We start from the raw sequence: 52,287 nt of genomic DNA on the forward strand, positions 1-52,287 counted from the left end.
TCCTTTTGTAGAATTGGAAAAGCGGGATATTACATTCTATCAAACAGACCTATGTGCCAACTGAATGCGGGATTCATGAGCCGCGGGCATGGCAGGAGAGCGTTGTGGACAGGGCTCATGAGTTAAAGCGCCCCGACGACGTTCTCCCCCTGGCGCTCACTCTCGTTCATTGCCGCTGACGTTACTGGCGCTTTATTATTCTCATTTACTCTTACGTAAAGAGAACTAACGAGCACACCCCATATTTCTCACTTGCACATAGGTCTGTTTGGTAGAAATACATTCATACGACCTCAACCTCTGTTCCCATGCACGAAATTTCTTTCTTCGTGTGCTTTTTCCCCCACAAAATGACACAACTTTTTTCGTTTTTTTTTTTGCAAGTGGCTTTTGAATTCCCGACGGAGAAGAATTGAATAAAAGTCGAGGAAGGAATGAATCGGTGGATTTGGTATGAATAGAATTGAGGGAGATGCACCGGGTGAATGGGCGGACCCACCGCGAAGTGACCGGTGGTAATGGGAGCCGCGCGCGGTCCTTGATCGGAGTTGATGGGCCGGCATCGGCAGACAAATAAGACATTATGAAGTTATAAAAACTATGGTGGATGGGCGTCGCGGTGTCAAGTCCGATCGCGCGAGATCACCCGGCAGTTCCGTTGCGGCTCACATTTGCGCCGTGACCCGTCACCCGACAGGACGCGCTACAAGTGTTGTTACAAGTGTTCCGTTGTCTTACACGCCGACCGCGACTACTCCTACCAGTGTTACGCGCAGTTGATGGTGTCCCACAGATGGATATGATACAGGTTTGTGCCGCTTATCCCAGCTTTGCTTCGGGTGTTAGGTGGAGCTTTCGTCGGTGTCGAACGTCACGTTGGAGGACATCGTCTTTTTTTTAAGGGGATTTTTCTTCGCGAGAACTTTTACCGGTCCGAGTAAATCCCGACATGCTGAACAAATTGTGGACAGGGCTGATTTATAGGAAATTTTGCTTGACGTGTCCAAAAGTTGGAAAACGTCTTTTTTTTGGAAATTTTTCTTTACGGGAAAATTTAGCGGTCAATGTAAACCCCGACATGCTAACATTTTTTTTATTTTTTTTTTTTTTTAGGAAATCTTTCATGGCGTGTTCATAAGTCGCAAAACGTTATCTTTTTTTGGAAATTCTTCTTTAAGAAAATTTTTACTGGTTGATGTTAACCCCAAAATGTTAAAAAAAATTGTGAATTGAGATTTATCCGAAAGGAAGGTTTCTTCCTTAAGATTTGAGAGGGTGCTTATCGATCTCCGTAGAATTTAGCGCGCCCCAAAAATCGAAAATATTTTCTCCCCTTCTTTTTTTACAGTTCATTTGCAGAGGACATGTACCACTCGATGTAAAACCCAATATGTTAAAAAAAATTGTAGAATAGGTTTTTTTTTTAAAGGAAATTCTTCTTTGAGAGAAAGTTTAACGGTCAATGAAAAATCCAGCACTACCTAAAAATTGAAAGTGATTATATGACCTGTATTGTCCTCTGCAAATAAACTGTAATATTTTTTAACCGTGGAATAAACTGTAATATTTTTTTGCAGTTTATTTGCACGGGACATCCGGTCGATGTAAAATTCAACACGCCAAATACTCGTAAAATGATTTTTAATACTTTTTATTTTGGAAAAAAAGCTGCACTTACGGTCAATCCTTGAACAACTTTTTTCCCTGTAGATAATGGTTCATATATTGATTGCAAACGTTTTAAGAACGCCTCCAACGCGGCATTGTAAGAGAGAAAAGTTTTCGAATTTGATTAAAATTCATCAGTTTAACCGTGGAACTAAGTCCTCGATTGGAATTACGATGGTTTGCCGCTGTAAAAATATGAAATACAAAAGAAAAAAATCTACCTCCATTGCGGGTTATCCAAACTTCGATGTAGGTCCCTACCTACCTAGGAGTTTCACAAAATCACAGATCCTTTTTTCTGTCCTTGCATTTTTTGCAGAGAATAATCACCGTAATCTCTCGTAAAGATCCATATTCATGATCATATTCAACTGGTGCACTTCACTTAAAATTCTCAAAAATTGTCCCCTCTATAAAACTCCGTTAAAAGCGTTCTTAAACTTTCTTTGATCATAAAGTAATCCATATGGGGCCCCCCAAGAATACGAACTGCTTAAGGCACGACTATGAATACGACTCTTAGGGGACTCCATGCAAAATGTCCAAGAAAATTTGAAAAAAAAGTTCCTTTATAAGAAGACGTCTACCGCGTGTGGTAATTTCACCGCAAAGATTACGAAAATTGGACTCGTTTCTTAAAACAATAATTATTAGCACAAAAATGCATGGCCAACCTGGCTGTATTCCTTGAAAATTAGAAAAGGTAAAAAAAGAGAGAGGAAAAAAAAAGATTTTTAGACTATATTCAACAACTTCAACGCCTCTGAGTAAGTCTCATCCGTTCGTTGAAGTTATTTTTACGGTGAAACTCCCAAACCGCGTATCTCGTTCGCGATGTTCAAGAATTTTCACTCCTGTTATAATTTTTAAAGGAGATCAGATCAAAATTCTCCATTGCGGTTTTCACAGAATTTTCTACACACAAAGAAAAAAAAAGTCTAGAAGTTTTTAAAAAGTGGCATCGGGTGCAATTTTCCATTTAAAAATTAAGAATGATAGGAAGTCTGCAACGTCGCAAACCGAGATCGGTAGTTCGGAAGTTTCACCGTTGATTTCCTCCTTCACAGTAGTCACGTGATTAAAAACCATAAACATTTCGGTTGAAGTAAATTCGTCAGAGATTCAAACAATACAAAATCATGACCGGTTTACGTATCTGTTTGAAGCTCAGACAGACTTAGACTGATTTTTCGTTCATTCCAAGGGAACTTGAGTCGTAAAATTAAGTGCCACAGAGTTCTCGCTCGTGATTGAAGTGTGCTTCAATTTCTTGCCTCTCGGGTATGAACGCGGTCCTATCGCTTTCATGATCTTTCCGTATAATTGTTATGAATGAACATCGTTATGTTGCATTAATATATTCCTAAAACTGACATTGAAATAAGCCCCTTTCCCCCTCTTCTAGAGCTTAAGTGCAGAGTTGCAAGCGTCGACACGCATTATCTCGTCAGAGACGATTCTCTCAAGTTGACAACGGTGTTTTTTAACTGAAACTGATCAAAATGTTGTTTTATAGTTGAGTGAGACTTTTTCCCTTCACTTGTGAAATGAGTTATACAAATCTACAGAAAATTCAAAATTGACTTTCGTTAGTTTCCCTTTAAAAATAGAAAAACACCATCAATAAAGACCTCTGACTTCACAATCTGAAGTACGCTTTTTTTACTTCAGCCGTCAATTTTTATTGGATTTAATCGGAGAAAAATCACACCGAAAAAAAATTGAAGTTAATTTAACATTCTGGATGTAAAAAAAGTGTGCGAGAACTTACAAAATGCTAAAATACCTGCCACAGCAGTTACTTCAGCAATGCCAAGATGTAAAATTAAGTGCTGTGGCGGGTAATTCAGCATTTATAAGTTCTCGCACACTTTTTTTACATTCAGAATGTTAATTTAACTTCCCTTTTTTTTTCGGTGCAGTGATGCCAATTTTTGAGAATCCCCATTGCATTCCTCTCTGATATTCTTTCGTAATTTTCGAACTAACTGTTCCCTACATTTGCCACCCAGAAGTTCAGGATGGAGCCCACTTCAATGCTGTTTATCATAATTAAAAATTTAAATCGTCCGAAATAAGTTATCCAATTTCTCAAATTTTCATTTCTGAGTGGTCAGGTTTGGAGCTTTTTCAAGCTAAATTTCATGATTTTTTGGCTACTGGAATAAGGGTCACGAGTGCACCATGCAGATGGAGATTTCGTCGCTTCTTTGACCTTAGAATGTATCTGTATTTCTATGCAAGCTCCGGTACAAATAAAGCCTTCTGGATAACAAGGCTCATTACGAATCAAAGTTTGCCTTTACAGAAATAGCATGTGGATATGGCCACATTTTGACCAGGAAGGGAATCCTATCGAATTGTATCAATTGTCAGAATGAGTGCACATTTTAAAATCGTGTGTAAATTTCGTACAGGGTATTAATATCATTACAATTGCACATTAGCTAGTAATATACGCAATGAAAATCAATAAGGGTCAATCGATTGCTATGTTCATTTTTAATGAGTCAAAACTTATTTGTTGTCGTCTGCAGAGGTGGGAACTTCAGTCTGACTCAAAATCGAATCCCTGATTCGGAAGCATAAAAGAGTCTCCTATAAGCGCATTTTGAGACCAAAGACTTACCAAATTCATTTCAGCAGGAAAGTTCCTTCTTTTCGATCGAGAAGCTCTTCTGAGCATTATTTGCGTGCATCCAGAGAATGTCATTCATAAATGTTTTAAATGGTTTCAGGACAGTTTGTCAACGATTTTTTGTCCGCGCACTTTTTTTGTCCAATAGTACACGCCCGAATACAAAATAAACAACAGTGACTTGGTCCAAGCGTTATATTTTAGCCCGTATGTAAAATTATATTGACAATATGGAAATGAGAAATTGAGAGAGAAGGAGGTGTTGTTATAATTGCTCATTTTCTAATTGAAATGTTATCACTTTCTCCTTTTGAATCATCTTTTTAAATTGTCATTGGTGAATATTTGGTTTTATTTCTATCCTTAAAATATTCGATGTACAATATACCTACCTTAATGTAACAAGGTGGAGAAATGGTGCTGGGTCCACACCATTCCGTGGGGAAATCAAAGCCAAGAACCTATACCTACCTGATATATATATTTGTACTTTTTTTTATTTTTTTCTTTACGAAATTATTACTTCATTTTGAAAACATTTATATTTTTAAAACGTGACAAATATTTGTAAAACCTTTTCCAAGCGACATTAATCTCAATGAGCCGCAGTTGTGCCGACAGAAACTGCAAAAATGAATAAAAGAGGGAAAAAAACCAAGAGGCACGCAACTTTAGTTTTAACCCATTTATACATCGATCTTTAAGAGTCAAATACGTCAAATTTTGAGCGTTTGGTTGCACGTACACTTCACTGCAGCACAATAAAAGCACAAAATGTAAAAGAAAAAATTAAAGTGCTTTGGAAATCATTAAATTTGACACGGAACCACCAATATTTAAAAAACACACATATTATTATTCTCCTTTGATAAATTGATACATATTTTTTCCCATCAATTTAAATGAGAATAATCAATGCAGAGTGTGCAAACATTTCAAAATCATGAGTTAAAAACGCTGACTATGCGAGTATAAATATTAAAACCTAACAGAGCGGAGCGGCGCGGCGTGCTGCCAGCGCGAGAGGCTCATTGGCGCCTACAAACCTAAGTGGATACGTCACGCATGGCACAATGCTTGAAGTATCCACTTAGGTTTGTAGGCGCCAATGCGCGTTTTTCGCTGGTCGCCCGCCCGCCGTGCGGCGGCGCCTGAAGCAACTATTTCACAACAGAGGTGTTGCACAGTATTTTACAAAATTGAACGTATTAAGAATGACAGGCATCCTTTAAAAGTACAGATCTTTCCTCGCAAAAAAATCAAGATACTTATCGTACACAGGAAAAATCTAAGAGCCTTTAGCTGAGACAAATATAAAGATTTATCCGGTTCAGGTATAACAAGGTGAGAATTTCTTGAAAGATAATTAAGTCCTGTTACACCAAAGAGGTGTAGAGAGTTTTAGTGAATTTTGTCTCATGGATCTGACGCTCCCCCATTTTTACCAAAACTCTCAACTATATATTATTCTCCGTTGGACCAAACAGACAAAACAAAAAAACAAGCAAACCCTTATTCTTCCAAGACATTATACCTTTTCATCCAAAAACGTCGTGAGCAATTGTCGTTTGTATTTACATGTGGGCCAATTAACTTTGGGTCTCAACTGGCAGGTGGACCGAAACTCCCGTGCCGAAAAAACGCGCGGACGTAAATTACTGGAAAAACAGGTGCGCGGACAAAAAATCGTTGATGAAATGTCCTATAACCTTTTAAAGTTGCTATATGCTCGTTACTGTAGTGATGATATTGGTTTTGGGTCTACCTTTTCATTTCTGTAAGCAATGAAGTTTTTATGACCATATCAAGTGCAAAAACTTCTGCACGGTTTCCAATTTTAAGTCATTATTTACGTCAGTTTATTTGTGCATAATAATTATTCATGTGTCAAATTATGATACAAGCATATTTGCTCAGGTGCCGTGTCAAATACGTAAATTAATTCCTCGGGTTACACATACGTGCGTCTGCAAAATATTTTTTGCAGATATATGGGTGCATTTTTTTAATTTCGTCGATTTTTGTGTCGTATCATTTGGCAGGAAAATGATTCTTAATTTGAATTAGTTTGTTCATATATTATCGTTCCAGAAATGACCCTTTATACATGAGTCGGTCAATGGAAAGTTCCACGAACAAACTGTCATTCCCTCCGTAGGTGTTTCCTTCGTGTAGTAAACATACTTATAAAAAGGTCATTTCTATTGATTTATAGGAATTTTTGAATTTTGTAGAAATTCATTAACGGAAACACAGTGAAGCGGTTTCATTTACCAGCTGTATTCAATCAGAAGTGTTTAATCTGCTTTGAAGACAGCCGCTTTAATTTCAAGGCGTGAATACAACTATTCGTACTTAAGGGATATCAATGTTGCATAACCAAAAATCTGAAGGCACTAGGCCCTCGCGCTTGCCCTCATTCATATTGATTCGCTGTCCGCGCAAGTGTATTCTCCAGTGGCGAATCTTGAAAGTTGGCGACGTTGTTTTTCCTCCATTCAAGTGGATGTAAACCGATCGATTCTGGATGAGGCAGCTCACCTAAAATCAATTATTTTAATGGATATAAATTAATTGAGAACAAAAAGTTTTGCCAACTTGCAAAATCGCCACAGGATAAAACATATTATCTGCTGTCGCTCTGCCAAAAGTGCAAGGATAGTTTTAATAATATTCTCAGAATTGAGTTTTCTCTCATCAAAATATGATCATTTAAACGGTATTTTCACCGCAATACATCTTGTTCTATAGAGGTGTAAGATAACCGAGAGAATAGCAACCGGACATTAGAGGCTGCGTAATCATTTCTTCCAAGATCGAAGAAGTAACTGTAATTTCATAATTTATGATTTCCAGCTCCAACAACTAGATCTCTAGAACGCGGCCAGACAAAGTTCCAGAAATTTTTCTTTTTAGCTGAAAAATAGAGGACGCTTTGTGCCCTCAACAGACCGCTTCTCGTGTCATATTTCAAGATTTTAAAAAATGTAGGCTTACCGAGAGGGCAATAATTGCGAATAGCCGCAAAAATCATGGTATCAAAGGAGTATCATACTATCTCAGGTATCGAAGCGCAGTTTTCAACTATCAGCAGGGCTCGTTGTGTTTAATCACCCAAAATCCAGCCTACATACGATTGTTTAAAAGAAATATCCTTACATTGAATGTAGATCTCCTCTCTCCTAAAATAGCGGATCCGTTTATGCGGAGAGGACGGACATGTCGGTGATTTTCAAGGTTAGGTCATGGAGTTTTTAGGGCCAAAAGAAGCCGCAGTCAACCTATAGCCTTAAATTATCCAGAACTAGCAGGAAACCCGTGCTACGCACAGGAAAACCCCCACCATCAGCAATCACTGTGATTAGTGATCAGTTACTAATTGTGTTTCTGAATTATTTTTTACTATTTCAAAATTGGCGAGACGCACTGGTTTGATAAAAATGCAGAGCTTAGTAGTATGCTGATTAAAGCTGCTATTTTGGTCTGTTCTGCAGTAAGCTCATATGATCATTATAATAATCAACAATACCCAATCAAAAGTTGGTTATTTTCATAAAGATGTGTTACTTTTGTCAGTCCAATGTTTAATTGAAGTTACAGCTGGTGAGTTTCAGCCGCGAAAATTACGGGATTTAACCAACGGTTTCGTTTAATTCTCAGCAATGGCGGGTTTGTCATCGACATCGCGGAGAAAACGTGATTTTTCCAGGGATTTTGAAAAACAAATTAGAAATTACACGATAATCACCACGATATCACGGCAAATACGTCGTGTTCCTGGCGAATTTCTAAGAGTATTATAATTGCGCGTTATTCAAATCAATATCGTGGCATACACGCGAATTTCTTACTCAACTAAGACTACGTAAATGTGCGCATAAAACTCATAAACATCTGTTACTTGGGATGGGCGAAAACGTATGATTTTCCTTCAATTTTTTATGATACCACATACCCACTCCGGAGTTCAAATAGTTGCTCGCTTCATTTCTGCTTGTTAAAAGTGACGAATTGCAAGAATCCAATCTCGATTTTACGAGAACTATGGGATGTAACCATCGGTTTCCTTGTATAAGATTTAATGCTTTGAAATTAAGAAAAAAAAAAAAGGAAAAAACATTAGCGATGATCCAAAATTTTGCAAGTATGACTCATGTGTTTCGGTAAACTATGATAGAAACAGAAAGCAGGTGGAGAATGTCGAAACGATGTTCTAGTTTTGCTCTGCTGTCAGCACCGCGTCTGCAGGCGCTGTTCGACCGAGCCGTCATCACAGTACAGAACGCCTTCAATATAGCGAGCAGCAATGTGGACATCCCCCGTGGTGAAATAGTTGTATCAAGAGCGCCTTCCACGATCGGAGTCAAGTATTGATGAAATGCGCGCAAAAACCCCGCTTCTCTTCCGACTGCAACGTTGCACACCGTCTTTATGTTCCATTTGGGTTTATTTATTTTATTTTTGAAGCCAAACAACAGCTTCTCTCAAAATTTTTCGAGAATTCGCCTAAATCATTTCAAAACAGAACTAATGCACAGACAGATTTTCCAGATTTTCACATCCCTGAGAGAGTAGCCCGGCAACGGATGCACGAGTCAGAGCTCGCAAAAATCATGGCGCGGCGTTTCCAACAGCGCGACGCCGAACTCGTTCCATCCTCCTCGCACTCGTTGGACGCCGAACTCCTTCCATTTCTTCGCACCCGTTGCGCGTACCAGAAGAACGTACGTAAAATTTATCAGCTGTCTTCCAGCGCGAGACGCGGAAATCGCTCTATCTCGCTCGCACTCTCTCTCGCACCCGTTGTCCTTACGGAAAAATCGACCCACGCGAACCGCGATATCCCGCGAACCGGCGGGCGGATCGCGAAATCCTCCCTTATCCGGCGCCTCGGGGTAGAGAGGGATCCCAGTGCGGAATCTCAGGGTCACACGGCCTCCCGTTCACGAGATCCGCTGATACGTGAGTGAGTGAGTGAGTCAGTCAGTCAGTGAGGCTCGATAAACGTTCTTGGCCATCTTGATTTTTTATTGGAACCTGATGATTGACAGCGGCTTTTTTCCAATTTTTCTCGTGTTAGGAGGTCAGCTGCCTTTTTCGGCTCTGAGAACACTAAATTTCGACTTGTCCGAGCATCTACGTACTCTAGCTTAAAGCCAAAATAAATCACACGATGAATTTGCCAGCTGAACAGGAGAGTCAACATCCGTCGCTCAACAGCTAAAATTTTTTATAACGATACAACAAATTTTAGCCTAAATGCATAAAATTAAACAATTGTATTAAAATAATCTAACAAACCAACCAATCTATATAATTTTGGTTTTTACTGTGTTACTTTTAATTGCTGTGGTTTGTTAATTTTATATGTTTCGTAAAGTGTACCTTGATGGCGTTTGACGAAATGCATAGGTATACTAAATTAATTTAATTAAATGTTGTAATTTTATGCATCTACGTAGCAAAGTCATATTTAATGGATGCTACAATCCAGAAATTGAAGAAATTATTAGAATGTCTTCAATCTTAGTTATCTTTATCCAGATTTGTATGATATCTATTCGAGTAGTTGAGGTAAACTGATAACTGCGGAGCTCGGCTCTCCGATCTTGATCGGTGCCTTGAATTTTGCTCGAATCGGACAGATGACTGTCATATTTAGTATGTGATTCCGAGCCAGTATAGAAATTTTGTCTTCAATTGATGAGGTCATATTGGAATGATTGTTGCAGATTTGCAGTGGAGTGCTCCTCCTGATCCTGAGCATAGCGGGAAGCGTGCCTGTGCCCGGCGGCGACTACTCGCACGCGCAGTACTACGGCTACTCGGACGAGGACGGCGACGGCTACGAAGATGACGGCCACTACGACGGCGGGCACAACGGCTACACCGGGCACAACGGCTACACTGGGCACAACGGCGGCTACTACCAGCCCTACCAGCCCTACGTCTACCACGGACACCCGGGCATCGGATACTCCGCCCAGGTCTTCGGATACAACGGATACGCACACCCCACTTACTACGCACCCTACCATGATCATGAACATTATGTGAGTTATCCTGAGTAGTTGATTAGTTTTAAAATTAAAATCGATACATAAAAATAGCCGAAATAATTTAACGAGAGAAAACAAAAGAAAATGGGAAACCAAGGCTAAAAATAAACAGAGTGTCTGCGACGTTTCGGGATGATCGCACCCCCATCCTCGACCAGGAAACAGAAATTGAAAAATGCAGAAATAAATGCAAACCATTCCGAAGTGAGGTTTTATTTGCCTATAAGACCATAAAATTTGCTTAAATTCCGAAGGTAGATGTATTTACTCAGTTTTGAATCCAATATTGCGTACTACATTTTGAAACGTCTTTTTAACTTACCTCTAAGATGACAAGGTTGGTAACAGGCGGAGCATAGGTGATGAACGTCAAAGGTTGGGGACGACCTGCTCTCACTCACTTCCACCTTCCCTCACTTAACTTAGTTTTTCGTTTTGTCTACAACTTACAATTAGTCAATTGCTTTGTCTATCACTTTTCTGTCGCTTTGTCAAAAATTTTGTCTATACTCTTATCTATAGCTTCATCTATAAAATTGTCAATAGCTTTGTCCACAACTTTGCCAATCCCTCTGTCTATCACATTATCTATAGCTTTTTCTATTACATTGTCAATTGGACGCATTTCTGCCAAACGGAACCATGTGCATTCAGAAATGAGCCCTGAGACCCATAAGAGTATATGCATAACAGGGCTCACGTCATAATGCACAAAGTTCCGTTTGGCAGAAATATGTCCAATTGATCCGTCTATCGCTATAATTTTGTATATAGCTTTATTTATCGGTCTGTCTCGCGGCCATTTGATTGGACCTTAAGAGCACCATGTAACCTAGTGGCCATACTCTCCCTGTAAAGGTACTCTGGTACCAACAACTGTTCTTTAGTATTTATGTTGGATACCTGGGTTGAAATCTAATTGATGACGTTTGTTTCAGCACTACCCAAAGTACAAGTACGAATACGGGGTTCACGACCCTCACACGGGTGACGTGAAGCAGCAATACGAGGAACGTGACGGGGACGTCGTCCGCGGATCGTACAGCCTCGTCGAGGCCGACGGGACGATCCGGGTGGTGGAGTACACGGCCGACGACAAGCACGGCTTCCGGGCCGTCGTCAAGAAGATCGGCCACGCCGTCCACCCACCCCCGCACCCCCACCACCACGAGTACAGCCACGCCCCCGCCGCCTATTCCGGCTACTACCCCGCCGCCCCCGCCGCCCCCGTCGCCCCTGTAGCCCCCGTCGCCCCCGTGTATCAGTACCAGACGCCCGTCTATCATAGCGCCCTCCCGCAGCCTATACCGCCTCAGGTTAGCTTCTTTCTTCTTCCATTCAAAGTTCACACGAAAAAAAGTCTCTTGGACCTAGAGTCCAGACTCTGAAAAAATTTCACTAGACAAAATACTCTTAATTCAAACGGGTTTTTGCTTGAATTGGACGTATTTCTATCAAACGGAACTAAGCGCCATCGGGTGAGGAAGGGAGAGGGGGGTTTGCTTTTCCATGCCGCTTGGTTCCGTTTGACAGAACGCAGTATCCGGCATTCTCAAATCCTCAAAAGGAACTCGGATTGGCGCTTAGTTCCGTTTGACAGAAATACGTCCAATTGAGAGCCAAACCTCTTAATTTAAGCGGATTTCCTTTTGATTTAAGCAAACATCCAATTGGACGTGTTTCTGTCAAACGGAACTATGTGCGTTGAGACATGAGCCCTGAGACCCATAAGAATATATGCGTAACAGGGCTCACGTCATAATGCACATAGTTCCGTTTGGCAGAATTACGTCCGATTGAATCAAGAGTATTTTTTTCGTGTCAAATATTTTAAGAGTCAGGACTCTGGGTCTAAGAGACGTTTCCCCCGTGTTTAGTATCTTTATGATGAGAGTACGTACATATCGGTAATTTTAGAGGATAGGTGATAGAGCTCTTGGGGCCGAAAAGGGCAGCCAACATATGAACTCAAATTATCTGGAATGATGTTTTATTGCAATTTTTTATTATTTTTTTTTATCAGTATCTTCATTTATACATATACAGATTACAAAAGATAGAGGGGTGGCTACTGAGAGCCACAGGAGCTCCATGCTTTGACATGTCCGCTCTTGCTTATTTCAGAGACAACTTATGTGCTTTAAGTTTCCCGATGGAGAAAGGTACTTTTGTGAGTGAGCTAGAAATTATAATGCGTAATCGCAACATTTCGTCCAATTTGTTCTCAAATCACGGCATTTTCTAACAATTTGTTTTCCTATTCCGTTTTCCCAGGCGTACTCACCAACGGCGGCAGCGACCCCCGGCTACCCGGAGGCCTTCCACAACGCGTACGTAGTCCCCCTACAAGGAGACGCCCCTTACCAGGGCTACGGACCTCACGCTCAACACTTCGGCAACGACGCGTACACGGACGGACTTTACAAGAAACGATCGCCAGCCAAGAACAAGGAGAATCAGAAGGAGACACAGGACTCTCAACAGTCGGTGAAGAAAGAAACCAAGGCTGAATCCGAGAAGGAAAGCGAGGAAGCCAAGAAGAAGAGGGAAGAGGAAGAGAAGAAAGAGAGGGAGGCTAGGAGTCGGAAAACCCTCCTGGAAAAGCAGAAAGAACTGAAGCAGAAGTTGACCAGGCAGTGATGTGGCACGTGGGAACAAAATTTAAAGACAGGACTGAAGGATTGAACAGGGTCAGGAACAGTGGCGTGGTGTGCGTTGCTATAGATCCATCTATCCGCTATTTAAACCTATGGAATAGGATCGATAAATAGGGTGTTCGCAACGAGCACCTCAATAATCGATTCTTTACCATAGCTATGAATGGGGAGATATCGATAATCGAACATTCACGCCTCGCCATTGGTCAGGAACAATGCACCGCGCCGATGAATCAGAATGGTAGAGCGCCTGACAATACTTGGACCGCGTTTAACAGAAAGGAGCCAAGTCACATCAGCTAATTGCCAACTTTAACTTGGGAATTTAATTTGTTACAAGAGGACGTTTGTGCGGTTACCTTTAAAAAATCTCTATGAATTTGCTTAGTGCCAACCAAAAAATTCACTGAAATTGCACGAAATCGCCAACCGTTTTCATGTGAAATACTAAATTGTCCAATTAAATTTGGCAATAGCTGATGTGGCTTGGTTCCGTTCTGCTCAATGCGATCCATTTGATAACGCACGTATTAACAGACGCACAGCAATAAACATTCTGTAGATCTATCAGACGACTGTTTAAACTACAGAATCAGTCTAGTTATTGGATTTCCTGGAGAGCATATCGATGGCCACAGTGCGAATGCACGTACCTCCGTTTGCGACATTACAGACTTCCTGTCATGTTTTTTTTTATTTTTATTTTATTTTTTTTTTTGATTTTTGATTTTTTGTTTTTTTTTTGAACAACTATTCAACGTCATTTCCTGAAAAGTGTCCTGATTTGTCTCCTCCGTCAGCAAAATATTCAGTGATAATTTCTAGCTATAAATGTGGCTCGTTTTTCCGCGGAAAAATAAATTAGGAGCGGAAATTTTGAAACACCGTAATGGAGATACGTGGTTTTGTACTTTGGTCAAACGAAATTTAACACAACAGTCTGGTGCCCGCGCGCTACCATTCTTTTTTCTGCGTGCGCGTGCGCAGTGAATGTTTTCCTTTGAATATTCCCGGTATGTTCGACGTGTTTTTTATGGAGTTAGATGAGGAAACGTGTCCAACGGATTTTAAAATCCTTGCCCTGTTTAGTGCTCCATTTCACACGTCTTAATAAGTAAAAGCTGATAATTTCAGCATCGATGAGGCATAATTTTGGCCCTTCGTTTGATTGAATAAAGACACGGTCCTGACACATCGATGGCACCATTAAATTCCAACTTTCGTCTAATGATTTTCATTATGACCATCTTTATGGGAAATAATGGCACAACTTCGTATCCATCTGAAATCAATTCATAAGCTCAAGGATGATGTTCATTCAAATATTGGGTCGTATTTGGACTGAATTTTGCAACAAGGAACCACTATTTATGACTCTATTAAGAAACAACATACAATGTGTGCCATTGGTTTTCCAATGCAGATATTTGTTTATATAAACAAGCCAGAGATAGTGGTTTCTCATCGCAAAAAGTAGTCTAATTGAGGAGCACCTTCCCTTTATGAGATATCACATCTATATCCTCAATCTAAAGGTTTCTCGCAAAATCCACAAATGGAAATAATTGGTTTGTTTTACACAAATCCTTAAAGACACGCCGCACATTGATGAAAGATAAAGTAGGGACGGTTCTACAATTTGCCTAACGAAAGGCGAGGACGGGACATAAAGCCAAGTTCAAAGAATATTCATAATTACCTCATATACATTCACTTGAATCCAGCCATCAAAAAGACGGAAAACGTCATGCAGCTACCAAGTAGTTGCATTGTAGGTTTATTAGAAAGTCTCTGAGAGATTTATTGTGACAATATCATCATGTCAGGCTACGTGGTTAGATAGAGATGGGTATTTCTTTCAGCTATAAAACGCCGATGGTGAATGTAGAAAATAATATAAATTTGACCTCTATGTTCCAAAATTTATGATCTAACTTTCCTGCCAGAAAACAATACAATTTATTTAAAAAATGAAAAAAAAATCCAAAAGGTTCATATCTCGAATCTTTTAGAACCCAGACTCTTAAGCTTGCGTAAAAAAATTTGCATCTATTAGATAGTACCTCATTTTCCCCTGCAAAATCAAAATCATTCATTCCTAAGTTTGAATACCTATTTTTGTCGTAAATCGTAATTATACTTCATATTATTTTTTCGGCTCCAAAATCCATCTCTATTTCGTGGCCTGATATTGTGATATATTCTTTAGGCAAGAAACACCTGCAGCCAGATAGCGCACACTTTGTAAATATTACTTTTAGTTGCTAACTTTATATAATAAATTATTTTAAAACCCTTTTTGCATTATTAAAACTCGCCAAACCCAACAATAAAACATGTACGTAGCGTTTTTTCTCTCACAATACAGGTTTTAATTAAAACATAACCAATCGAAGACACCCGCAGTTTGAGTCGGGAAATGCACTTTTTTGAGAAGCGTTCTGGATACAATACCTACTGCTGCCCATAAAGCATGAGTATGAAGACTTCTTACCCAAGTTTAACATTCGGAGAAATTACAACCAACTCCTCATCATGAATTTTGAAAGAGGTTCAAAATGTTTTTTTTTTTTTTTTTTTTCAATCCACTATTAATCCAATGTCTTATATCTCCATAGCTTAGTCAGTAATAAAAAGACGGAGGTAAGTCACATCAGGCGTTGTTCGACTTAAGTATTCTTCCAACTTTGTATGAGATTGAAGAACTTATTGATCCATAAATTTTAGCAATTTTTGCAAAAAAAATTTGAGCAGTCGAAAAATTCGGGGATGCTTTAATTACACTGTCTTCAAGAAGTTTCAGAGTTACAACACTTTGAACAACGTCTGATGCGAGTCACCTCTTTCTTTACTTTTACTCCTCTCCTGATTTTTTACAGTTTTATAATTTCATTAAAAATTCAACTTCTTTCGCAATCCAAAGTCTTTCTCTTTTCTTGTTTTCGTAATTCTCTGGGATCTTCAAGGAATTAAAATCAAGATATGAATCAGTTCACGTACCGAAAACTTACAACACGTCCATTTTTAAGATTAATTTTTGAACTGAATCAAACAGAGCCGGGCGACACTAACCGCTCTAATTACTTTCAAATTAATTAGAGTGAGTTAGCGCAGCGTGGAATTTCGCGGCGAGTCCCTGCACTCATCCACTGCGTGTTTGCAGATGCGTGCGCGCACTGAAACAAAGAACTCGCGCAACCGCGAAATAGCTCGAGCAGGCCCGTTGCCAAATTGTTAGGGATACCGCATACTTTTCCGTTGAAAAAATGAATTGATTCAGCGACTTGGATAGCATCGCCCTCATATTTATATGTGAATGGATCTGCTGCACTAAAAAATATAGATACATGAATAGATCTTTCCGTGGTAGAACTGTCCAAAAATATCACGATGTTCATTTTAAAAAAGCTTGACGACTCCATGACGCAAAGTTTGCGTGGTCCCTATTTAGAATTTCCCGCATTCATGGGTGAATTTTTTTTCTTCGACATGCAAATTTGACCGTATTGCTTCGTGAATCGATTCATATAAGGAATTAAAATCATTATCTAATGAACACAAAAAATACGAACTGGAATGAAATAATTCTATTCGTTTTACAAACTGTAAGGTAGGCATGGAAAAATCTGGAAAAATCTTTACAAATTGGAATTTGGGAGCGAATTTTTCGCAGAGTATGCTTTAAGACTGGTTTTACTTGAAATTATTAATAACTCAATTTTTCCAAAAACAGCACTTATGCGCCTTGTGCTCCAAGCTCCTCGGTTCATCCAGACTTTTTCCCCCACAGCATGTAGACCTGCGCGCACTTCTGTAGGTATGCATGACTTTTCGCAAAGAAGGAGTTTTTACCTACAAGTATTTTACACTACCCGTGGAAGTCGCAGAGGAGGTCGATTTGAGGGCAAACTTTATTTCTAACTCCAGTTTCCACTTATTATGACCGCGAGAGCGGTGCTCAATTCTAACTTTTACAACTTATCTCAATGTCAATATCAAAATATTTTTCGATGGGGAGAATCAAGTAAAATTAATTGGACGTACTGCGCTTAAGAGGTCATTAAAAACACTAAGATTACAACGAGAGTCACTCGTCCTCGGGCATCATCCTTAACTATAAGATGCGTGATACAACTATTCCAACTCCTGAGCCGCTCAAATTGCATCCATCAAGTTGAAGGCGAACTTGATTGCCAACTCCAGCTTACAGTTATTCAGGCGTAAGACCGCCAGATTGGTGCCAAATTCTAACTTTAGCAACTTGATAAAAACGCTTGTAGGTAAAAAAAACACGTAGGTTGGAAGGTTTATGGGTGAGGATCTGTGGGTTAAAACGTTTTGAGTAAAACTTTCGGGCAAATAGTCCCTTAGGCGAAAAAAATGTGAGTGGGTACAGTCCTGGCACCATTTTAATGCCCTGCAAATATTTATTTTCGGTATGATGAGGATCAGTGCAAGATCGGGGGGGGGGGGGGGGGGGACGTATGTTCATTACGTCGTTTTTCTCGCGGAGGAACGTAACTACATTCCAATGTTGCCCGAGTTTCCCGCGCAAACCTAAATTTTACTAGGAGACTTTGAGAATTTCTGACTGAAAAATTCACTAATTTTTCTTCGATCTCATGCAAAAAATCAGACAAATTTTCGACGAAAACGATGCAAGTTTAATCTGGTAAAAAATTGAATTGTTTTAATCAATTTTGCAACCTTGGAATTGCATTACGTTCCTTCGTGCAGGAAACGACGAGCTCAAATTTGTAACTCAAATTGGAATTTTTGGAATCTTTTGGCCTTGCTTTCTCCGCATGGCTTGGATCAAGTAATATTTGGACGTAATTCTATCAAACGGAACTATGTGCATTATGACGCGAGCCATGTTATGCACTAATTCTTATGGATCTCAGGGCTCATGTCTTAATGCATATAGTTCCGTTTGGCAGAAATACGTCCATTTCACCATTTGGCTCTTCTCAACGATACAAGGGGACGTATTTATGCTAAATGGAACTATGTGCAAGTGGAAAGATGGGGTGTGCTCGTCTGCTCGTTAGTGGTCGGGCCATAAGAATGAGTGGTAAATATAAGGCGCCGGTGATGTCAGCGGCAACAACGAGATACACGACGATCGGGTGCAGGCCCGCCACAAGGCGGGGTTACTGGGTCCCTGGGACCGGGGCCCGGGCCCCGGAGGAGGCCCGTGTTACCCGTGAAAAACCACTACGAATTCACATGCAACCCTAACACTGAAAGAAAACTTGTCCTAAATTTAAGGAAACATGTATCCTTAAAAAGTTTCCTAATTTCAACACGGTGTTAGCTTGGAACAAGCCAACAGTTATCTCGATCCAAGGTAACAAAATTGTGTTGAGTTAAGAAAACCATGCTTTCTTGAACCACGTATACGTTTTCTTGAAACAGACTAACGGATACTTGAAACGGGAAAACTGTTTCCTTAAAATTAGGAAACGAGGGAATCGCTTCTGTGTCCTGAATTTAAGGATCCATGTGGTGTTGATCGAAGAACCCTGTTTCCTTAGAATTAGGAAACGGAGAGAAGCAAAGCCGTTTCCTGAATTGAAGAATCCATGGAGTGTCGTTTGAAGAGATCAGTTTCCTTAAAATTAGGAAACGGGCATAGCATTTCCTGTTTCCTCAATTTAAGGATCTATGTGATGTTGATCGAAGAAACCCATTTCCTTAAAATTAGGAAACAAAAAAATTACCAAACGCCTACTGAGGAGGTGGATGCAACGTGCCGTACACCACAATGTATTCGGCGAGTTGCTCAAGAGGGGCCTTCCAAATATACCGTCGCTCCTCTGGCGGAAGGGCGCATCTACACTTTGAGATGATGAGCCCTTCCGTCCGTATACCACCATGCTCTCTACGGCTTACCTACGTGAAAATTTCGATGCACCCTTATGCCCATGAGTGACATCACGCTCATAAAAAACGTAACGCTAAATTTCCAATTTTTGGAACCCCACTCACTTCTTCCCTCGTAACACTTTTGCGACGTAGGTCCCACGTAGGTCCCTATTCTTTCACACGTAAAAACAAAACGGCGTAACTCTCTCCTTGACCATTTCTCTCCGTTAGAGCGTTGCATATTATTTGAACGGTCCTTTACAGAAATCCGACCGAAGCGCTTGGATGGCGTTATTGGTAAGATCCACTCCACTCCAAACAAATTCAGTATGTTTAAATTTAATCAATTTATCTCTTGTTCGTAAGGGATTTACGCGTCGGAAAGGTGGAGGTTTTGAAAAAACGCTATTTTTGTGCCTTATCAAACATATTGTTTTCAGTCCAAAATGTCAGAATGCTTTCTAGAAATGCACGGATCAGAGCCAAAGTTCCTTTAATATTTTTCAGTGAATTTTCTGATTCGACGAAAATTTCTTTAAATTTTCTAAACAAAAGCGTGCGTCCGTTAATGTAGGTAAAAATAAATAATGTGAAGCTTTTCAACATTTTACAGCAAGTACACTCTTTGAATCTGGTCGTAGCTTCGAACATTTTTAAGTGTCTTCTTTATGTATAGGTAATTTATTACCTATACATGCCTTTATCACCACATCTTTACCGCTATTCCGAGTACATTTTGAAAACTCCATAAAGATCATTTATCTTTTATGTGCCAATTTTATAGCCAGCATTAAATAATCTTAGATTATTTTGTCTATACTTTATTGGAATTTTAAATCATATTTACTTTCAGTATGAGCAGAAGCGGTTCTCACATGAGCCTCTTTGATTTACGCATGAACCTTAATGATATGGGCGTCAGATTGGATAATCGAATGAGTGATAATTTACCTTTGAGAGGCACGTATGAAAATCTGTCCTTTAACCAGACTTAAATAAAAAAATAATTTACTCCATGATCATACTATCTCCGAATGAAAAAGAAAGGGAAATACGTTGGTTTAGTTATGGCGGCGATGGCCCACGGTCTTTAAATAATATCTGAGAACCGGCTGATAAACAGAAAGAAAAGGGAAATATGTGGATATTTAATATATTTAAATGATAATTGAGGTAGTATTTGCTAGATAAACCCAAGTGCTATTGAACGGTAGCAGGTGGGTATCTGTGTAGCCAAAGAGATAGATGCGAATAGGTTTAACATAGGAAAATAACTCCACGTCGCTCGCGAGGGTAGGATGGCCGAGTGGACTACGGTGTCGGAATTTCACTCTTCCCGGGATAATGTCGAAGGTTACAGGATCAAATCTCAGCCAGGGCAAAACGGAGTTCTTCATCAGGATACCAGAGGGAGCGCGAAGCGCGTCAACTACGTGAAGGAAAGCTACCCCCGGCAGTACCAACGATAGGGGTATGCGCTTCAACGGGTATGGAAAGGGACTCTAGGCGGGGAGCTGATTCTCAAGGCAGCGACGTGGCGGGACCGGCTGTTTCCTAATTTTAAGGAAACGCTTGCAGGTACTGTTTCCTTTTTTTTTCGAGGAAACGTTTCCTGAAAACAACACAACACTTACTTACTTTTAGGAAACTCTTCGCGCGGCGGTGTTTCCTAATTTGAAGGAAACGTTTTCGTGCTTCAATGTAACAGGAGTTTTGGTTCAAGAAATCGCGTTTTCGTCGACCAAGGCAATACCGTTTTCTTCATTCAAGACTTCGTTTCTTGTCCACTTTTTTCAAGTATCCAATTTTCTTAGGTCAACACGGCGTCGCCTTGAATTTAGGAAACGTTTTTTTCAGTGAAGAAAAAGTGAAAAATGTACCCTAAAAATTTCGCAAAAGGTGAATAGATTTTCAGAAACACGCTGGGGCACTGTAGAATTCTTCTTAAATTTTCAAAGAAGTAAACTTCTTGGAAAATGCCTATCTATTTTCAAGATTTTCAGTACAGTGGGATATTTTTAGTAACTGCGTTTCATTTTCTTCCATCGTCAGATGCTAAGAGTCTCCAGTCTGGGCATCCTCGACTTCAATGGCTCATGGCTCAACTCCCTTGCCATAGACAAACGAAGGGAGAGTCCAGGGGGGCCTGGCCCTCATAGAACTGAAAATAGTATCATATGCCCCCCCCCCCCAAAAAAAAATAAAAATTTTCCAGATGTTTTGAATGTTGCGCTGAAGGCGTTTTCAAAACAGCCAAGTTCGGATACCCGGAGTATCGTTTTGCAAAGTCCTTATTATTATGTTTTATTTCCTACCATTTGTTTGTTTTCAATCCTCCTATAAAAACTACTCATTTGCTGAATACACTTCCGGCTGGAGCGCATTTTAGCTATGCATTCACGACTACTAAAGTGTCAAAGGAAATCGACAAGACTTGCGTGTATGAAGGCTATTTCAATTGTAATCTGCCGTTGCATTTCTAAGGCGCAATGATACAACTATTTGAACTCTCCGGAATGCGTGAGGTATCACGCCTCATTTGAAGGCGTTTTCAAAACAGCCAAGTTTTGATACCAGGTTTGTAGTTTCGCAAGAACTTTAAGCACATAATCAATAGAATGACTGATTTTACGAGCTAATGCAACTCAATAAACTTGTGCTTTATTTGACGGCTCACGAATTAACGCTCAGTTCCTTTTGATTTAATTGAAAATCCCGCTTTTCTATTTTCTCAAAAGGGACTTTATCCACTGACCACATTGTTTCTTATCCGTCCTCCACTAACACACCCCATCATTCCACTTGCGCATCGGTCCTTTTAGCATATACATGTCCAAGGGTAGACGCTATTTCTGCACAGTTGTGTCCATTTGTCGACGTCGCGTTTACAAAGCGTCGTGTTTGCAACACGCATGGTCACAATGAGTACGTTTAATAAGAACAGCGGTAATGAGTGGGTCTCGGCCAGCGAGAATTATCTCGGCGAGGAATTATCCGAGGGTGAAACGGAAGCCGCCGACAGATGTCCGTCTACGACACATAGCCAGTTCAAGCTCGGCTTTCTCTGTTTCCCAATATTTCCTTCGTTGTTCAATGTTCGCACTATGCTGATACACATGTGGAAAGCTCACCGGGAAACTGACCTACCTGACGATCTTGAGCTGTGCCGGCAAGCTGCAGCATGTCTCCTGCCGTGCTAAGGAAGAGCGCCGTATGAACATTCAAGAGTTGTCAAAGTTCCTTCGATGAAATGTTTATTTTTTAGGTAAGATATGAATATTTTTCCTTGAAATTTTCAGGGACTTTAGGTGAAATTACGAAAAAAAATATCTGAAAAAATGGAAGAAAAATATTCATAAGTTTATACCAGGAAATTTGCATTTTATCAAAGGAAATTTGGCAACGCCCGAGAGCTCATATGGCGTTCTTCCTTAGCACGGCAGTGTTGGTGCTCGACGATTTGAAGTATTGGATACAGAGGTAGAAACAGAGGGAGAGACAGAGACCCTCTTTCTTACCGTAGGAAGGAAAAACGCCGTGTGACGCAGCCAAATTTCCTTCAATCAGGACCTTTACTGGAAAAATTTTGAATATTTTTCTTCAACATTTTCAGACAATTTGTTCGCAATTTGATCGAAAAAATCTGAATATTTCAAGAGAAAATATGAATAACTTTCTTAGAAAATAGTTGCTTTATCCGGGGAAATATGCCAACTCTCAAATGGTTATACGGCGTTTTTCCTTAGCACGGGAGCCTAGCTCGCTGGAGATCCCTACTGTATCGTCACGAAATGGAAAGAAGATGACGAAAGAACGCAAGGCGGGGGAACCTTGTGCGGGAAAAAGGAAAAGGGAAACGAGAGCGACGGGGGTCCGTGCTCCTTGCTCTGTGGCGAGTGGTGTCCTGGATGGAGTCAAGCGGAGAAAATGAGAGACCAGACCTTCCGAGTTCCGCGAGACGAACGCCAACACGAGCGCGCGCGACTGCCTCTGATAATTAATGTCGTCCAAGATCACACAGAAGCGCCACCAGGGCGAGAGGTCACGCCACGAGGGCGAGAGGTCGTGCCCAAGTCGTCCACCGGAACAGCCGCGGATGTTGAGCCTCCGAGCTGTATTCCGAGACTATATGCATTGCATTTTGCAAAGAGGGATCAAGAGCATTCCAATGTTGCTAGGACTCTGCAACTTACATTCTTTGTAATCAAATCACAGAAATCATGCGACAAATTAGATTTACGAACGAAATTTACGGCTTGAATCACAGTTTATTGGGAGTAAAGATAAGATTTACTTAGGTGATCAGTTTTTATTTGCAAGGTGAAAACATTTGCACAATTTGAACGACATTGGTTTGTTCGTGGTTCCATTTGCAAAATGCAATCCATATAGTCTCTATAGATCTGTATATTTGGACTTGGAGGGTATATGGATTCCAGTGGCGTGGCGTGAATTGCGATATATCGGCTGTTATGCCATTTGAACCTATTGTAAAGAATCGATTATTAAGGTGTTCGCTGCGAACACCCTGTTTATGGATCCTTTTCCATAGGCTTAAACTGCATAGCAATCGATATATCGCTATTCACGCCACGCCACTGATGGATTCGATCGACGTGAACCGATCGACAAATTATTAGGAAACTGACGTCGATTCGATCCTATATTCTTCACGCACGGAAAAAAATGGATTGCTGATTTGATAATTCAAATGTTAAAAATTATGTCCGAAATGTTTCAAATGTACATTTTACAATAGTGGCAAGCTAATTTCACCACCCCCGGTTAAATTAGCATTTTTTTATTGTAAAATCTATACTGAAATGTGTCGGACACTTTTTTAACCACAAAATTGTTAAATCAGCAATGTCAATCTTTTCCGTGTGAATCGATCGATGTAATTCGATCGACAAAACCGTGAATCGATCGAAAAACCAGTGAATTGATCGACAGCTCTATGAATATATCCACCCGTGAATCGTGATCCGTGAATCGCTCGAAGTGATTCGATCGCGACATTAATTCGATCCACATACATGAATCGAACGACGAACTCTTGAACTTATTGACAGAGCTGTGAATCGATTGAAAACGCTGTGAATCGATCGACAAAGCCATCCGATCGATCCACAAATCTATCAAAAAAGCAGTAAATCGATCGAATCACGTTGATCGGTTCACTTTTTTATTTTTTGATCGATGATTGATGTCGATCGAATTCATACCCTTCAATATATTTCAGAGACCTCGCATTGGGTAACTGTATAGAGAGGAAGAATGAACCTTGGGTCTGAAGACCGTTAAGGATACGCAAATGGAGCGGTTGAGAAGGAATCGCTGCCAAAATTTCGTCACCTTGGGGAAAAATTATCACAAGCGCCATGCGACGTTTAAAAATTTCCGCCGTCATTTACGCCTCAGCGACGTACTAGGTAAGCTTCAGGTGACGTTATGAGCCAAACAAGTTTACCAAATTTCGGTTTGTTTGGAAAACAAAATGCTCAACACCAACAGTCACCTAGTAGGTCGGCCAACTCTAGAGTGTTGGAGTCGCAAAAGTAAAAGCTTCCATTATTGCCGAGACACCAATGGAGGGTCTCCCCTTGTCACTGTACATGCATTGCAGCGTTATTGCACATCATTCATGCGCGATCGAGAAAAAACTAAAAAACCCTAGCTCGCATATTTTATACTGTAAAATGACACAATGTCGCTAACTCATATCCGCCAAAATCGTTAGTTATGCTGTATCATTCCTTTAGCCGCCCATATTTAGCTGAAAAACTTTCCAAGCGGCATTATTTGTGAATTTGAAAACAGTTCTTAATCGAACTTGAATACTAATCTTTGAAACGGAGAGGTACTTTCAACATACTTCCTCTTCTAATTAGAGAATTTTTCAAAATACATTGTTGGTTATTGCTACATACCACAACTTTCAACTGTAAACCGATTTTCATTCCACCCATTTCAAAAATTGCGCGGCGATTGAGTGGAAACAGGAGCTAATTACGCCCGTTTCTATTTTTTCTCATTTTATTTCAGGTATCGTGGATGGTTTGAAAAAGTTGCGCAACAGCTTTGCGGTAGTCAATCCTTAGGAACCTTGACCAAAGGTAGTAAGCACTTACCTATATAGTTATCTATTTAATTTATGTTAAGTATTCTTTTTATGTTTTAAGTTTTTGAGGGCTGTACTATTCCCTTCATTTCAACAACTACGTGATTGAAAAATCATTTTCTACAAAACCATATCATACGTCATCTTAACGTAAATGTTATTTTTATTCAAAACCACAGAAACAGTAATTATGACAGCAGTTTAATTGACTTTTCGTGTCTGCTTTTCCAGAAATCAGCCGTCGATTCGATAGACAGTCATCCAACCTGTCCGAAAGTATGTTACACACGTCATCTATTTTTTGTATATTTGCTTTAAGGAAATACAAAAAAGTGCGGAAACAAGAAATCGCATGAAATGCCGAAAACCTCTTGTCATTTCGCTGCTTTTCGTCAGTGCTGTTAGCTGTCAAATTTCCATCCTAGATCCGCCTACGTTATCGCGTATTTTTGACGATTCTTTGACATCTCGTTTTCAGCACGTACGGTCTTCGACGAAATTATTTAGAAAGAAATCGAAATACAGCTGGAAAAGCCTCGCAAGATGACGGCAATTCAATGAACGCGAAGTGCCTTCAAATCACAAGGAATACTTTGAAATGCCATCGTGCAGTAATAGTTGCCTATACTAGAGAGAATTGAAGGCGCTCCGCACGACATCACATTCCGAGGCACATTTTATTTGCGAGGAAAGAAACTGTTCCATCTTGTGAACGGACTGCTTCGTCAACCGTGAAAATTATCGCTAGCTCGGCGTATACGTTTTTCCATTAGATCATTTTCTGTAGATCATTCAATTTCCTTAATTAATGGTTGGAAATTGGTTTAATTGCGTGTATCTAAATTTGAGATTGTCAAAGGAGAAATGTACCTAGATGAAAGGAAACTCAAAATTTAGTCGGCAAATAACTTTGCAGAAAAAAATGTTCTGCCAACACATGCTCAGTGAAAAAAACCAAAAAACTTGTCTAAATTGGACTGTGCTCATAAAGTTTTAAAATTAAGAAAGGCGCTTTGAGAAAATCGGTGCATGTGAACTTTCTACCTCTTACATTTAAGTAATGCCGGAAGAATACCAAAAGTGAACATAATGAACGAATATGAACGAACCTGCTGCATTAATCTGGAAATTAGAGACTGTTTTTTTTTTTTTTGATAACTGATAAACCATGTCAACGGCGTAAGTCCGCAATCACATATCTCGTTTGCGGTGTCTGAAAAAGCATATTATCATTATTATCCCTCTTCTTCCAGATGAAAATTCAAGCTCTCGGAAGCATACTTCCAAAACCAGTCGGTCAGCCGATACCGAAACTGGTATACATAATTTTCGACAACGTTTCGCAAGCATTTCATTGATGGAAATTCGTGCTTTTTAATTTTTTTCGTCGTATTCTTGATCCAATGCTAGAATAAAACCCAAGCAAATGGTTGATTATATTGAGGCAGAGGTATTCGGAAATAGAGCCTCCATTCCACTTAACCTCAATTGTAATTTACAATTTGCTTACAATACTCTTTACAATTTGTAAAAAAAAAACATATTAATTTACGGGTGCGAAAGTGAGATTCATGAAACAACGGACCTGGGAGATATTATGGCAATACAGAATACTTTCTGGCATAGAAGCTGGTTTTAAGGTAGATTGTGCCCGAGAGAGTGAGGGTTGTTGACGCTGGTAACACTGCATGTTAATACTGGTAACACTGCACGTTAACACTGCTAACGCTGCGCGTTGACACTGGTAACATTGCATGTTACCGTTATGGTAACACGACATGTCACTAATATGATGATAAGGCCAGTGGCTAGGCGTGAATGATCAATTATCGATGCCCATTTGAATCTATGGTGAAGAATCGATTAAATAAGGCGATAGCCACTCGTAAATCACCACCTCCGGGTATAGTGAGGGAAAAAGAGTACAAAAGTTCGGCAGGACACTTTGTTCATGATCCCATGTCTTAGAGTGGCCCACGGTTTGGCTTGATTAACCACAAAATTATGTTGAACAACCAAGTCCTTCAGGTTGACCTGATATAAAAGAAGGAACACAAGGTGACATCAGACACGGAACTTTTTCACTGTGCATTGATTCTTTGCCATATACGTAACTTCAAATGAGAAGATATTGATACGCGATGATTTATCTTGGCGGAGACAATCTGCTGCGAGATTGAATGTTTGCTCCTCTGCAGGTAAAAAAAGCGATAATGAGTCAATTGGTGGCTCCCGACGCGGCGCGGCGTTTCGGCAAATTCGGATTAATATGCCCAAATCTTCGCGCTTACGCTACATTATCTGGAAATGCTGGGAAGTTATCACAGTAAACGAGGCGAGGAACACGTGTCAATGATAAAAAACAGGTGCCATAACCGACAAAGCTGTAGCAGCTCTAGCTTTTTTGGAGAGGTTATCAAATTTTGTCATTCGGCTGGATTCTTAAGCTTTCTGTCATCGAATGATAGCTTGATATTTGCGGGATCGTGTTGATTGCTGACAGTGAGTATAAAATGGGGGGCCACTCGAAGACTCAGTACAGTCTGATGTATTTGTCTCGAACGTTTTCCGCGAGTAAACAACCGGAAATTCAAGATGAAAACTGAGCTTTCTCTCGTATGTGCTTTAGTGTGTGTGGTTCAAGGAACGAACTGGCAGTCGAGATGGGTGACTCAGGATGCCAGCCCCGCGAAAAGATCTCTGGATATCTTCGACGATTTTTCCGAAAACTACGACGATAGTTTTGAGGACTTTGTCCCTCGGAGACTGGTCCGTTCGCAGTCGAGACCATCCTTCGGAATCGGTTTCGGGCCCTCACCTCTCAACGAAGCCGATCAACTGGCTCGCGTCCTTCAGAAGCGTGCCCCGCCTCCGCCTCCACTCGCCGAACGGCTGAGTCTGAAACCCCTGGGGTCCAAGTTGGCGCTCGGAAAAGTCGCCGCCGTAGCCGAGGCAGCTGTCGTGGAGGATCCGGTTCCGGCCGTCGAGAAAGCGGTCGTCAAGGTGCCGGCCATCGGGAAGAACGCCATCGTGTGGGATAAGGTGGAGCTCGCCAAAGCGGCGGCTGCGGAGAAACCGGTGCTGGTGGCCGGGCAGGCAGCGCTCGCCGAGAGGAAGGCCGCCATTGACGCGCTTCTGGAACAGCGAAAGTTGGGGATGATGGAGAAACAGACGCAGCTGGACCAGACGGTCGCGCAGAGGAAAGCCATCGTTCAAACTAAAACTGAAGAGGTTCTCGCCAAAATCCCGGCACTGAAGAAAACCGAGCCTAAGGTTTAAAATACCCCTCCTCGAGTTAGGTCGTATTCATAGTCGTTCCTAAAACAGCCCCTCTCCCTGGTATTGCCGTGCCTAAGAAAAACGCCGTATGAGCCTTCAGACGTTGCCAAATTTCCTTTGACGAATCACGAATTTTCGAGAAGATTTATAAATATTTTTCCTCTGGTTTTATAGGGAGTGTTCTTCTTAATTTTATCGGAAGTGTCCAAAAATTTCAAGGAATGGTATTCCAAACTTCCTTCAAAAATTCGTTTTTTCCGATAGGTAATTTGGCAACCCTTAGATTTTCATGCATCAATTTCCTTAGAACGGCAGTGTAGGACCCATATGGTGTACACTGTAATTGAGGGACTTGAAAGAAAAGGTGCATAAGTGCAGTTTTTGATACTTCAAGGGGTGCGTGTCTAGGGTTTTAAAATTACATGGAGCTTTCTAGCAGAGCTAAAGTTCAAACTCAGTTTTTGATGCATCAAAATTAGATGTTAGGAGTAAATTTAACACAGAAAATAATTGAAGACTGTGGTTTTAGTTGAAATCATTAATAACTCAATTTTTCCAAAAGCTGCACGTATTTTCCCTCTCCTCCAAGCCTCTCAATTAATTAAGGGAGGTTCAAGGTTGCCTTGAACATAGCATAATAGACGAAATTCAGAAACCTTGAGTAAAATGCAGTATTATGACTCTAAAAACGGATCCATTCAAGAGATGGTAATGATTTATCGCTACAAAAAGTCAGAATACGAAAGAAAACATTTTTAAGTTGCACCGAAAAAAAATTGAAGTTGATTTAACATTCTAAATGTATTTTTTGTAAATTCATTAATGGAAAGAGAGAGTGCGATAACTTATAAAATGCTGAATAACCCGCGCTGTAGCAGTTTCTTTAGCAGTGCCAGAATGTAAAACTAACTGCTATGGCAGGTAATTTAGCATTTTATAAGTACTCGCAAACTTTCTCTGCATCCAGAATGTTAAATCAACTTCACTATTTCTTTGGTGTGTGTAAAATGTATGGTAGACTCGCGTCTGCCTTAAAGTTTGTCAAAATTATGGAAGTTTTCCTTCCGTATATTTTGTACTTTTTGCCGTGGCAAATCATTGTAATCTCTCGTGAGGATCCGTTTCCAAAGTTCCATACAGAGAGACACAGAATGGGTACAGGGGTACCCTGACATATGCAAAATCGTAAAGAAATAAGAAAAAAAATAACAAAATATTTTATTGAAAAATAAACAAAATAATTCATTGTTTTCTACGTAATAAATTAACATATCTTAAAATAAATTCCATGTGGTCCATAATCGGCAGACATAAGGCTGATTCATTCCTACGTTAGGCTAATGGACATTTTCAATATTTTGTGATAGTCTTGCGTTTTCAACGCGAAACCCGAGTTGACAATTGTAAAAAAGACCCTTGTACATAAATTCAGTAAATGTTCCAAACATTATTGTCAGTATTTATTTCTCTTCTTGTCGCGTCAAATATCTTCTTCTTTACACCATATATAATAAAATTCCCTACAAAAATACTTTACGTGCTTTCGTAACAGCGCCACAACCTGATATATCATACGCTTCGGAGTAAACCTGTACACCACGAATAAACCTTTAAAAAAGGGTGAAAATTCCGTCAAGCCTATGAGATTTTGTCCCAAAATTAGTATGTGTCTAAAAAAATTTAAAAAAAGAAGAGGGGGAAAAATAGTAGTCCCTCGAAAATTACAAAAGGAAAAAAGAAAATTAGCTCTCACTCTGTTTTCCGTCTCAAACCTCAAGATGCCTGATATCATTTGAGGTAAAGATTTTTTAAGAGCTTACCTTTGAGGCAAGTTTAGTTGCCCGAGCCGCTAATACAAGGAGACATTGATGGATTTGTTTCCTTCGAGAAGATGCCGAGGGATAAAACAAGCAGTTCTCCTTTCAGTCTCAAACCTCAAAATATTTGATATCTTTTGCAGTCAAGATTTTTTACCATTTCCGAATCTCACTTTCATTTGAGTTTTGCATTTTAGGGGGAAGAAAATCAACTCTAATACATCAAAGAACATTATTCAATTTTTCGCTAATTATTCGCCTTCATTTCAGGTAGCCGCAACTCTTCTTACCTAGGTACAATAGCTATGCAAGGAACCATTTTAATATTTACGAAACCTCCATCGTTTGAATCAAGAATAGAATAAATATTTTGAATTCAGAGTAGGTATGGCATCCTCCTTGAAAATTAAAAAAAAAAACACACATTTTTACATTTAACGCTTGAACCTATATCTTTGTGCCCAAAAGAAGAGCGACACAGCCGAGACTCAAATGATACGTATCGGGATCGTCTCGCCAGAATTGTTAATTTTTTAAGCAATTTATTTCCTTTCTTTAAAAAAAATTCTGCCTTCATTTAACTGTTTTTTTTTTTTAATTTTTAAAGAGGATGGCATATTTTGAATTCAAAATATTTATTCTATTCTTGATTCAAACGATGGAGGTCTCGTAAGTATTAAAATGGTTCCTTACATGCTATTGTACCTAGGTAAGAAGAGTTGCGGCTACCTGAAATGAAGGCGAATAATTAGCGAAAAATTCAATAATGTTCTTTGATGTATGAGAGTTGATTTTCTTCCCCCTAAACAGCAAAACTCAAATGAAAGTGAGATTCGGAAATGGTAAAAAATCTTGACTGCAAAAGATATCAAATATTTTGAGGTTTGAGACTGAAAGGAGAACTGCTTGTTTTATCCCTCGGCATCTTCTCGAAGGAAACAAATCCATCAATGTCTCCTTGTATTAGCGGCTCGGGCAACTAAACTTGCCTCAAAGGTAAGCTCTTAAAAAATCTTTACCTCAAATGATATCAGGCATCTTGAGGTTTGAGACGGAAAACAGAGTGAGAGCTAATTTTTACTTTCTCGCTCCCATAGGGTAGAGAGGAAGTATTGTCATCCTCCAAAAAAAAAAAAAAAAAAAGTTGAAATTTCATCATTTCTAGACGTTTTAAGGTCCCAGGAGTAAAAATAACCATACTTGAAAAAATGTGTGTCCGTCCGTGTGGCGTCCCCCAAATCTGTCTACAGCGATATCTCAGAATCTATCTGTTCGATTTCATTCAAAATTGGCACAGGACACCATATCTATGGTCTCCTTATGCACGTTCAACGATTTTGAGGTACGCTAAAATTTGGGGGGGCTACGCTCAATTGTCCATTTTTAGCAAAATCACACGGAAAGCTCATTTGAAAGACTGTAAATTTTGAAAAATGTCTTTAATTCTTTAACAATGGGCATCAAGCACATCACCTGGGTCATTAATTTAAGTTCCAAAAAGATCTTTGGACTAAACTCAAAATTCAAGAGATACGAGGCCCAAAAGTAGGGCACTTTGCTCCGCGAAACAGCTCATTTTCAAGGACTGTAAATTTGAAAAAAAATAAAATAAAATGCCTTCAATTCTTCGAAAGTTGGCATCAGAGCACCACCTGGTTCATTAATTTAAGTTCCTACGAGGTCTTTGGACTAAACTAAAAATTGAAGGGTTACGCGTCATATAGCGAGGAGAGCACTTCGGTCACACGGAGAGCTCATGGACTGTAGATTTTGAAAAAATGCCTTTAATTCTTTGAAAGTTGGCTCAAAAGCACCATCTGAGTCATTAATTTAAGTTCCTAAAGGATTCATGGACTAATCTCATAATTGCAGAGGGGCCGATAGGAAACGCTCAATTCTCTGATAAATGAGTCGGAGCGCTTCTAGATAATAGCAGCAAACGCTTTGAGTCAGGTGAAACCTAGGAATTCAAATGCATTATATAATGCATCATATACTATTTCCAAAATTACTCCGTAGGTAATCACAAAGCAAAATTAGACAACTAATTAGATACATACTCACATTACAAAGGTACTATGAATCATCAAGCTAACGCCAAGAACTCACACTTAGATCTTTATTAAAAACTAATATGTTTGTTGTTAATGAATTTAGAATCCGGCAGATTCCATCTTTTTCCTTTTGTAATTTTCGAGGGACTACTATTTTTCCCCCTCTTCTTTTTTTAAATTTTTTAGATACATACTAATTTTGGGACAAGATCTCATAGGCTTGACGGAATTTTCACCCTTTTTTAAAGGTTTTTTTGTGGTTGTTTCAGCCATTTTTGGTTTTCCTGCGTATGCTCGATACTATTAGACTCCTATACAGGAAGGGCAATTTGTAGATATGAATATTGATGGCTAGGGATTTATTATAAATACAGTTCCATCTGGATGTAATTCTTCCCCTGGAGATGGAAAATATCTCTATCAAAATTTAAAAGGTAGAGGAAAAAATTTGAATACAAGCACACTCAAGAAAATACTGCTAGTATTTACTAGCGAAAGTTTGGAATGGCCCATTGTGCAACTTCTTCTTCCCTTTTGAAAATATTCAAATAACAGTATTGAAACTCCCACAATAATTCTCCTTTAAAATTACAATATTTGGTGGGAAGAAAATAGTATTTGCTGTTTTGAGAGATTTTTAGAAACAACATTTTTACTACACTAATCGCGCTGGTTCCTTCTTGCTAAATGCTTTATGGATATATCCATATATCAGCTTGCTTCAATGGAGATGTTGCATGTGTGAGCCACATGATGTGGCCACTGGTTTTCTCTGAAATTAACTCCCAAGCTCAAAAAAAAGCTCTCAAGTTGAGGCCAAAATGGAGGGATATCCCACAATATTCTGAGAGTCCACCTCTACATCAAAAAAAACTCTCCGTGCAAAGATAGGGAGCAAATACATTGACAGGGCTGCTACTTTATTTGGGGATACTCTAAAACTGAAAACACGGCATCACTGCTAATGTATTAGGTATTTGCTCCCTATCTTTGCATGGAGAGTTTGTTTTGATGTAGAAATGGACTCTCAGGATAGTGTGAGATATCCCCTCCATTTTGGCTTCAACTTGAGAGCTTTTTTTGAGCTTGGGAGTTGATTTCAGAGAAAACCAGTGGCACATTCGTGTTTCTCGCGAACTTTTACATACGTATCAATCAGGGCCAGATTTGCCTACTTGCCGCCCATGGGCCGCCTGTATTTTGCCGCCCCCTTCTCATTCGTTTTAAAACATCAATAAAAACCATGAAGTGAACGTACCGGAGGGAGATTGGTGCATAAGACGCGTTTACCTACTCGTGCTGGTTACATTTTTTGCGAAAGCCCTGTCAACACTACTAACAAAATTTCACGGAACTTCGCGCGAAACTTAAGTTCCGTAAACTTATCTCTGGGTGGGTGGATAAGGTCCTCAATTTATAAGATAAGAACCAAAAAATTACGAAACAACAAACATAAATGTGGATTTATAATTTTAACTTCCGCCGCCGCGCCGCACTGTGTTTGGCGTAATGCGTGAAGTATTCCTGCAGTCTTGTAGCCGCTATGCGTTCCACGCCAACCGCTCTTGACCGCACTGTTTTTGAACTTGAAAGATGATTTCAGAGAAAACCAGTGGCACCATCGTGTCTCTCGCGAAGTTTTACATGAGAATCAACAGTCAAATCGCGAAGTCCTCACACATGCAACATCTCCATTCACAACGTGTCTAGTGCTCCACTAGGCTTTTTCCAAGTCTCTATAAATGCGCTGGAGTTGAGAGAGGACTTCGTTCAAGTACTTAGAGGCATCCTCGACGTTCCACTGGTCAGTGAATGTTGGATCCGAGAGTACGTTTTCTAAGTAGGGGCGGGTATCCTTCTCTCGGGCACGACCCCGCTCGAAGAGTAGCTTGCTCGTTTGTTGGGCGGAGTCGTTGAGGACGGCGTTGATCTCGCCGAGGATTCGCTCGTAGTCCCGCCAGGCCTCCTCCATGGCGCCCTTCTGCTCGAGCAGCGCCCCCGGTATACTTTTCGCCACCTTCAGGTATACCTTCACGTTGCTCTCGATCGTCACGAATCGGAGTTTCATCACCTCCAGCTCCGACATCAGTTGCTTGTGCGTCTGCATACAGGACAAAATGAGTAAGTAAGAACAAGGAACACAAAAAGCCCGAATAATTTAACCAAACAAAACGCAAGGAGGTGGGCAACCAGCGGCCCGATTATTGAAATTATGTCAGCCCGATACGACAAGACATAGCCCTATCTTAACTATGCAATATATCGCAATTCGATGTCTCATTGGGCTACTTTAAACTCTCAATAATCGGCCCGCTGGGCTGAGAACCGGAAAAAGGATGCTTGGGACGTTTTGGGGTGGTTTCGACCCCCTTCTCAACCAGGAAATAAAAATACATATAAGAAACCAAAAAACCCCTCACAGTCAAACCCCCATTTACCAAAAAAAAAAAATAATAATAATAATAATAATAAGCTTGTTTGTAGCCGTGATTCCCAATTTTCTTGTGTTTCTTTTCGTTAAGTACGTAAGTAAGTGAGTATGAGTATGTAAAAGTGGTAGTAGTATTAGAAGAATGAGTTTGTTTTTATGAGGTGGCTTAACGTCAAAGACCTTGTATAGTGTACACCTCTAGAAAAATTGAAATGAGAGTGTTTACAAGTAAGTAAGCGAATAAGTAAGTAAGTAAGTAGTGTTAGTGGTTGAATATATTATTTTACCTATAGAATACCTTTAGCAACTTCGGACATTTACACCTTTGCAATAATTCAAATACAGATTTTATTAAAAAATTAAGTAAGTATTTTAGTGTTGAGTGGTAAATGCATTAAAGAAAGTAAGTAAGTAGTATCATTGGAGGCTCGGAGGCCGATCATGTGATTTGATGTTATATCTCTCCATATGACTAAATAAGGGACCGTTTAACCATTACGTAAGCTACTTTAGGGAAGATAGGGTCTAAGTTTGCCGTAAGAGGTCTTCAATGGGGAGAAAAAGATTGAGTCAAGTCTTGCATGAGCCTTCTTCTATAAGAAATTTAACAATATTTTCCGTAAAAAATATTTTTTCAGCAATTTTTTAGGCTCACTCCGTTATTTCCTGAAATATTTGGGTGGAGGGGGTTCAGGTCCGTCTTACGTAATTCAAAAAGAGGGATGATAAGTTGCTTCATGGTTGTCTTACAGAGAAGGAAAGGGGGCTAAAAAAACGGCTTTTGTATTACGCATGCGGCCAAAAAATGTTTAAAGTCAACCACAAAGTAAAAACTTTGCTTACAAAAGAGTTTTTGGAAACGTTAGATTTGTACGGTCGTACCAGCGTATCCTATTTTTAAATTTCAGCCGGCGGAATAGAATGGAGAACCAGGTAAGTTTGGGTAATAGCTAGAATGCTCGGATAATCGAGGAAGTATACAATACCTTGATTGAGTCGAGTATTTCAGTGGCTGAGCGAGGTTTCGTTGTAATGCGGGCGGTGTTTCTTGTGGCGTAGTCGTGGGTGCGAGTGATCGCTGCGGAGGTAGTTTGAAAAAGAAGTTCCAAAAGTCGGGATTTCCAGTCAGCACAGTGTTCCGTCAGGCCCCGTTTCAGCAGCACAGAATCGATCAGGAGGAAGTATACTTGCCCTCTGTCGGGCGCAGAATCAATCGTCTCCATCAATGAATTGTGGCGGTTGATGTCAGTCTCATAAGTGTCAGCGCATGGGTTGCTTTTTTCGTAGTTTTTCATGAAGATATCTTTATCTACAGACCAGATGTCCTAACGTTTAAAATAATGAATAATTAAAAGGAAGTCTCATCGTGGCTTCTGAAAAGTACACGGTGAAAAAAAAACCAATCTATATTTTGTGTGCTAGTGTAGGAAAAAGAACACAAAGTAACCTTAGCGTGCGGTTAATATTTTTTGGCTCGTTTTTCTTTGAGTTGCATTGACGAAATCTTAGGGTTGAAAAAAGCTTGATGCAAAAACGGCTTATTTCGCAGGCATTCCCAGATTATCAGACTCCCAAAATGGAGGTCTGAAAGTAAAATTTGGGGGTCTGAAAATTTGGGAAAAAAAGCGCTCAAGCATGAGTAATCAATAGACAAAGTTTGAAGGAATTCCAAAGGGAGGCGAAAAAGCCGTTTTGGCATCAAGCTCTTTGCAACCCTGTTATAAAGGAACCGATAGCTGGAACATATCATAAGAATCGTGAATTTCTAGAAGGAAGCATGAAGTTTCCAGGGATTCATCTCTACCCTAAAGCCAATCGATTGAGACATAGACCCCAAAAATCTGAGTCCCCTGGGCGGCAGGGGGGCTACCAAATTTTGAATTTTGACTAACTTCTTAACAGTTAATGTTAGCGTCATTTCTTACAGGAGGACGAAGAGAAATTTCAATGGGAACAAAATTGGTTTCCATGAATTTTTCTGTGAGATCGATGTTTAAGGCGCGAAACGGGAAAAACCATCCGGGGCCGCGGAGCCTAAAAAGGAACCCAAAGTAACTATGAACACGGACTTAACTTTGTACACTTCGTTGCTTAAGCGGCAAACTTTTAATCGTTACTTTTTGTAGGGAGACAATTTTTCTCTCGCAATAGTCGTACGCAATAACATAAGGTATGCAATCATTTCTGAGGGTTTCATCCCTCAAGTATTCAGAAGCCTCCTCAACCGAATCTTAGGAGGAGGCAAAATTTTCTTGGCAAGAGGGGGAAAAGTAAGAAAAAATCCTTGACACCTACAATAAAACTTTTACAATAAAAATGAAAATTCCTACGGTCATGAGAGACTATTCGAAATATTCTCCCGAATTTTGCAGAAAATTATCAAATTCTTTTGAGCGGCAGTCGCGAAAATTTCGATCGAATTTAAGACGGGGGAGACAAAATTGCCATTAGGATCTCAAAAAATTTTCTCTGAAAGTAGAATGAAATCGATCGAAATAAAACGACTCCGAAAAAGTTCAACTTTTAAATGCAGGAGACGGGAGATTGGCTCTCTCGTCCATTCCTAGTAATGCGTTCTTAAAACACATGGTCACGAGGTCCTTTGAGTATTTCATGCATTGGTCGAATTACACTTTGAAATTTCTGAATTATCTCACCTCGAGAGGAGCCCATTTCTGGACGTGGATGTCGACCTCAGACACAAGTTTCTGAATTTCCCTCTCAACTTGAACTTGAAGTCGTGTGCTTTCCTTGTCGCGTGCAATTCGAGCTGCATAAGGCTCAACTTTAGCTGCCGGGTTGAATTTCGTAGCAAGCCTCGGAATTACTTTAATTGAAATGAGGAGGTCGTAAAAAATGTTCCGGAGAAAAGAACAACACGCCGTAAGTGATGGTGTGAATTCCACCTGTAGCATGTAAAAGCGCATGCGTGACTGTCGAGGACATGAATACAGGGTGTCCCAAAAGTCCGTACCCCCTACCCCTTCTGGTAACTTTTGAACGGTTAGAGATAGAAAAACGAATCTTCGGGAATGTTTCTATCTAAAAGGGAACCTTCTTCTATGAGGGGTCCAAATGTTTTCCCTCCCTTAGGAGGGGGGGGGGCGGGGGCCCCCAAACTTTTTTTCAAACGGTAACTCCTATCTTGTGATACATCATTCAAAACAACACAAACAACGAAGAGGCGCAAACCGCAGATGAATATCTTAATTTTTGACCGAGTTATGATAGGTCGAAGGTCCTAAAATTGATTTTGGTCGGTTTGAATATTCAATCTCAACCCCTTTCCCCCTCAAAAAAAAAGTCTTATCTTAAATTCTTTTTAGGTTATTTCTGTTTAAATGAAGAATACTTCATAAAAAAAGGTAGTTTGAGCAATTAATCCAAATGATTCGTTCTTCTTAAACACAAATGAAGGGGGTGCGGAAATGTTGCATACCGCAACTAAGACACTGATGCTTCCAGCCTCATTACTGATGTATGGTATTTCGTTACCAGTAGCCATAACGCGAAAACGGGTGATAGTTTTTGTACATCGTTAATCTTTTTCCGTCAGTGGTGAAGCGTGAATGATCGATTATCGATATTTTCCCATTTGAGTCTATGGTAGAGGATCGATTATTGAGGTGTTCGTTGTAAACAACCTCTTTATTGATCCTATTCTATAGGTTCAAATGGCAGATCAATCATTGATACAGCGCAAAGCACGCCACGCACCTATTTTCCGTGGCTAAACGTTAAATATATTCTTAAAAATCACTTGTGCTCTACGCGCTATTTTGAATGCACTCATTTATTCTAATCTACCCTCAGTATTCAATTATGACACATCACACTGACCTCATTTTCCTTACTTAGCGTCAAGTACAACACGACGAACGGTTTTGGTCCTTTGATCAAATCCCCTCTTAGATAGCTTAATATTTTTTGCATCGAATTCTTCACGCACAATCTGAAAGCTTCCAATAAAACGGTGTCGATCTTTTCCACGTACTGCATGAAATGGAACATCGTCTGCAAAAATGAATCCGAGCGATGGATTAAGCATGAAACATTTCAAAATCATCTGCATTAGAATTTATTAAGAATGTCTTCTCTCAGAACTCTCGAGTCGTCTCCACATCAAACTCTATTCACTTATCCGAGGAATAGCAATCCTTTCCATTGGCTTACTCTGAACAACTCATATATCGACGGTGAAACTACCAAACCACGTATCTCGTTTGCGGTGTTTAAAAATCTACGCTCGCATTTTATTTTTTTGAAGTAGACCAAATCAATATCATTCCTTGAAATTTTCACAGAATTTTCTCCGCACGAAGAGGAAAAATCACAGAAATTTTCAAGACTGGACGTTAAGTAGTTTTTCATTTAAAAAATGAAGTATGACAGGAAGTCTGCGACGTCGCAAACCGAGATACGTGGTTTGGTAGTTTCACCGTCGATATGCGTTTTGTTGCCAAAAATGCGGAAAGGTAAATATGGTGTTACGTGGTTATAGGGCATTTGTTAAAAATTCACAACCAAAAATAGGAGATTATGAAAACTTTTCATTTCCCTTGTATTCAAGGCGTACAATCCCTGCCATGTTGACGTGTGCATTTTTAGATTCAGAACTTACACGTAGATGGAGTAATGAGAATGCACACAAATTTTCTCTAGGATGCTACGACCAGTGGCGAGATGCGGATGGTCAATTATTGATGTTTCCCCATTTGAAGTTATGGTAAAAAAAATCGATTATTTAGGTATTCGTTGCGAACACCCTGTTTATCGATCCTTTTCCATAAGTTTAAATGGCAGATAAATCGATATATCGCTTAGCACGCTACGCCACTGCTACGATGCGATCGTGTTAACACGCGGGACTTACTTGCGCCAACCTAGCGGAATGGAAGTGAATCGCGCTCTCTTGCCCAATTTTGCCAATAAATTTTCTGTTAAGATCTTTTCGCCTTTTTTTTAAAAGGTGGGTAGAAACAGTTACTGCACGTCAAAATAATTGAACAAAAAACCAGATTGAGATACGTCCCTCTCAGAGAAATTTTCTTTCAATTTCCTTTCACAAGTATAATACTACGCCATCACACTCTGTCGTTCCCAGAGCAAAAAAGCGTAAATAGATATCGAGGTATACGTGAGTTAGATGCGAAATCTTAACTCGCTAATTGTATTTTTACTAGAAAATGGTTCGGTATCTTTAATCAAAAGTTTTACTGATTTTTCCTCTGATCTTATGCAAAAACTAGTGGAAGGAGGAATGTCGATACTTGGTAAAAACGGTCCACTCTCGGAGTCCAGAGATTTTTTGCGGTTGATGATATACATTTTACAGAGAATTTGTGTTTCGGCATCAAAACGGATGCTCATACTTCCACCTACATTCGCGTTTTTTGTGCACACATCACATCGGATTTCATGCTGCAAGGGTCCAAGGGACCGTATAGTGAGCTTTGGATATGTTGTTCAGGACTACTTGAGCCGTAAAATCTGTGGACATGATAGACCGAGTCCTTTGGGTCTAGTATGAAATTTGTTGTGGAACACTGGAAAAGGCGAATTGCTGTGGATTTTGGCATTTGGACCGAAATTTTGGGCTCTGTTTGAAGCTTTAAATATGAGAATCTTCGGCAGCTCATTGCCTTTAATCGAACTTAATAATCAAGCGGTAATCGTCCTGGTAAAAATTGGCGATAGGACCTGCGTTTCAAAATACCATAGAAGTTCTTATAGCCGACTGAAGAAGGCGATAGAAAATCATATAGCTGGCTGTAGAAAGTGGAAAAAATCATACGGCTGGGCTACACGAAGCGATAAAAAATTATACAGCCCGGCTATAGTTCCTATCGCCAGGCTTTACACTTTATCGCCTGGCTGTTGCTTTTTCGCCATCGGCTATATAGGGCTATAAGAAATTGTGTAGAAATTCGTGTGCTTTGTAAATCCTTAAGTTTGTACGGAATCACCTTAATATTTACAAAACGCACATTATAATTTCCTTAATTACATATTTTTTTTTCATCAATTAAAATGAGAATAATCCATACAGAGTGTGCAAACATTTCAAAGTCATGAGTTGAAAAACGCTGACTCTACGAGATTAAATATTAGAGCCTAACACTAGCGAGCGGCGGCGCACTGGCGCCTACAAACCTAACAGGGATACTTCACGCATTGCGCAATGCGTGAAGTATCCCTGTTAGGTTTGTAGGCGCCAATGCGCGTTTCGCGCTGGCTGCCCGCCCGCCGCGCCGCAGCGTACCACGGCGCTTGAAGCAACTATTTCACACCAGAGGTATTGCACAGTATCATACGAAACTGAAGGCGCTCTAATTTATTAGGAATGGCAGGCATCCTTCAAAAGTACGGAGCTTTCCTCGCAAAATAAATCAAGATACCACGGCCCAAAAAGAGAGCGGTAGTCCAAAAACTCACTAAGTCCTAGCATCCGTAATTAGTAACGTTTAGCATACACTTTATCGCCAGGCTGTTGCTTAATCGCCATCGGCTATAAAAAGCTATAAGAAATTGTGTTGCCGGCTATAGAAACTATTGGAAATCTTACAGCCGGCTGTAGGTCTATGGTATTTTGGAACACAGATTCTACTGTCAATTTTTACCACACTGAAAAAAAAATTGCTAAAATACGGTGACAAATCACCAAATTAGTAAAATCAACCCGGTGTTTTTAATCTATTTTGATGAGTTGTCACCTTTTTTCACTATTTCATGTGTTGATTTTAGCGGTTTCTTTTTTCAGTGCAGGGCGGTGAGCCTAGTTATAAATGCCCTAGACTATCTCGGTTAATACGATGTGTGAGGGGACACCTGGCAACATTGAAATGAAGATACGTTCTTTCGTGAGGGTAAGGATCAAATTGATGAATGCTCTCTTACCGCCCGCGTGGGGTTTTTGAAGCCCTCAAAAAGGGATCGCAAGCGTTTGAATATTTTGTTGTAGTTCCTGATGAGCTGAGCCATGGCCGTGAACCTGCAAGCTTGAACCTGTGCAACGAGATGATGCAGCTCGTAGAGCTTCATCTCCACGTGGACCAAGGCCGTGGCGCAGATCCGCTCGCAAAGGCGGACGATCCTCACGTTGTGCGTCTTGTAGTCGTCGATGAAGGATTGGAGCTCCTGGAGCTGCTCCGTGGAGACGAGGACCCGGGCGCTGGCCGCCTCGCTCGCCCACGACATCCTCCAACAGACGCTCAGCTCCCTGTCTTGGCCGCGGATCAGATCCCGGAAGAGGACCCGCTCCGAATCGGATAGACTCGCCATCACGCGATTGTAGTTTTGAACACAAGTCTCCACGTTCCTGCAAAAAGTAAACCAGTATACACTTTAGATGGACAGAATACTTGGATTGCATTTTTCAAAAAGGAACCACTAGCATTGCAATGTTGCCAAGATTGTGCAACTTCTTTTGTCTTGGAGGAAAAACCCGATCATCCATTAATAGTTTCTATTTTACTCGCTAAAAACTGTGAATTTAAGACAAAAATCACCATCTAAATTTCATAGTTTTTCACGATTTCCGCAATTTTATTGCAAAGGATGAAGTTGCACAATCTTAGCACCATTGCAGTGCTAGTGGTTCCTTTTTGCAAAATGCAGTCCACTTGTAATTGCGCCTTTTATCCTAGTAAGATTATCAGAGTCCCTAGAGTGCCTTTATTTAAGGAGAATGCGGAAATGTTGAAATGTGGAGCTCTAAGAGCCCAAAAGAGCAGCCAACCCTCTGACGCAAAAAATGTCGCTGTCAATCTGTCAGTTGCCAATCAATTTTTTAATGATTTTTTCGTGTTTTTTGCAGCTGAAAATGAGCCGGTCGCGGTTCGAAACGTCCTGCCTTTCGGTGTTTTTAACGTTTCAGCCTTGTTTTAATTTATTATTATTGTCTTCGTATATTCGAACGAATTGGTTTTCTAATAGTTTCAATCAATACTATAAAAGAAATTAAAACCAAGGGAGTCCCTAACGGAACTAAATGAGGAAAGGACTCGCAATTAAAATTAAATCAAGCCAAGATCATGATTAAATCAGTTGAATCATTTTCTCTGTGCTTTATCGCTATGCGTTACCTTTTTGAAAAAACTACCTGTAAAGCAACGTGAGTTCGTTTCTGCGGGCTACAAGTTGGCTCATTTCGTTGGGAATGGGAAAGCCCATGTCCACCCACAGTTTTGCCTCGCTGAAGACGTAGAGGAGTTTCCGGTCGATGTTGACCTCGAGGAGTCCCGGTTTTTGGAGGCTCCTGCAGATTAGGCTACGTTTTAGCCGAACTCCTATTTTTGACTCGGCAACTTCCAACCACCTCTTGTAATTGCTAAGGATCGCCTCGTCGAAGGTTTGAATAACGTCCTGATATAGTGATTCGATCTCTACCGCGATCGTCACCTTCGGAAGCCACAATTTTTCTTGAAACAACTGCGAAGAAAAATCAATAGCTTTCATTAGCGGTGACAATTAGTGGGCTATCGAAATTTATAGACAATGAGATAGACATAACGTCGTCTCCCGGAAGGAAGAACAGGACTCCAGTCCAAGTTTGCTAGGTTCGCTCAAACAACTAATTAATTTTACAATAATTTACAAATGCAATTTTATCCAATTTTTTTCTGATTTTTGCATAAAATCTGAGGAAAATCATTGAAATTTTCAGTTAAGAATATCAAAGATTTTCCTAGTGAGCGTGTATTTTATGAGGGGAAATTTGGCAACATTGAAATGGCGTAACGTTCTTTCGTGAGGGAAACGACGAAAAAAGATAGAGGAGACGTTCCTATTAGTTGAAGCGAGTAAAACAACGGAGAATTGAGGTAAGTGCTCAACTAACCGCAACCGACAAGAGACCCTACATTTAGTTCATCATTTTCTCCCTCAGTCTGTAACAACTACCCGTTTCAACCAATAGGCTCACTCCATTTTTCCATTGTCTTCTTTGCCTACAGCTTTGTCTATCAATTTTAGTTATCAGCCTGCAGATCTACATGTTTTAGTTTTCGTTGTTGAAAAAGTCCAGAGTATAAACATGATCGGTTACATTTTTGTAATTTCGGGAAAACTAGCGCCCGACTTACCCTTAGATGCGTCCAAAACTTTTTTTTACGAAAAATTGGGTCAAATTGACACGTATTTAAACTCATTGATTCTGACAGTTTTTTAGATATTATCATGTTACTCTATGATTTTCAGGATAAGAAATACCTTTATTAATATGTTCATATTATATTTTATGTAACATACTGACGCTGTTTCATCCTCACTCCCTTCATGCTATGCAGAATTGTTAGAAAGACGATTTTTTTCTCTAACTTTGGGGGACCCTGATCCTCAGGGAAAGCGTTTTTGGAAAAAAAAAGTTATACCTCAAAAACGTCTTTTTTTGACCCAAAGAATCGACTCCTTTATATTCGTACTTAATCCTGGGACACTGCTGTGTATGCTAAAAGAAACCATGTAAAAATTGATTACATCAAGAAAGACTGCGAATAGAAGAATGGTGCTCGAATATAATTATATCCCTCGGTCAACGCATGCTAGATTTGTGGGTAATTCGCCTTTATATTGTTTGATAGGAACAATAAACTTCTTTTGATTCGATATACACCTGAAGAAAAAAAAATGTTGGCATGCGAGAAAATTGTAAAAGGGAACAAGATAAGAAAATAACACTAACATCATACAGTGACTTCAACTGTGTTTTCTTGACTAGAGATGTCCAGGCCCTCCCTGCGTACTTTGGCATTAACCTCGCGTAAGAGTTTTTTTCTGATAGTAAACTTAGTTTTGCCTCTTGTAGCTCGTCCCAGAACATCTTATAAACCTGTAAGATTTGAGACCCAAATCAGATTATTAGTCGATAAAAGTAAGACCCTGAATCGATAAAATATTATCTATTGGTTTATAAGCTCTTCAGCCTCGGTAGCGCTTAGTTCTAGCGTTTTATCGAACCGGTTTTCATGATTTTTTCGGTTATCGACAGGTAAATTGTCTCTAAATGAGCCCGCTCTAATCAAATTTTCGAAAAATGGCCCAGCGTTTTGTACACAACGTATTGAAGCTGCAAATTCTCCCATTTACACAATTATCCTATTATTTCGATCCATCCTAGGTGAGGAAGTTGTAAATTCTCCAATTTAAACAATGTGAATGTTCATTTTCTTGTCACAGTTCGCTCGGAAGATCTACTGGGCTACTTTTCATGATTTTTGTAGGTACTGATCGGAGATAGTCCCAGGATAATTCCGCTGTACCTTTTTAGATTATAGCACTGAAGGCCCGCGCAGCGGGCCTAGAAGACCGCGAAGCGCCTCTCAGCGGTTGGGCTGCGTGGCGGCTAGGGGACATAGCCCCATAATATTATATATTGGTGGCACACGCAGTGGTGAGAACAGTAAGCGAGCAGTACTAGTAAGTTGGTATCATGAAAATGGTCAGCAGGGTTTCAAAATAGACATCGTATATTTATGTTTTGCTCGTTAAGAACTTAGTGTTTTCATATAAACTCACCATCGCCGTTTTCTTTTCAATGACATTAAACAACGAGGGCCTCTTTGAGTATTCGTAAAGACTTTGCAGTGTGAGTAGCCCTTCTTCGACATTTTTCACCATATTGAAACTTTCCAGAATTAGGTTTTCTGCGATAGTATCAATTTTCTTCATATCCTTACGGAATCTGACGAAAAAAGTACATATGAGAAAGAAAAATATATAAAATTCTTTTGAAATGAAAATTACAGTCCTTCCCGGGCCACCGCTGGTGCGTTGATGATTCTTTAGCACCTTACTAACTAACTCTGTGCGCTTTTGTAGGCACTACTAGATGAGCCGGATTATTTTAACCTCTAACACGCTGTCAACTTGACAGATTCATTTCTGTATTCTACTATAATGGGAGGCCCACGAAGCATCGAATGCAATCAATTTCAATTACACTAGAAAATGTTTGCTACAGCATCGGAGTGTCATGTATGTTGCCTATCTACTGATTGAAGGCAGACGGTTTCTTGCAATGTATTGCAGTTAACTTGAAGTAAGTTGCAATTTTTCATTGCGGTGCATATTGCCCATCTCTCTGACACACTTTGTTGGTTGTTTAAAATTGGCATTTACTGACCAAGAGATGTGAAAATATTGCAATTTCATGGTAAAAAATGTTCAATTTTATTGCAATAAATCGCAATTTTATTTCAATATTCTCATTTAACGTTTAAAGTTTCAAAGTTTTTATAAAATGACGTTCAGTAGTTTTCCGTGTAAAAATTAAAGTATGACAAGAAGTCTGTTACATCACAAACCAAGATACGCATTTCTGTAGTTTCACCATCAATATTTCTGTACATTTACTTATAATTGAGCGAATACATTGATTCCATTACTCTAAAATTAGTCGTTTGTGTGCCTGTTTATTTATAGCGGGTATAGGTATGTTTCGATCAATAAAAGTGTCAAACGTGAGTACCTAAAGCTGCTCTACTTTCTCTGTACCTACATCCTAGTTAATGGACCAAAGAATCGCTTGCGGTCTGTGCTCAATGGAGTATGCCGAGAAATTGCAAATAAATCGCAATTAAAGTTTTTAAAGTCATGAAAATGTCATATTTTTACGGATTCGGGTCAGTGTTTCTCGCATTTCTAAATTTACTGAAACGCTGAGAAAGATGACGTGGGTAAAATTGTTATCTTCGTCCATTAAAATTCTGTAGAAGGGTGAGTTACAGCCCCCCCTCTCTCTCTCTCTCTCTCTCTCTCTCTCCCTCTTGGGGGGCACCTCAGAACTCAGGTTCATCCAAGAAGAATTTTTCAGCAGAATAATCGCGATGATTTGAAATTAAGTTGCGATTTTTTCACGATTTTTGGACAATAAAAGCGCTAGACAACAACTGAGCGATTATCCTTGATCTTATCGTAATTTTTTTTCTAAAGTCGAAATTGCATCTGAATTTATCACGATTTTTTGTTCCATAATGTTGATAAATCATCGTCAATAAAATCGCGATGTTACTGCAAATTAATGCGATGAAATCTCAATGTATCATAATATTTTATCCGATAAAATTGAAATAAATCAACAGCTATTAATTCGCGATACCAGGGTCGGATTTATCTACTTGCCGCCCATGGGCCGCCTGTATTTTACCACCCCTTTCTCATTCGTTTTGAAACATCAATAAAAACTATCAAGTGAAGTGCCGGAGGGGAAGGAGTGCATGAGACGCGTTTACTCGTGTTGGAAACATTTTTTTGCGAAAGCCCGTGTCAACACAACTAGGAAAATTTCACGGAACTTTGCGCGAAAGTTAAGTTCCGTGAACCTATCTCTGTGTGGACAAGGCCTTCCATTTCTAAGAAATGAACAAAAAAATTATGAAAGAACCAACATAAATGTGGTTTAATGATTTTAACTTCTGCCACCGCGCCGCGCCGCGCTGACTGCACTGTGTTTGACGCAATGCGTGAAGTATTCATGCAGTCTTGTAGGCGCTATGTGTCTCACGTTGACCGCAGCTGACCGCACTGTATTTGACGCAATGCGTGAAGTATTCATGCAGTCTTGTAGGCGCTATGCGTTTCACGTCGACCGCTGCTCACCGCATTGTGTTTGACGCAATGCGTGAAGTATTCATGCAGTTTTGTAGGCGCTGATGTGTGTTAAATGCTGACCGCTGTGCCGAGGGCTTCTCCTATTCATATTAAATCCTCGCCATCATTGCTCTCTGCGCCGCGTTGTTCCAGACTCGACTAATTAAAGGTTCTGTCTCTTGCATCACCGAAAGACGACAAAATTAGAATTTACTATACTCTCTGGAAATGAGAGATTTTGTCGCCTTTTCTTGCATGTAATTTTTTTTCTGAATCCAATTTTTTTTAATACTTACATTTAACAAATTGCAAAATTTTCCGCCCCATAAAATTGCCGCCATGGGCCACGGCCCATGTGGCCACCCCTTACATCCGGCCCTGCGCGATACATTTCCCGATCAAATCGCAAATTGCCGTGATCACTGCTACTCGGGTTACTTTTAAAGGGGACCATGTTTTACTCTTCATCCGTCAGTAAATTTTACAACGCCCGTAACTGATACTGGCCATACCTGTTCATTTCCCGGTACCAGTCACTGGATTGCACGTCTAAAATACAGTCTTGCACCTGCTCGACTTTTGAAAAACTCTCGTGAAATAAATCCTCGATTTTATCGCACACTTTCTCAAACTCCGCCCCGCGGGTGAATCCAAATGTGGGTTTCGGCACATCTTGCGTCTCGTCAAGTCTGCGGGAATAAATAAACTTTGAGCACTCATTTATGATCCCTACCCCCCCCCCCCCCCCAATGATTGATAAGATATAGGAGAGAAAAGATTAATCGTGTTTATACCCTTGTATATATAACAAAGGGTCTTAGAAATGCCAACATATCGATGACCAAAGCGTAAAACCACTTATCTCCGTTTGCGACGTTGCAGACTTCGTATCACATTTTATTTCTGCTTTGGAAGTTTAGTTCACGTAATTTTTTGAAAACTTCTTAGATAATTATCTATAGACATTATTCTATGTCGGCAGAATATTCTGTGTGAATCTCGAGCTAAAAAGTTGGCTTGTTTCCCTTCGAATTAATCAAATAGGAGCAGAAATTTTGAGACACCTCGATTAAGATATGTGGTTTCGAACTTTGGTCATCGATATGTTCGATGAGGAAGCATTAGCAACCGGAGGACGTCTGATACGTGACATCTGTCGTGTCTTGTTGCTTCTGAACCATTGCACTCATGTGTTTCTTTTGCCCCCAAAAACTGCGTGTAGGTATGGGACCATCGGTTCATTCCCCTCAAAGGGAGTTTTGGAGCCATGAGCTCCGAGTATCATGGTCAGAGAAGGATTAATTTTGTTTTCACAAATTGTGCTTGAGACTTAAAGATGAACCAATAGAATTAATTTTGCAATTAGGAACTACAAATTCTGGCTCATCTGTAAAACCACTTGTGTGCGTAGGGAAACTAATAGTACATGCGTTATTTCTAAACTGGACCAGAAATTATAGTACCCAACTAGGAAATATAGCCCAAATATTTTTGCCTATCTGTTAAAGTCCTACGCAGTATTAACTACTCTTGGTGATAAAAAATTGTTAAATTTCAAGATTCTCATCGCTAGACTGTGCACTTTTTCGTTTTCCTACTTTACCTCACGACATGAACTCAAATACCTGCCATAAATCAGCATAGTTTCACAGAGCTCAATCATTTCTTGGCATCTTTCCATGAAGGTGTCGACACTGTTGAGGATTATTTTCAAATCTGAGTTCCATTGCGAGTCTCCTGTTCTATCGTTGGTAAGTTTCACCTGTGATCAGAAATAACAGGTCAGCGTGAGCGGTGTATTAGCAGGATAGAAGCAGTAATATCTTGTCGCGTTTAGGCATGTTCAGTTCACTCGGTTTTTGTTACAGGAACAAAACATTGATTACGGTTTTTACATCGTAGCGTATTGCGAGTTGACTAGTTGGCCCTCGGTTTGATTAAACGATGTGAGTGAAATGGAAGTAGCAGATTGATAACTCTGCGGACATTGTTTGAGAACCGTTTATTACTTGGCTTTTAAGCGCCTAGTTACACGCTGTGAGCTGTATGATATCAGTAATAGTTGCTTGCAGCAGCTTCTTTTGTAAGATCTAATTTGAGGAACTGATCCAACTGCTTAATTAATTTGACAGTCTTGAGCCAGAATTCACCAAAGAAGAAGTTGCTAAGGGGGGATGTCAAATCCTCGTACGTGATTATTGCAATAAGTATACTTTTCCTTATACTTTCGTAGGCAGACTAACCGCTGACATCCACGTGAAACATTTTTCTTTGATAATCTCATTTGCGATTTTTAAGAATCTCCGCTCCCTTTTATGCTTCCTTGAATTAGAACAAATCAAGGATATTCCTTAACTTTCTTACAAATTTTGCGCAGAAAAGAAAAGTCACGGACACTTTCAGGAGGTTAAGTTGAGTAGTTTTCCATTTAAAAAATAAACTGAGGCAGAAGCCTGCAACCTCGCGAACCGAGGTATATGGTCTGATACTTTCACCGTGGATAGGTATTTAATATGCATGCTTTCTAGGGTGGCCCACAAAAAATGAATTTCGGAAATTTATAGCCGTAACCCCCTAAATCGGTTACAGCATGTTCAAAAACACGGAAAATGAAATTTGGGGTCAATCGGACAAAATTAACCCGACGCGCAGTTGCCATTTATCCCCGCAAAAAATAGCGAATTTTTACTGTTTTTCAGTAATTTTTCGCTCCCAAAAAATAAAGTCGGAGGGGTCTGCAAATTAAACAGAGGGCAAAATTAGTTCATAGACTACACCCTAGTGAAGTTTTGGTCCCCCTCCATGCTTTTGACCCGACGCGCGGTTGCCATTTTCACGCATGAAAATAGCGAATTTTTTACTGTTTTTGATGATTTTTCCCTCTCGATAAATTAACTTTACAGATGCCTAAATTGTAATCAGAGTGTGAAATTAGTAGCTTAGATGCTCCTAATGCTCCCCTTCTGATAATTTTGACACGCTGCGACGTTGCCATTTTTCTGAGCAAAATCGTGAATTTCGACTTATTTCAATATCATCTCTCTAGACCTAAAAAAAAACTCAGGAGCCATCGAAAAAGTGCGCTAAAACACGGTGATTATATCATGAGTATCTTTTTTGAAAATTTGGACCCTGTAAAATGTTTTAGTCGGCGTGAAGTTACCACTTGGCAAACAGTGGTTGACGGTAATAGTCAATTTTCATACGTTAATGCGCCTTCAATTACATTGGATACCGTGCAATACTTTCGTGGTGGAATAGTTGCATTGGCGCCTACAAACCTAACAGGGATACTGCATGCATTGCGCAATGAGTGAAGTATGCCTGTTAGGTTTGTAGGGGCCAATGCAACTATTCCACCACGAAAGTATTGCACGGTATCAAATGTAATTGAAGGCGCATTAACGTATGAAAATTGACTATTACCGTCAACCACTGTTTGCCAAGTGGTAACTTCACGCCGACTAAAACATTTTACGGGGTCCCCCTGGCCCCTAAGGAGCCTAAGCCGGGGGTCGCCCCCCTGGCAACTAAGGAGCCAAAGCCGGGGGCCGCCCACCTGGCAACTAAGGAGCCTAAGAACGAACGTTATCAGATTTCACGAACAAAAAAAGCTCGAGAGGCGTCATCGTTTAGTGAACGGAAGTAGTTGTAAGTCAAGGTAAAAGAAACGTAAGGCATATGATCCGCCCGACCACTCTAAACGCAGCTTCTTTTTCTGTCACTAAAGCCGCGGCGCGAGATTTGAATTGAGGGGCTTGGAGGAGGAGTGGATAGGTGCTGAAAATAGGTGGTGAAAATTGAGATATTAATGATTTCAAGTGAAACTAGTCTGAATGCAAGTTCTGTGAAAAATTCGCCCCCAAATTCCAATTTTTGTATGTGTATGTATAAAGTCGCTTTTATAGCGCTCTTTGGCGCTCTGCGACCCCTAGCCGCCAAAGTCCCCTATCCTCCCAAAGCCCTTCAGGGAGTTGACAAACCCTCATTTCTTCTAAAATCCCCTGTCGCCACCCTTTCACTGGGCGTCCCCTTCGTCTCCTTCCAGGAGGAACCCAATCAAGCAACTTCTTTGGCAGCCTTTCGTCCGTCATTCTATTGACATGACCATACCAGACAAGCTGTCTGGTCATGACGTCGAATATGATGTCATTTTCGACTCCCATGATCTGACGCACTCTTTCATTGCGGACCCGATCTCTCCTAGAAATTCCAGCAGACCTCCTCCAGAAATCCATCTCCGTTGCTCTTAGCATCCCCTTTGTCCGCTCCTTCAGCTGCCAAACTTCACATCCATATGTAAGAATACTCTTGACTACAACGTCGTAAATTCTCCTCTTGTTCTCCTTGGAAATCCGAGGGTCCCAGAGGATTCCATTTAACATCGCTGTAGCCTTCCTTGCCAGGGTGTTTCTTTCCTTAATCGCTTGATCAGTTCTTCCATCCTGGGTCAACCGCACTCCCAAGTACTTATAGTGCTCGCAGCCTTTGATCTGCTGCCCATCCTCCAACTCAATGCTTTGCTGATCACCGCCAAAAGTCATCTTCTCAGATTTGGATATGCTGACTTCCAGACCCCACTTCCGATACTCTTCTACTAACTTGCGCATCATGTATTCCGCGTCGTCTTGATCTTGAGCAACCACCACCTGGTCATCAGCAAAGCACAGAGTGAACAGAGTTTCAAGATCACCCAAGGGGACACCCATACCAGAACATTTCTTTTTCCATTCTTTTAGCACGCACTCGAGATAAATTTTAAATAATGTTGGCGACAAACAACATCCCTGTTTTAAACCCTTAGTAACATAAAATCCCGCTGACAACCCCCCATGGCACTTAATTTTGGTAAAACTCCCTTTATAAAATCGCTTAACAGCGTCAATCAACCCCCCGTTAAAATTCGATTTTTCCAAGGCCTCCCAAAGTTTCACCAACGGCACACTGTCATACGCCTTCTGGAGATCCACAAAAATTAAATGCAGCTCCTGAGCTACGGCCATTTTCTTCTCAATGACCTGGACAATAACAAAGAGGTGATCTATCGTAGACCTGCCAGCTCGAAAACCAGCCTGCTCCTCTGCTTCGTGATCTTGCCATTCGTCCT

General features: G+C 40.2%; 2 protein-coding genes across 3 annotated transcripts; one reads left to right on the forward strand and one right to left on the reverse strand.

Annotated features, from left to right (window-relative positions):
• The first annotated feature begins 555 nt into the window (after positions 1 to 555).
• LOC109039368 (uncharacterized) lies at positions 556 to 13,430 on the forward strand. The gene is made up of 4 exons (XM_019054828.2): positions 556 to 808; positions 10,039 to 10,359; positions 11,304 to 11,681; positions 12,640 to 13,430. The coding sequence occupies exons 1-4, from the start codon at positions 794 to 796 to the stop codon at positions 13,003 to 13,005; spliced, it is 1,080 nt and encodes a 359-aa protein (XP_018910373.2). The 5' UTR covers positions 556 to 793; the 3' UTR covers positions 13,006 to 13,430.
• A 27,322-nt stretch (positions 13,431 to 40,752) lies between these two features.
• LOC109039339 (dynein axonemal heavy chain 2) lies at positions 40,753 to 46,203 on the reverse strand. 2 transcript variants are annotated; one of them, XM_072302499.1, is made up of 2 exons: positions 44,275 to 46,203; positions 40,753 to 43,022 (listed from the first exon to the last, which is right to left on the reverse strand). In XM_072302499.1, exons 1-2 carry the CDS (start codon positions 44,410 to 44,412, stop codon positions 42,690 to 42,692), a joined length of 471 nt encoding a protein of 156 aa, XP_072158600.1. In that variant the 5' UTR covers positions 44,413 to 46,203; the 3' UTR covers positions 40,753 to 42,689. Both variants share the same exon structure in this region, with proteins under 2 accessions (XP_072158600.1, XP_072158601.1).
• Positions 46,204 to 52,287: the final 6,084 nt, after the last annotated feature.

Source organism: Bemisia tabaci, chromosome 7 (assembly GCF_918797505.1).
Source record: "Bemisia tabaci chromosome 7, PGI_BMITA_v3".
NCBI classification, from domain to species: Eukaryota; Metazoa; Arthropoda; class Insecta; order Hemiptera; family Aleyrodidae; genus Bemisia; species Bemisia tabaci.

Bases quoted from the DNA above. Each gene is read 5' to 3' on its own strand.
- LOC109039368 (XM_019054828.2), top strand. The intron at 10,360-11,303 runs GTGAGTTATCCT...CGTTTGTTTCAG, and splicing joins ACCATGATCATGAACATTAT to CACTACCCAAAGTACAAGTA. The intron at 11,682-12,639 runs GTTAGCTTCTTT...CCGTTTTCCCAG, and splicing joins CGCAGCCTATACCGCCTCAG to GCGTACTCACCAACGGCGGC.
- LOC109039339 (XM_072302499.1), bottom strand. From the start codon at position 44,412: ATGTTCTGGGACGAGCTACAAGAGGCAAAACTAAGTTTACTATCAGAA. The intron at 43,023-44,274 runs GTTAGTGTTATT...TTTTCTTCGCAG, and splicing joins AGTTGAAGTCACTGTATGAT to TTGTTTCAAGAAAAATTGTG.